Source organism: Fringilla coelebs (genome assembly GCF_963513975.1).
Source record: "Fringilla coelebs genome assembly, chromosome: 1".
Lineage (NCBI taxonomy): Eukaryota > Metazoa > Chordata > Aves > Passeriformes > Fringillidae > Fringilla > Fringilla coelebs.
This window is the reverse complement of record NC_140028.1, coordinates 87,751,934-87,824,022: the sequence shown is the minus strand read 5'-3', so window position 1 is coordinate 87,824,022 and position 72,089 is coordinate 87,751,934. Positions and strand designations below refer to the sequence as shown.

The 72,089-nt window shown below is 38.9% G+C and overlaps 1 protein-coding gene across 1 annotated transcript; it reads left to right on the top strand.

Annotated features, from left to right (window-relative positions):
* Positions 1-22,377: 22,377 nt before the first annotated feature.
* On the top strand, positions 22,378-23,151 carry LOC311154135 (uncharacterized protein; the record flags this gene model as incomplete). Its single annotated transcript, XM_084206357.1, has 1 exon — positions 22,378-23,151. The coding sequence occupies one exon, from the start codon at positions 22,378-22,380 to the stop codon at positions 23,149-23,151; it is 774 nt and encodes a 257-aa protein (XP_084062483.1).
* Positions 23,152-72,089: the final 48,938 nt, after the last annotated feature.

The following is a 72,089-nucleotide window of genomic DNA, read 5'->3' as shown; positions in this document are numbered from 1 at the left end:
CAGAGTCTTATTCCTCAGTATTAGCCCAATGCTTACTTTCTGAGAGTTTTACTACAGAAATCTTTCCCACAGTGTTAGTGACTTTGCCCTTACGGTCTGAAAAGGCCTAGCACCCAGACTGGTGGGCTAAAATAATTTACATCACCAAGACCTGAGAGGTGTGAAGAACAAGAGCTGAGGGCCTGAGCACAAGCTTAGTCTCCACACAGAGCAGATGAGTTTGTGCTGTGAGGATTGAAAGTCTCGTACCCGTCTCGTACCCCAACTATCTTTTGAGAGATGCTGCTGAGAAATGCCAAGTTATTCCATTTGATTCAGAAGGTAGATAGCTAAAAATAGAGATGGTGGTGTAAGGCAACATCTCCTTTTCTCCTTGTTGTAGAAGTAGAGGAAGTTTAGAAAGCTATGGAGTGCTAAGGACCAGCTCAGCTCAACATCATCTCCAATGCAGCATTGATGGGCACAGCGGAGCTGTCACAGAAGAACTGAATCACAGAAAAATTTGGCTGGGGACATGGTGCACGTCAGGAGTGAGGTCAGAGCCAAACTGCATGACCATATAAATATCCCAATGTTCACTGCAGTGATATGTCCTTTTCACTGTGTCTACATGAAACACACCCAATGCTCCAGTTTTCTTGGAAATAAACAGTAGCCAGGATTTAGTCCACAGACTGAATTGCTATAGCTGCTGCTAACTTTTATAGGGAAGGAAACTGAAAGGCAGACAATTTAGCTACGTTTAGGAGACATTATATTAATATTGGCTGATTTATATACTATGCATGAAAAAAGAAGTAATTTGAAATCCTAAATCTAAAGAAAACTAAAAGTAGGAGAGGAAAAGAGAAAAACTATATTGCAGTTTTTGAGTCAGATGATTAAATGACTTCTCATCTTGTCCTCCTCAGCCTGATTTTGTAGACCTGACACACTGTTTGGAAGTATTTAAAGAATGGATTTAGATTTTCAGAGTGGGTGACCTCTGAAATTATCCTGAAATCATTACATATTTTTCAGAGCAGCAGAATGAGTTTCTTGGAAGATGTAGGCAGAAATGGTGATTATCTAAGATGAAAATACTATGTAAACATTTTCTGCTAATGCTTCCTCCTCTCCAATGTGTAATTCAGTTCTCATTGATTTCAAAAGCAGTTGGGTTTCATCTGATCACTAGTTATTAAACAGTTTCTAATGCTATAAAAAACTCCAAAGCTTTGCTAGAAATAATCTTTGTTTTCTTGCCAGACTGTAACAATAATAACAATTATATATAAACATGCATATACACACATTTCCTTTCCATTTTTATATCTTCAATCATCTGGAGTTCTTCAAGCATTTTATGCAGGTGAGTAAAAAATAATTATCTTTGTTTTGCAGGCACAAAGGGAACGTATGGTTGAAGTTGTCAGAAAAAGGAATAATATTGTGAATTTTACACCAAGATTAAAAAAGATCACATTTATATGACAACTGGACTGGGTTTCTTTGACCAAATAGGCTATTCAGTATTTTTTACCCTTTCCTTTAATTCTCCCAAGTATCCTTGAGACAAGGTTTGAACTCTTTCATCAGTCTTGACAACATTCTTGACATAAATTCGGACAATTGTTAGAACATGTGTTCCTTGTGTTCGGATAGGACCACTGCTAGGTCTGCCATTTCTAAGACTCTGATTCTGGTCCCTGTGCTTTCATTTGGTGCGCTTTTTCACACCACATCAGGTGCCAGCTGGCACTGCCAGCAGGGGCCAGTCCCTGGCTGCCCATACCTGTCCCTGTGCCCAGGCTGTGCCAGCAAGCAGCATTCCTACGCAAGGGCAAGCAGAAGTGAAACATGGGGCATGCATGCCATGCCCCGGAGATTGTTGCTGTTTTGTTGTGGTTTTTTTTTTTCCTTGGTTACAAGCCAAAAAGCCTTATCATTTGCCCACAGGACACATGTCTTTCTCACCCTGCTGCTCAGCAGGGACTGCTCATCTGCAGCAAGGTGACCAAAGTCCTTCCCCCACCCAAATCTGTCCTTACCCATGCAGAATCAGCGGTATCTGTAGGGATAATGGTAGATGAAGGAACAGGCAAGACTGAAGGTGTTAGCTGATTTATTAACGTGGCAGGATGCTGTTTACTTTGCATCTGATAGCACTGAAACAACTGATTTTTCAATCAGTATTAATGTTTCTTGCTGGAGGGGGGAATCTTGCTGTGTGACATGTCCTCCTGACTGGTTTTAGAACTTGTTCATTCCCATGCAATGGTTCCAAAGTTTGTATGTGTTTGCACAGCAGGGAAATATGCTCAAAGCTGCTGTGGTCTCATCTGAACTATGTAAAAGCATATGGATGTGATCTTGTGATTAAAAATAAAGTTTCCTCTAAACAGGTTCCTGGGGAAGTATTCGTCTGTTCTGCAAAGGGATTGCAGTTAATTCTAACTAAGGAACACTTTAAAACTATTAGAAGAGAGTAATTTTAGCAGTTCTACAGATGATTAAAAAGTCATTTTCTGAAATATTCTCACTGGAATTTTTTTTTCTTTTCTTAAAGAAAACATTTAATTGCTCCAATCAACCATAGCTACTTTCTGCTCATGATGTAATTTGTATACAAGGTATATAGTAATTTTTCATATTTGATTAGGAGTGTATTCCCTATAGTTCCTATCATTCACCTATAATTGACTATAACTCCTCATTAAAAAAAGAAGGACTACAGTAAGATGGAGAAGGGGAGCACTTCGGTTTTGCAGCACTTTGGTTTGGCACACTTGGTGATATCCCTCTGATAGAAACTGCTTCTATTATTTTTCCACTCCTGCGACACCAGCAGTGGAAGCCCCACCTCACAGATAGGTGAGGCCAGTTTTGATTTTAGTTCCAGGATTTGCATTGGCATCACCCACTTGTGTACTACAAAACCAGTCTCTCTGATAAGCAGAAGAAATTCTGGCCAGCAAATGCCACCAACACTTGACAACACTTGAAGTACTGAATAGCTTAAGTAGTCAAAGTGTGACTCTGTGGGGAGATGGAATCTAAGAAAATAGTGCAGCAGGTAATCTCACACCTGAGGAGTTGCTGCAGAGCCAATTACTAAAGATTAGAAACAGGTCCAGCTCTTAACAAGCCATACCTGTATCCAATAAGGGCAAGTGCTACAAAAGAGCAGGTTGGCTAGCTGTGAAGAGAGCTGGTGTTTGTTGGCTGTGAAGAAGAGGAGTCAGGTGACCGCTGCAAGAACCAGGGACAGGCAGCGCAGACAGGAGCTGCGTTGCAAAGAAACCTCAAGGAGGTATGAGGCCCTGGAGATATAAAATCCCTTGCACTATAATGACCCTAGAAGTCATGCTAAGATGACATGACTCCTCTTTCCCTCCTTGGTGCTGAAGTTAGGCATCCCTACCACACAGCAAAGAAGGCTGTTTCCAACACTCCACTCCTTGAGGATGTGGCATGGTAAGTAACAATAGAGCCTGTGTATTTTAATGTGTTTCTAACACCCTGTCTAAGCCCTCAGTTCTTCCTGATAACTTATCTTTGGGTCTTAAATGAGTAGTGACATAGGCAGATCCGGTATCCAGCCAATGTGCAGCATGCTGGCAGCCTTGCTGGTCTTTAGATTCTGCTTGTGGGATAAATCCAGCAAGTGATATGGCAGTAGTTATTGGTAAGCGGTGTACATGGAAGGGCAGCTAGGTTCCCACCTCTCTGTAGCTTCCTCTTGGGATAAACACCTTCTTTTCATTACAAAAAGCAATCCCAGCAAGCAAGTGCCACTACAGAGCTTTGAGGCTCATTCAGTGTCGAGAGTCTGTATTACCTTGTGTCTCATCTACGGCAGACAATATTCAGTGATGTCTTACCATCCACTGCTTTATGCTTATTTTTGTGAATTTGTTTCCTCACTAGAATATACCCAGACACATTTTCTGTGGTATAACTCTGAATCCTCTTTTTTTTTTTTATTGAGGGAATAGTTTTGTCCTAAGGACCACGGTAGCAACACTGAGCTGCCCATGGTGGAGCAATTCCATAAATGTCATGGTGCTTGGCTCATCTGTTGCTGTGAGGAAATAGCTGCCAGTGATGTAATCACTAGGACCACTTTAACATTACTTGTTTTCAAGGACTTAAATCCCAGTTTTCTCTTTTCAGCATTTTGAATTTTCAGACCTTGTATGATAGTCCACTGAAACCCAAAATTTCAGTATGTTTTTTCCCCAATAAATTTCTTGGAAGTTTTGAAAGCTGAAGCATTTTTATTTTCTTTATAATTGTTCCTAGGAGCACCTGTCAAGAACTGGGTACTCTGATGTCATAAAAACATGAAACAACAGAGTGCCTGTAAGCAAAAAACCAGCCGCAGTTCAGAGCAGCAGAGCACTGGCAGTGACTTGTTGGACTCTCCCTGTTCACACTGGTGGTGCTCAAAATGCTTTGGTTAGGCCTTTGAACTAGGGAAAAAGAGACCTGATCCTGCCCAGATTATTCCACAGCATGCCTGGCCTTGCCAAGCACAGACTGCAACTTCCCCTTCACTTGTAACCTTGGGCTGGAAGCAGTCATGGTGTTCCTGCTGATGCCTCAAACTCCATCCACCTTCCCAGATTTCTTGAACTCTTTCCCCACATGCAGCAACCTGTCCATTCTCCAGGTGGTTCTCTAAGAGGAGCAACGTCCACACCTGTGTGGCTGTGACCATAGCTGAGCTTCTGCTGACACAAGCAACATCCTCTTTCGAGTCACCACAGAAACCTGACCTCGCCCAGGATGACTTGTAGCTTTAGCAGCCAGAGGACTCATTACTAATGAGAAGTTTGGCCTTTTTTTTCACCTTCTGGCTTAGCACACCACAATCTGATGGTCTACAGGAAAGAGTAAGGGGGCTAATCAGGACACCCTATTATTAGTCCTTTTCCCAGTCTTTATATTTCTGTTCCCCTGACCCACCCTTTTCCCAAAACACTGTGGCTTTCAGCATGTCTTAATAGAGGATACTTCATCAAAAAAGAGATCAACACTAAGGAAACCATTACATTGTTGTTCACTCCTCTTTGTTCTGTAATATTAAAATCTGGTAATTTGTTCTGACAAACAAAGAGTTCATTTGTATAACCACTTAGTAGTTCCATTTTTCTCCCTGAACACCAAATACTTAATTTCATGACCCTCTAATTCCCCTGTTGGGCTTGAGCTGCTGAATCTACACCATTCCCCAAACTTTCATCCAGTCATGGTCCCTTGCTATCCCTTCCACGTGACCTCACCAAGCAGTCATGTTTGCCCTTTGGACATCTATTGTTCTTCACATCAGTTCATTTTGCCCTCACAGGAGTTGTAGACACATACCTGTCTACAAATACTCCTATGGAAAAGAAAGAGCAGAATTTAACAGGGTGGTAGTTGCCTCTCACACAGGTTATGCTATCTTTGACCAAGGCTCTCTGTAGCTATCCTGAGATGGTAACTTTTCTGCCTGTTTTCTCATCTCTGAAACTTCCTTTGCAGAGGCTCCTTGAGCCCTTTACCTGAGTAATCTTTCCTGAAAACCCAGTAAAACAGTAACTAAAAAAAAGTAAATCTCCTTTTAAGCAATGGAAGCCTGCCTGGCCAGTGTGAGGTGAGTCCTGAGCAAGCATTGCAGAGGGGTGAGGAGAAAGGAAGGATGCCCCAGGCACCTGTGTTGTGTTAAGACCCACCTGAGAGTTGGCCTATGGTAGATATAGCATTGAACCTCTGCTGACAAGTGTCACCTGCCTTCTAGATGGCCCTGTAAGTAGGGACATACAAATGGATATTGGTAATTATTGTGTCCCTTTTTTGCTTTTTAAGACTTTTGTTTTATCAGAAACATTAATAAAAAATGTAGCATGTTATTCATGTGTATTAACTCATTTTGTTCCCAGGACTGGGGAGAGGGGTTGGTTTGTTAGTGATCTGAAAACCCAATTTTTTCAGATTTGTGCCAAGCGTGCATTTTCACACTGAGTCTCCCTGGGTGTGCAGCTCTCTGGATTTTTGTTGTACTTCACAGAAAACATCAGGTTCAACAAAAAAGCTGCATTATAGCAAGGGTGAAAAAAGACAGATCAGGTAATGAAACAGAAATAAAATTGAAAACAATTTCAGTTAAAAAAGTTTAAATGCTTCCACACATCTCCGCCTCACTGTGGAAACTTGACAGTCAAATATTAAACAGTACACCATCTCACTGAATTTTATGTCATTATAGTAACAATGTTATTAAACTTGATATAGTTTTCTTTTAAATTTCAATGAAACATATTTCCTGATCTTTTCATAAAAATGACCTTTGGGAACCATAGAAATCTAGACATTTCTTTATTTATGCTGCTGCATCAGCTAATACTTCCAGACAGAAGCTATATTGGAAAGCATGTGAAAGCCCTTATATGATACAGTAATATTGCCAGCTAAATGTTGCATTAGAATATTTTAAACTAACAAATAGAAAGCTTTCTTCTATGAAATAATTTGATGTGTTTCTGTGAACAAGGTAGTGCCAGTGGATCTGTAATATTTTGCAATATTTCTCTATCCTCTTCATTCTATTCTGGAATTTTAAACCTGTTTCTTTCTGTTTTACAAACTTTCTTTTTAAAATACATTTTTTCACAAAGTAAAAGAAAGGCATATACATACATATAGTCTAAATATGCCATTATTCATCTTTAAAAAAAGAAGGCAAAACATTTTTGATAGCTCTCCATTGTATATAGTAACATAAAATATTACTATAAATATTACTATAATATATAATATTACTGTATTGATTTTCATTGTTTATTGAATTTTATGGATAGCTACATTTTCTGAGAACTGTCCAATAGACAGGAATTTCTGAATGAATCAGGAAATCTTGAAGCCTGGGCTTAATCCCGTCTTCCCACTGACTTTCTTCAAACAACATAGCTTTAAAAAAAATCAGTTTGGAGTTATTGAGAAGAATAAGCCTAAAGAACACCAAAAGCCTTGTTTGACTTCTTTGTGAATGATCTGAATACTTCAAATCAAGTAATATTTGAAAATCTCAACTGGATTCACAAACAGCCAAGTCTCCAAAAATCACAGGCAGCTTCTGAGAAAATGGACTTTAAATGCTGGTCCTTAAATCTTTTTCAAATCACATCTTAAAAGAAACCCAGCCTAGTATTCAGAAAGTTGGGAAAATCGAAAATCATAAGAAAAAAATTTGTCTTACTGTCAAACATTCATCAAGTGGGGAGAAGAAAACGTTAGAAAAGAGAAAAGAAATTATCACATCCATACAGATTTTAAAGCAGGTAGGAGCAACAAAGAGATTGCATTCTGTATGAAGCATTGCAGAATGGATTGGAAATAGAAATAAAAAACACCATAAATATACGGAAAATAAACTTATTTTTTTTTCAGAATTGATCTACTAATTTAGAATAAATATGCACTGAAGAAGTTACTTCCTAACTTTCCAACTGGCAGAACAACTAGGAACAGTACTGACTAAAATTAATGTATTACTCCTCTATTTGTTTACTGCATTTTAGAATTTAGTGAAATTTAGTATTGAAATAAATCTAACACACATTTCTGACAGGATCAGGGAAATAATTGACTTGTTGCTAGAATTTTCCTTCATAATTGTCTTGAATTGTATCAGTGAACAGACATGGAACGTATTCTGTTGGACTTGTGACTAGAAAACTGAATTTCTTAGAAGAAGATAAAAAAGAACAATTTCTTCCTTCACTTATATTCCAGGATTTCCTCAAAACATGGTTCTTTGTTTACAACCTCAGTTACATCAGTGTAATAAGAGTTATACGTAGTATTTTCCACAATATATTTTGGCATCATTATGTAATTTTTAGCCTGAATCTTTGTTAACACAAAAAAATTAATTCACTTCACAGACAACAGCATAGTGCTTTGATTAAATCTTATTTAACAGCAAATCATTATCTTATTGCTGACCTAAGCTCACAGTGAGAGGTCAAGCAAGGAGTTGGAGATCTGAGGTATATAAACAGTAGTAAATATAATTCTGCAGAAATATGTATGAATATGTAAACCAAACCACAATTTTTAGATAACACTAAGCACATATCACTGTATGTCAGACCCATCCAAAATTAAGCCCTTGTATCAAACAGATTCACACCTGCTTACCTGGGAATTAACTTTAGGGCAGGACATCAATTAGAGCAGGCAGTGCTGATGTTCGACTCTGCGAATGAGGAAATGAAATGTTGAGTATCAGCCCCATTTTTTTACAGAATGGGCCAAATGCTGCCCTTGGTTACATTCCCAAGCCTCAGATAACATGAGTATAATTGAAAGCACTTTTGGTTCAATATTTCTTGTATTTTAGAAGCCATGGAGCAATCAAGCAATATGACCTTTTAGCGGTCCACCAAAGAATCAAGTTCTGTTCTGTATGGGATCCAGACTAATCAATATCCTATTATGATCACAGACTGTTGTTTGGGTTTTTTTTTTTTTTGCAACTGAGACACATTGGGAATAGCTTGGACAAAACATTTCTCCCTGCAACAGCTGAGACTTGGCAGATTCACAAACTATTAGTGAGTTAAATCTATGCTTTTCAATAAAATTAAACGAGTGTTTAAGCTGTATTGTACAATGCAGTGCAAACATACCCAGAGTTAATTCATTCAAGCACTCCTCATTAAGCCAAATTTCCAAACAACATCCACAATCAGAGGGAGTTTAGAATGATACACCCGTCCTTATGCATTAATAAATATTTAAAGATAGCAAGCTCGTACTAACTTGTCAGGTATAGCAGAGGTTTAATAATCAGAAGCATAGGATGAAGTCCTTATTGATACAAGGTCTTATTTTTCTCTTGGACAATAGAAGATGGAATTGACTGAAGGAAATCTCTGAATAACACAGAGAGCCAAAAATATTCCAATGGGTCAGGATATCATCCACCATTTTCAAGCACAGGGATGACTGATAGCTTCTTCCACTTGCAGAAATAGGGGCTGAGACCCTGGGGTGAGGGTCTCACCCTGCCATTGAAGTCCATGGCATCTCTCCAGCTCTTCAGCATGTTCAGACTTCCACTGGTGAGATCAGTGGAAAATAAAGATGGCACTACAGGTGTGCCTGAGCACATGTTGCATACGTGTTGATGAGTAGAAGGAAAAAAAGCACTGGGCCTGTTCTCATTTCACAAGACTGTCTCAAAGGAAGTAAAGCCAGACTGTCTCCATGTGCCCTTGTCTGTATTTCAGACCAGAAATACAGAGGAAAAAGTATAACCCCAACCCAGCCCTACCTTTTTCCTTCAGAATGGGTTTGGTTTCTTAAAACAAAGTAGCCACAACCCTGCCATTAAAATCAATAATGAACTAAAGTCAGGTCATAGTTGTTTTTTTGGTTTTTAGGATGAACATTTCTCAGGAATAAATCTCGTGGACTTGTAGGTCAGAGAAACACAGCAGTTTCACTTGTTTTTGTTCCCCTCCCAGTAAGGTTTGCCTGTGTGTATTTTATTGCTTAAAATTATTACACTGGCCATCATGGGAACAGTGGGGTAAAGCATAAGAATGCTGTAACCTCCAGGTTGTTTTTCAGTGAAGGGGATGTGGGCAGGGGTCCTGCATTGCCACATTCCTGCAGCAACATGATGCTGCATGGGGGACACACACCAGTGTGGAACTGGAGCCTGTTGTCACCCAGTGAGTCCATGCCCCTTGGACTGGAGTTTCTGTGCTTTGCCTACAGCAGGCCATGAAGAAAAAAAGAAAGGTAGGTAAAGCGCTTTTATTGAAACTTCATACTGCACAATATTTAATATGTCTTTCCCTGAATATTTGTTTGAAAGAAAGAAGGAACGTCTAGAGTCCCTCAAACTCCTATTTGAACTTGGTAATATGCTAAAGTAAATCTATGAAACAGTATTTTTCTTCATTATTTATTTTTACACAAATATGTGAGCAGGCCAGAAAATCTGTAGTATATCACTCCATATTCTGCATCTACTTGATCTCTCCTTGCTATGCTAATGAAAAACTAATGGACATTTGACTTTCCTGTTTGCTGGAGGAAAGAGTTCATTTTATAAGAGTGAGAAGAATTTTAAAAAAATAGTTTAACTCCTTTTGCAGTCAAAACCATGCGACCCTGAGGCCATGGCCTGAGACCTGGTAAGGCATGAGCTATGTATGCATCCTTAAAACTGAAATAATGGGAGGTCTGTAACTGTTGTGGCATGAACACATTGCCTGTAAGTATCTAAATGAAGCTGACCTTTTACATACTAATGTTCCATTGCTGCTAATAAAAAAAAAAAAAAACACTTTTTTCACAGGCAGGAGTAGAAAGAAATATTACTAATACTTTAGTAAGATCTATGTATTCTTTCTGGAATGAAATGAGAAAGGTCAAATTTCCTCTCCCATCCCTTTTTTCTTTTTGTATTCCCTAACTTCTCACCCATCTTTGTTGTACTAATGAAATTAAGATATCCTTCATGATATAACTGTGAGCTAGGGGGATCTAAATTACCTTCATCTGGCATCATTCCAGTATACTATAAATGAAGTAATTGTCCTTGACTATAAAATTTGCATTTTCAAGACTTAATTGCTATCATTACATCTTTTTGTAATTCTATTAATTTAACTGAATGGAGCATTTGGTTTTATGGTAAAAAATTTGCATTAAAACATTGTACATCTAAGTAGAATTTTAATATTTGTGTCAAAAGCTCAGTACAGTTGTCCCACAGGACCTAAAAAAATTCACAAGAGGAGAATAGGAAGCAGTTGCACTTTAGGTCAACAAACAGGTTTCCCTTTGGTGAATATTAATAGAACCTGCTGTAACTGGCTTCATGTGATGAAAATCACTCCTGCCCGAACTCTACAAAAGTTTTGTTAATCTATGAATTCCATACTGTAATTCTGAACAGGAAATGTATTTGCCCAGATACAGAATAGGTAGGACGTGGGTTTGTTTTGTCAGGAAAGAAACTCTTTTATTTTTTTTCCTTTCTTCATTCTTTCCTGACAGAACTTTGGTCAAAGGCCATGGACAAATGGCTAAAGCAGCGTGAGGACTCTGAACTGGCTGAATGCGCTGCAATTGCAGTGATGCCCTGTGCGCTGTTTTATGCATGGGGCCCAGGGGTAAGCTAAGACTGTGCTACCAAGTACACACAATTTGAAACTAAGTCCGTGTTCTTGCAGTGAATTTATGTGGTACTTGGGGACTGTGACCTCTCATTATGTGTGTGGAGGTATTTAAGCCACTGGAGCCCTTGGGAGGTAGGTACTCCATAGGTTTGGAGTCCCACTCAGGCAGCACTATGGGCAGTCACTCCAGGCACCACAAGAAACAACTAACATGGGGATGAGCAAACTGTGTTTCATGTTGATCAGAAAAGTATTTTTCATTTTGTGTTAACAAACACCACTGAGTTGTATAACATATTATTTATGCAAGTAATCAAGATGGATTGGCTTTACAATGAATCGGTGTGGGGTTTTTTTGTTTGTTTGCTTGGTTTTTTAAAATTGTTTTTTTTAACATATGAGTAATATTTCACAAGAGTTGGTGACAGAAATCTCATTAACTGCTCTTAATATATGTTGTATTTACTGGACTTCATAATCATTGTGTAATTAAGCTTCACAACTGGCTTGTGAAGCAGAAAAGATGAAAGATGCCTCCCATGAAAGCAATTTATGGGACGGTGAAATTAAAGACAGATTTCTGAAAGTGTATAGGTACCACTTTTTGTTGGTTTTGGTGCCTAAATACCTCTGAGGGCCCAAAGCTCTTGCAAAGCTTTGCAGTGAGACGCTGGTACCAGACTAGGCCAAAACCTGGGAGCACAGGATGAAGCCTCTATTTGAGATCATGGCTTTTGGGCAAGTGCCACAGTGGCTTTGCCTCCTGCCCTTGTGTCTTGAATGGAAATCACATTTACTCACTTTGTAGATTGTGTGATGGTTCAGGGTAAGCTGGAAATGCAATATTAAGAACAGGTAACCTGCTTCTTCTACAGCCATCTATACATGCATTATTTCTATGTGGGTGTCGGCCTTTATTAGAAAAGCTTCAGCATCACAGATGGGGGATGAAGGACTGACAAGAATTTTAGTTCAGTGCTGAATCTCCCAGACCTACAAATATCAGCTCCACTGTGCCATTGGAGTCTGCTCTGTTGTTGTAGGAAGGCTCACAGGCAATCTGCTGTACACAAAGACTGCATTTTTTCCACTTCAGGGAGGACCCTGTGTATGATCTTTCTTAACGGGTGAATTTCATTTGATGTGAACATTATGTTAAGGCTGAATTTCTAGGCAGATTATATGATAGAGCATTAAAGAAAAAAAAACAACCCACCCCACCACCAACAAAAAAACCCAAATCCAAACCAAAACACATATTCTTTTGAAAAATCCAGGTCTAGCTGTTAGCGTCAATTACTTCAAACACCTACTGACTTTTCTGGCACATCTATCTCATTGAATCTTGGAAGTGATTTTATGTGCTTTAAGCATTTGATCACATAATCAGCTTCTGCATAGCAATGCGAAGGATCCTGAGCATTGTCCTGGCAGATAGTCAAGTCAAACCTGACACGGAAACAAACATAAGGGAACAATTGTTGTCAAAACACATTGCATCACTTTGCATGCTAAAGCATTTGTTCTGGTAATCCACCATGCTGACGTGTCCCTCTGCTGATGCCATCTGAGCAGGGACTGTATCCTTTAAGTTGACATGTGCATCACATTACAGCAGTGATTTTGTTATATATCATCGGCATAATGGATATTCAGAGGAGATTCATAATCTTGAAAGGTGGCTTGAATCCACAGATCTCATCCTTGTTCTGGTGACTCAGAGCATTTTGGAAACTCATTTTATAACATCTCACGCTGGCTTGGGCAAAGGCAAAGTAAACAGTTGCCTAGGGCAGCAGACTTGGGAGAGAGGCAGTCCAGGTCTCCTTTCCTACTTGCTCTCTGCTGACAACAACAGGAATACAGTCCTTTAACCTGCCGCTCCACTGTCCTTCCCACTCCCCTTTCCAATTTAATTTTAATGGAAATCTAAAGACATCTTTTTGCCTTCTCCACATCTATTTTTCTTACTCACTCTCTCTCTAAAACTCCTGCTGGTTTCTCCTAGGTTTTCTCTTCCATGGAAACTCCACTGCCTCCTTTTTGGGCAATTCCAGTCCTGCGAAAGGGTTCCAAGCCTCACATTTCTTTCTGCAAACAGCTATTTGTTATTTATTATTTGCCACCTTTGCTGAACAGCCTCAGCAGTCCTGAGGTTTATGGTGGAATGAGCTGTGTGAGTAATACAACACTGTGAAAAAGTACACGAGATCATTTGCCTGTTGACAGCCATTGCTTTAAAAGAGCTTTTTGATATTGGGGGAAAATCCAGATAGCTGTAGAAATTTTTGCTGTATTGCTTATGACTTATGAGATTAAATGAGACAAAAGTAAGATGGTGCCAGCATGTTACTGAATCCCTGGAAAGGTGCAGCTTGCTCTGTTGGTAATGCTAGTCATGCAACATGAAATTAGATTGCAGAATTCATTGCCATGGGATGTTACAGAAGCCAAAAGGCATAATCGCCTTCAAAGGGGAATTAGGAAAATTGTTCCATCAACGACTGTCAAATGCAGTTATCTAGATGCAGCACCAAGCACAGGAAACCCCTAAAACACAGGTTGCTGCAAGTTATTTGGCTGTAGCTGTGCAAAGATCACCCTCTCCATGGGTGAGAACAGTTCCTCTTCGAACTGTGCTGAGACTGATCTTTCAGTCTGTCTCATTAATACATGCCTCATGGTTAAGGTGAACTGCTCTGGACTTAGTCATCTGAAAGTTAATGTTTGAAAGTGAAGTTAGAGGAAGCCTGTTCCAAGTGGCAGCTACTCCTGTCTGTGTTGAAAACACTAAAGGATGAGATAAATTACCTAGATTAAGTGTCCTGTACTTATGACTTGTACTTTTGTCCATTAAGCTTGAAGGCTTTGTCTGTAAAAATGAACTGAGTTCAGAAGGAGCTTGTTTTTCCAAGCAAAAAGCAAGACCTCAGATAGTCTGTGTGGGTGTTGTTTATGCCTGTACTGTGTCCTTCCACATAGATTTATTTTTGCCCTGTCTCAAAGCTTTGGATTGCCTTAACTTGCTCAACTTGGCCAATTCCACCTCCTTCTGGCATACATAACATGAAGTCATTCCCTCAAACTACACGGAAAGAAGCTCAGAGGTGTGCCACCTTTCTAAAACGACAAAGCAGCAACCTTTCTTTGGGAGTAGTACAAGTTTCTGAAATCAGTAATTTGACAAGCTGTGACAGAAGTCTCTGGAAGCTTCTTGCACATCAGTGTATACACAGCTACCACACATAAGAGAGCAGTAGATCCTTCACTCATTCGGCTCATTAGTTTTGCCTAAGGAAGTGGAGCTCACATATGTAGGCATGTATTTGTCAGGGTTTTTTGCTGCACTCATTGCCTCAGATCCCTACTGGCAATGGTTGTTATCAAGACAATCTTGTGAAGGGAAGCAAGGAACTGTGAGTAATTTGCTAAGTGTGAGGCCAGACATTATGGTTTTTGCTTACTGCTCTCAATGTCTTAATTAGTACAATACTTACACTAAGTGTTGGGATCTCTTCAGGAGTCAAAAGGGTGGTGCTGGTGCTGCCCTGGCAGAGGGTTTAGAAAGGATGGGGGAAAGCTTGCAAGATGACAGATAACACACTGACAGATGGCAATGGCTATGTTCTGTGCTCTTTTAATGCTCTTCAGGTAGATGTCAAGGAGGCTCAGTAAAAGTATGACTGAGGATAAAACTGTGCCCTGGTGTCACTAGAGTTAATAACAACTTGATAGTGTCTTCTAGGCACAAGGAGGATTTTGAACCACACATGCCAGTGGGGTTCTAGCAGGACCTTTGCTTGGGGCTCAGGGAGGTTCAACCACGGTTCAAGGTTCGAGCAGACAAGGCTGCAGGCAACATAAATGGTACAAGGAAGCATTACCTCTTTTTGACATCCAGAACCTAATTGTGCTCACTCTTTCTGGGAAGGATGCATTTTTTTCTGTTCAGTCTGAGACTTCAGTGGGATTGGGATCGCACATTCTTCTTCTTAGCCTGTTCTCTATTCAATAAAGTAGAAATCAGACTCTGTATTTATTCTTATTTAAGAAATGAGTATCTGTGGATACACATCTCTAAAATAAACATCCAAATGTTAGAAAGCTTATTTTTCATTAGTTTTATGTACATATATATATATATGTCTATTTTTTTCCTGTTACTTTCTAATCTCTTAAAAAAAATTCTTATAGAAAAGTGGTAGGGTTTTAGCTGATAATTCATCAGGTAATGAATTGGACTTTGACAGGGACTCAGCAAAGAGCCTCTGGATGTAAAAATGAAACTGCTGGTGTGAAAATACTATCTGTAGTAACCACTGGAAGCAAGCTGCAAAAATCCAGGTCGCTGAGCAATGTCTATTTTGCAAAGTAAGAACATAGTCAAGTACAAGCCCTCTGGTCCAAGTGCCTTCTCTCCCTCTTGGAGTCTGTTAACTGCTGTAGGTGAGATTTAGATCAATTACACTTCATATTGCTGAGATCATGTGTTTTGCTGACAGACAGGCTTGTGTCCTACTCACTCTCATCCATCTCAGTCACATTAGCAGCTTCAAAGGTATTAAGGAGTGAGCAAGCCTGACCTTCTTCTCAGCCCCAAATGACCTTGGGGAATTTTTTTTTTTGTGTGTGTTTGTGTGTGGACAACAGACAGCAGGTGAGTCTATGTAGACACTATTATTTGCAAAGGTGTATGGCTCTGCAATGAGGCATCTTGGATGAGAAAGCAAAATTTCTGAGAAGGTGTTTGTAGGTGCACACTTTTCAGTCCTTGATATTGACCTCCAGAGTTAAGCTTCTCATGAGTCTGTTTAGTAGTTGTGGAAATGGTTAGGCTTAAACAGAATGAATGCATCCATTTTTTATTTCTTGTTAGGTGTTTAATCTGAAACTGTTTTGAAACAAAACTTATTGTATTAAATGTAATTTTCTTAATATTCTCTTCACATACCATTTTGGTTTAAAAGCTAAGGCAGAAAATTGACACACATTTAATATTGTTAATTAAAAAAAATCATTTTAAGTTGTAGAAACATCAAACAATTTTTTAATCCATTTATGGCTTAGCCCCAGTTCCTGAAGTTTTTTTTCAATGTATGCTGGAGTTTTTTTCCATCTCTCACTGTGCTCTGTTTATTATTCTTACAGCTTAGAGTTTTCTTCTTCCTCAGCTGCCAGTTTGTCAGTTATGATCAAGTGTCAAAATGAAAGCAAGGATAAGCATCAATTACCAAAAATTACATAGTCAGCTTACATATTCATTAGAAGAAAGGATTTTTCTCTCAATGCGTACCGGATGTGAACTGTAAGTAGGCACGTGAGTTGTCTACACACTCATTTTCACATCTGAAATCTAACAGCTAGGTTGGGTAATCCAGTATTCACCTGCCAGGCATGGAGTTCTTGCGGTATAGGAGCAATACCTTTAAATCTTTTAATACTAGAGGTTATTCAAAATATTTCAAGTACCATCTTTTCTGCAGGAACAGTTTTTTAGTCTCTTCTCCATAGGTTACACAATCTTCTACTTTAAATTCTTTTGCATTTTCTTCTCACCCTCTCCCTCACTTTATTTTTTCCTGAACAAAATGATGGGTATTCTACAAAATTAAATTAAAAAAAAAAAATAGAAGCAGACCATCACACTCTAAATACTTTTAATGTTGCTACCATGAAACAAAGTCTTTTCTTTATTATGGGGAAAAAATGAAACCTTTGATACTTGAGAATTTCCTTTTCACTTAATAGTTAGGGGAAATTATTTTTCACAATTCATAATTTTTTTCAGTGTATAATTTGATTTTCCTTTTTGGTATGAAAATGAATTATAGACAAGCATATACTCTCCATTTTAAATAGAAAAAGTGAGTGGGGTAAACTGGCAGTTCTCAAGGTTTTTTAAGTCACTATAAAGATTTCTATTTGTCCCCCCACTAATTTTTGCGGTATACGCTGCGGACATCCTTGCTGCAAATCATTCTTAACCCACTCTAGAAATGTGAGGTTTCCTTCATGTTGAAATGTACTGGACTTTTTAAGAACTATATTTAAAGTGCTTCTTCTGCAGTCTGTTTGGCCCCTTTGATGCCAGTTGGATCTGCCTAGTACAGATTGGTCTGCTGACATGGGATTAAAATCAAGCACAATCCCAGAGTTTTGTACCCGTGGGTTGTCCATGGGTTGGACGCTATGACAACCTTCAGCTGCTCATTGTTCAGGCTGAAGTAGATCCTTGAGTCCATAACAAGACTTTGGAAAGTCCTTTGTGGCTGCTTCAGCGTAAAAGCACAACTCTGTGGATCTGGTGGCAGGAATGTGGGCTTATGCTGGTTTGGGCAGTGATGCTGTTATTCTTTCACTTGGTGAGTGGTGACTGAAATCATAACCTAATGCTTTCCACATAGACGATGGGGAGAACAGCTGCTGCCTTGAGGAAAAATCAAAACATTTCACTTCTAAAATATATTTATAAAGCCATATAACTGTATTTTTCATTTTGTGTACCTGGGAATAGCTAAGCCCAAGCATAGTTAGGGGTAGACTTGCTGAAATATTGCAGTGAGACTTGTCATCAAGCCTTTCCTAGTGTTTGGGTCACCTGCAGCCTTAAGACTGAAGCTTGCAAATGCAACTCAGACTAAATGCATTGTGAGCATACTCCTTTAGAGATTTGTACCTCTGACATGCAGCTCTGTTGCAACTGGGAGAGAGCCTGCTAATTTTTACCAGTTGTGGCAGACTGTTTCAATGTCCTTTACCCTTTCTATAAAGACAGTCTGCTCAAATGCCTGTATTTTTGTGTTTAAAGCCATTGAACCTTTCCTAACTGGTAAAATCATGTATTGTCTCTGCTTTTCTTAAACGTTTCCAGAACACACAATTAGGCTGCAGCTCTGCACATATTCCTAATTTCCTTCTGTCTGAAAGCTATAGAGATATCCTGCAATGCTTTTCCCTGACCCTGAAATATCTAGAGCACTTCATGATGTCATCAGTGGGCTCAATTTCTTATCTCTCTGTTTGTAGAAGGAGTGGAGAAACTCCTGGGTGTGGACAAGAGTGAGGGCAGAATTTTGGCAATCCCTGGCTGGCCACTGCCCCTTGGGATATTGTCACCATCCCATGCCATGCAGAGCAGCCTGTAATAACTCCTGCCTGTTATGGGTATGAAGGCAGAAGAAAGGGAATATCGGACTTTCTTCCACAACTTATTGCCCTGTAAAAGGATTTTAAAGAATCTTGTGGGGGAAAATTTAAGCCTCAGTTGTACACACGTGGATCTCACTGAGATCATAGAAGGCCATGCGAGTGCCTACATTAACAGACAAAATATGGCTTTTGATCTTTCAGAGAAATTAATATAAAATATGCAATTGCACTACAGTGTAATAGGATATTTTTTAATACTTTGTTAAAAGTACTCCCCAAACTGAAATACAAAACAATGTAACATCCCAGGCCTTGGTCTTTTAGTGGCCTATCTTCACGAATGCATATCTTGCCTTTGATGCTGTTTTTAAACGTGTTTTCATGCTTTGAAATTTAGTAAAATATTTGTACTTAATGAAATAAAAAGCCCAAGCACCTTCCTGTCCTCATAGCTGTCGATGTTTGAGAATGGCATCATATTTGGAAGAGAAATATACCTACCTGTCCTGGCTACCTGCAGGGCGTCCCCTGTGGCCAGGCCTTTTCTGCTGCCACACAAAACCCAGCTGTGATGGCTCAGCACTCGTTCCATAAGCCTGCAACCACAGAGACTTCCAGCACGTGCTGACATTCATGAGCCTGCAGGTTTCCCAGCACCTCTTGCAGCCATTCCCTGAAAGAGTGTGATGGATTAAAAACCTCTTCTGACATAGACCTCTCAGGGGTGTGCAAGACTGACAGCTTGGAGGTGGCTCCCCAGGGTCTGTTGACACCTTGAAACTGCTGCAGTTGCATCAACCTGTGAGTGGGTGGTAATGAAAGGCAATGAACCTCAACCGGAGGCATCTTGGCTTTCATTTTGCCTGCCTGAAATTCTCAGTCTGTTGGTCTGACTTAAATGTTCACTGAAATCTGAAGCAGCTTCTGCCTGGAAAGGTTCCACAAACAGAAAACCAAATACAAGGGTGAGCCAGTGGTAGTGAGCAGAGTCTGCCTGAGACAAGTTCTTAGGAGGAACAGCAAACTCTCCTATTTCTTCACCAGGGAAATAGCGCAATGGGATTTTTGAAGAAGAAACTAACATAAGGCCTTTTCAGGTCTGTATCGCTCTGTCAAATTGCAAATAAAAGGGAATTAAACTGCAGGAGCCACTTCATCAAGGTAACAGTCCTAGGTGAATAGGATGGTTGTGTCATCGCAGAACAAGCATTTACACGTTTCCATTGAAATGAGGTGTGGTCTTGTTCCCTGTTCTCCAGTCTGTCGGTTGTACAAGAGACCTTTCTCCTGAAAGGTTTCCTTAAGTCTTCCCAGTTGTAAAACTGGATTTGTTCCTCATTTTGTACTGGTGCATCTCTATTTTTCGGCTGAAGTGTTTAGTATGTATTCACCTTTAGGCAGAAACTGAGGCTAGAACCTTTCCATCTGGTCCTTTAGCTGAGATTTTATGAAATCGTGAACAATGAAGGGAAGGATAACAATAGCAACACACATGCAGCCCTTACCATAAAAAGAACTTCTATTTTAGCAATAACAAATATTTATTTTTTACAGTATTTCTATTTTGCTGATTCTCAAAGTCTAATATACTGAATTTTTTTTGCTATTAAGCTTCATAGATTGCAGCTGAAGTCATAATATTCTATGAAAAGCCATCTATCTCAATGAGTTTTGATTGGAATTTTATTGTTTAGTTGATTGTATCAGATGCTGTTTATTCCGTTCAGATCCACAAGTAAAAAACATTTATTATTATTTTTGGTGACACTAATTTGGTGTGCAAAATTACATTTTTGGTCCCCTGCCCATCTCTTTAAAGAGTACTGACTAAAATTTTGCTGAAAAAAATAAAGCAGCAGAGAAATAACAAACTAACAAAAAAACCCAGGACCCACAAACAAACAACTGAAATGACAAAAAACACCCTGGAAAGTAAAACTCTGTTTTTTCATGCCTTCTTAGACTATTAAAAAATACTTATTTGCAGCAAATTGCTACAGAGGTAGAAGTGAGGAACAGAATACTATAGCTTATAGAAAAGTATTGACATAACTTCCTCTTTGTAGTGGGAGATATCCCTGCAGTGCTTTGGAGATGAGAGAAGCTGAAACCAAAGGACTCTCTACATAATGCTGTATTACAATGAACCTTTTCAATGTGTTAATGCAGTAAAATCCCCGTTATCTGAATTCCATATTCTTCAATTACCATAGCTTGTGATTCAGATAAATGGGAATCACCAAGATATAAACTTGCACTGTATATTAACTTGCTGGATATTAATCTCTTTCTTACATTATTTATATAATCTGCAGCATGATTTGGCACATAAACACAGCAGGTTTAGTTTATTTTAGAAATTCAGTGCAAATTATATCTTGCACCAAAAAATGCATTCAAGTTGTATCTCAAGGTACAAATCTGAATTAATATTATCTAGGCTTCGTGTGTTCAAGTTTGTAAGCATATACTAGCAGATTCATCAGAAAGAAGGCTAGTCAGTACAGATGAAAATAAGAAATTATTATCTGTGTTGCATCACACAAAGAAGTGAAGATAGGATCTACTTTCATTCTTTTCCAGCTGCTGGAAGATTTTAGATAGTATTTTGGATTGCTTCTTTCCTGTATTTATATTAGAGAATTGAGCAGAGAAAGTCTTGGGGCAACTGAAGCCCTATGGTAAATTGATTGAAGTAGAGGCAGGTAGATAATTTGTGAATTTTGTTCCTGGCATTACAACAAGTGACAATGATGAAGGTAGCTTTTCTGAACATCAGAAGTGCAGATAAAGTTTATTGTTTTGTGGGATAGTTTAGTTGGATGTAGTGCTGCTCTTTAAAGATTAGGCCAGCCTCATTAAACACGGGTGTACATTAACCACTTTGATCTACAGCTTCTGACTGTCTTCAGCTTCTGCCTGTCTTCATGGTTAGCATTCGGTTGCTGCTAAATGCTTATTTTATTTTTAGGTTTAGCTTGTTCAGGCAGCTGAAGTTCATCTAAGCTTGTTTGTTTTTTTTCTGAAAGAAAACACGTGCACTAGGAGTCCAGAATACCTCATCCTCTTTTGAAGCTGTGCTATCTCCTTGCTGACTGTCAAGGATGGGAAGGGCCACAGGTATTGCCCCCTGTAGAATGGGTGAATCAGGTATGTTTGGTTTTGAGGTGGGAAAATAGTGCCATCCAATCCTGGCACTCATTTTGGTGCTCAAAGATGACATAAAAGCTGCACGCCAGGGAGGAATGCCCACTGAGGAGGAAGAAAGCAGCCCGGCACTCCTCTGTGATTGGGACTGACTGTGTTGTTGCTGGGTGGAACAGCATAATGCTGCTGCTGCTCCTTCTCCAGCACTGTGATGTTTCTGTTCCAGATTGTGCTGACTCACATTCAAGAAAACATGATACACAGACATAATGCACTGTAACTCTTTTCCTTCCCCCCGTAACCTCGGTAAGTGTTTGGTTTCTTTTTCCTCTCTTTGGCTAGTGTGGTGCTAATATAGCTTTACTGTTAGAATTAATAGGAGGGGGAAAAGCAACCTTGTAAACAAACTGGTAGGAGACAGATTAATCTTGGAGAGGGCATTTAAATGCAACCTGCTGTTTGTGGTACGTCCACCTCCCTTTGAAGCTGATCAATCCCGATAACTCGCCCATCTCTACGAACGACACTTGTTAGAGCTGTGTTCTTAAATGGGAGAAGTGCTTACAATGCCCATTTACAGCTGTATTCCGTTTAATTAGTCAGCACAGCCGGTGCTGCAGGGATAGATCACTTGCCTTTAAAGATTTGAGAATGTTAATAGTACAGTATATCATTTTAATTATTATTGGATTAATGTTGTGTCTCGAAGAACATCTAATGCAAATCACAAGAAATGGCCTGAAGTGACCCAAGGGTTGTGCTTTATTAGAAAAGTAATAGGTCCATTGCTTAAATATAAAAAGAGGCTCTTTCTTCAAATGTCACTCTGCACTGGGCCTCTGTGTGTGTGCATGTGAAAATGAAATCCTTTTACTTCCACTTTGTCCACAGAAAGTTTCTGTAGCTGATGCATTAAATGGCTGAGAGAGCAGCTGTAATATCCAGAGATGAAGAGGACGTCCAAAACAGCAGCGATGATGAAGACAGGTTTCCGACTCGAGCTGCTGTAACAGCATCCCCTGGCTGCTCTGCCAGCCCTTCACTAGACAGCCTTGATGAAGACAAGAGAAGCTCAGCAGTGCCAGAAAGACTGTCTGTCCTCTCCAGCAGGGCAGTGGCCCAGCTAAAAGCCCTGACTGGGCCAGAGATGGTTCATGGTGGCCAGGCACAGAGGACAGCCCCTGGGCTGGCTGAGCATCCTCTGGCAGATGTAGATGCATCCTTAGGTACCTCCTCATGCCCTGCAGCAGTTGATAGCCTGCTACCTATGGGCCTTGCCTCCCTGCATGCCAAAGGCCCCTGCTGCCATGGCAAACTGAGTTCAGAGGGGCTGCAGGTCCCGAGGATGCCCGGCGAGACCAGTGGGGCCCTGCGGGGAGGGACTGACACTCAGCAGGCAGGGAGCGGCGCCAAGAGCAGCATGGCCTCTTGCAGTTTGGGCCATGTGATCTGGATGAAAACCACAACAGTAATGGAGACCTTAGAAAATAGGAAGAAGGAGGAAAAGGAGAAGTACCGGCTCCAGCTAGCAATGTACCGACGGCTCCTGCTGCTGCGCTCCATCAGGAGTTTGCATAGGCAGCTGGAGCAGCAGCAGGCCAGGCTGCAGGAATGCTATGGCACGGTGATAAATACAAAGAAAGAAGTGTTGAAACACATTTGCCCAACCTCACCCTCACCTTCTCCGTAATCGTGTTGCTGCCTGCAGAAATGAGCTTTGCAATGCCACCCGAGCCGCCTTGCATGCACAGGGGTGGTGTCCTCGCGTGCGCCAAGCGGAGAGGAAACAGCAGCAGGAGCAGATCAAGAAGAGAGGAGAGAAGGTACACGTTGGCCCCTGAATTCATCTGGAGGAAGAAAGAGCAAGGGTGAACCTGTGCAAGAAGCTGGCTCCTGATGCCTATTCAAAGCCTCAGGGTGAAAAAGGATTTTTTTGGCAGATAGGTTTGAAAAAAGGAAAAAAAACCACCACAAACTGGGAACCTAGTCTGTCACCTGACCCATAAAGGTGGCTGGATGCAAGGCTGCTGCCAGCTGAATATGTGATATGCCACATCTCCCTTCTACTTTCAGAGCCTACAAAATTTGAACAGAATTACGGTTTGTTTGTCTGCAAGAATACCTGAATTTAAAAAGCCAGGAGATTTGAAACACTTAGGCTCAGGCTTGATTATATCTACCTAGCTGCCTGTTTTTCACAAAACTGCTAAGGACACTGTATGTTTGCAACCTCTACTTTCCTTTAAAATTAATTCAGATTGATCAGAAATTATTGTGGGAAGGTAGAACAGCCAAACACACACAGGGAAAGAGTGCAAATGCCTAAGCCTGATTTCCTCAGGAAAGTAATGTAAAAACAAGGGCCTTGTAGTCTGACGTTGCACTGGAAACCCAGGCTGGCAGTGCCAGGGGAATGTTCAAGGTCTGCACAATTATTAATCTGCTGCTAATTCCCAGTGGCACTAGCATCTGCAAATCAAGCATATTTTGTGCCTTACTGCTGTCATTTAATGGAAGTTGGTGACAATTAGCACTTTTTATCCAGGTGTATTAGACATGTGGAAAACCCTGGAGCGCTGTTTCTCCAATTGCAAGGTTAGGATGCCTGCAGGGAATTTGATGTCAGTATGCAACAAACACGCAGGGAAAATGAAAACAAAAAGATGCAACTTTCTTGTATGCATTTAAAAGGCAATGTGAGTCACTATTATTGAACAGCAAATTGAATAGTTGAATGTGCTGTTTTAGGACTGGAAGCAAAATATAATTCAAGAAGAAAAGCTACAGAAAAATTTCCTGTTCTGGGATTTCAAGGGATACGGAAAAATCACCTTTTTTTCCAGATATTTATTTCTGATCATGCCAGCTTTCCTTTCCCCCCATTGTTTTTTTGTTGTTTTTGTTTTTTTTTAAATATAATTGATTATCTAGATGAACAAACAGGTTTTGGTGTGGGGTTTTTTCTGCATAAAAAGGCAGGTCTGCTTTAATCATCCTTTATGAAAATAATGCGCTATATAGAGGAAAAATTTAATTCTCACTTTTGTTTTGGTACATATACAGGGAGAGGTATGTGCCTGTTGGTGTATGCATGTACACAAACCTCCCTGTATTCATGAAGTATGAAAAGCTGATGCTTCTTTTCCTGTAGCAGAAGCAGGAATAATCTCTCAAAATAATCTCTGCTGTCTATGAGGAGTTTGTTTGATTAGGTTCACATGCACACATCTGTGAGCAAGGTATTGAAGTAATTCAACAAATGAAGTGCAGCACAACATTGTCATTATTCCGTCTTTGTATTTCTGTGCACCCAAAAATTATGGAAGCCCCCTGGGTATGCACAACCTTAGATAGGTTCATTCATTTCCTTGGGCCCTTGTGTAGCCTCTCATGCAACACGAATCAGTAACTTTGAATGCAGGATTACCATAGAAACATCCTTGGCATCAAGGAGATATTTGAAGGAGCATCCTCTACTGCCTCATTTGGGGAATTTAGGTTGCCAGAGGCCTTTAGTGGGCTACAGAAGAGAGCTGGTGGTCACATGTGACTGGGAAACATTACTCCTGCGCTCTGATCCCATCTCTCTCTGCTCACCGAGGGAAAGCTGTTCTCTCTCAGCAATGCAGGTTTCCTAAAGAATGCTTAAATACTAAGCTTGCCTCAAAGGTAACCAGTTCTTTCTTCATGTGCTTCTCAAGAAGGATTCAAGGGGTTGATCATGGCCAAGAGTGCTACATAAAGATTTTGTAATTTCTTTCCCCCCATACTTCTTGAACTACAAAAGCCTTTTTGTCATTGTTAAGAGTAAGTGTTATGTGAATTACTATGATGTCACCTCCTTTGGGGAAAGATGTATTGGAGAAGGGTCACATCTCAAAAATATTGCTGCATTTTGAAACAAAATGTCAAATTTTTCCCTTTAGGAAGACAGTCAAAATGAATATTGTTGTTAATGTTAGCCAACTTTTCTTTTGAACTGAAAAAGAATTATCTTTTAAAGTGTGTTCAGGTTGACTAATACTATCATGTAACTTTCCACTGAGATATAATAGATCAATGAAAATATCAGCCCACCCCACCGAAGTACAAAAATCTGCTGTTAAAGCAAAGTAACTGTTTTGCCTCAGTAGCTGCTGAAGTAGAGCACTGTTCTGCATTTGCTGCAAGAGTGCCCTACATTACTGCATAGAGCTACCTATGGTGTCATATTTGCACTAAGGAGTGACTAGAATAAGATTAAGAAATACATTTCACGTAACAACTAGTGCAGAAATAGTTAGTCTGTCAGTCTGTCCAACTATAAATTCTTTGTGGCAGCACAGTGATAATCTTTGTTTTGTACAACATCTCATAAAATTTCTTGATCCTAACTGGGATCAGTAGATGCTTCTGCTTTATGAATATTAAATACCAAAAGATTTGTGCATGAGCAATGCTGTCTGATAGCTGGCAGGAAAATGAAGCCAAGAGTTATTCTGTGTGTGCACACTCTTTCCATGTAGTACTTCTATGGATACAAGCAAAATAAATATTAACTGAGGAAATAACTTCAGTCTTTGCAAGAATTTGCTTTTCAGCCAGTGCTTTTAGTGTGGTTGCTAATAAGTGGAGTAGGACAAAACAGTTAAAGGCAATATGATTTTTAAAATTAGTTTATTTTAGAAGCTTGGAAAATGTGGCTTAGCAGCTATGGGTTTCTTTCCTTGTATGTTTCAGTGTATTTTGGAAGTTGAAGGTCAGTGAGAAAGTTCCAGAATGCCATGGGTAACTCTCGGAGGTGTTTTCAGGCACGTCAAACTGAGCAAAGTCTCAGGTTGAATAAAAGTGTTTCCTCTCATACAGTTTGACCTCTTCATGTTCTTAAGAGCTTTGGTGATTTGGGTGAGGTCCAGTGAAATTTCTTAAAATTTGTATTTTTATCTGAACTCAACTCTCGGCCCTCACAGGAGCTGGGGTAATGATGACAAAATGAACAGTTTCAGTAGCGCCTTTCTCCCCATTATCTTTACAGACTTCCAGAGCCTGCCAAAATAATGATCTGTGGGAGAAGTATTCCATGCACCCCAACAACTTGTGTACTTTTACAGCAAAGGTTGAAGGTAAATTATGCTGCCTGAGCTGTAAGGTCCTGCTGCTCACCTGTTTCTGAAATAGCAGAAAATAATCATGGGTTTACTGTGAATGAGAGGAATATTTAAAAGGTGTCAGCCCTCTTGTAACAGTTGCTAATACTAAAAAAGTTGTAGCTTCTGCCAACCTAAAGCCGGAAATATTCAAGAACAGAATGGAGTTATAAGACACTTGAGTGACAGAGTGCATTACTGAGATGTTCTTTTACACAAGTGCTTTTCTTCTGCATGTCCATCATTTCAGTCAGCTAAACTGCTGCCCTGGAGACTGGTCAGAACTGTGTTTTTGCTGTTTCTGTTGTTGATGGCCATGAGTCAGCCAAGATAAACAGCCCACCTTAACACAATCACTTATTACTTTTTGTCATGTAGCTATGCAAGGGATTTGTTCAGTTCCTCCTTCCTGAGTTTTCCTATGCGTCAATCACATTTTTTAATTAGGACAGTGACAATTTTATGGATTTATAGTGAATTAGGGATGTTGTGGTAAACTTATGAGCCACGTACTGCTAAACGCAGATCACCCTGCACCGTTCTTGGAACTGTGAAAATTATGGCCTCTGGTCATGACATGAGCATACAAAACATAGATTTAAAGATGAGGTTGTTTAAATCTTTCCTGGTTGATGAGCAGACTAGGAGAGACCCTTTAGAATCCATGTTGCAGTTTATTTCTTCTAATGTTGTGAATCTAGAATATAAATGCGTTGGAGAGGCCCTTTCGCTTGTGACTGTGGAAAGAAGTGCAGTAATGCAAAGATGGGTTTGGAATATGCTCGAGTGGGACTGGACTCCAAACACACTCAGCAAGGAGTAAGAGTTCCTCAATTTTAAAACTCAGGGATTCAGAGCATGATAGCCAAAACCCTGGATGGTGGATGGAGGAGTGGAACTACATGAGAGGTTTCAGGGTTTGATTTTTAATTCAGCATGCAGAATCTCACACTGGGCAGTTTCTTTTCTCAGTTAAGGATAACCTTTTACTTCTTCTCACTCCTGAAAAAGCTCTTTTGGATCATTAGGCCAGATGCATGCTAACAGTTATTTGTGCAATGTGCAAATTGATACCCATCTCTGAATTCGAGAGACAATGGATATTGCTGCCAAAATTTATACATACAACTTAGCCCCCTAAACCTGGCTGCCACCTAAATTGTAATATATTGAAGCTGAGTGTCCTGCTGATTTTCAGTGTCATTTTAATCCATGCCAGGAATTTGAGGTATGCCTTATTCATATTCCTTCTTAATTTTGATGCATTTCTACCTCTTGGTATCTTCAAACAGCTACAAATGTCTTGTATGGCACTAATCTTTGTCTCTCTGGCTTTTCTGTATTTGGAGGCCTTCTCATGAATCCTTTGTGCTACTAAAGAAAAGGGAGTTAGTTTTTAAAATTAAATTTAGTGAAAACTTGAAACAGGGCAGAAGGTTCTGTGAAAACATTTTTAGAGGTTTTACTTAAATGTCTTGAAAATAACAGAGGCTCTTACGCTGCAAATAAGTTTACCTAATTGTATTGATCATCTTCTCACACAATTTTAGACAAGTCTACGAAACAAATGAAAAAGTTGCCTCCATCTCTGGAAAATGAAGTCTCTAAGTCCACAGCCCAAAGTGACTTCTGTGTGCATGAAAAGCAAGAAATTCTTGAGAATCTCAATAAAAGTTTCATTTTCCCTTTGATGAGTGGGGGTTGGAAAGGAAAGGGAATGTGTGACCATTCATCACAGCACCAGGCTCGTTAGTACCCAGGAACTTTCTACTCTAAATGACAAAGAGTTTCACTGTCACCAAAGAGAAATTGCTGCTGACCTTAGACCTCTTTTTGGAAAGTAAAATAATGGAGCACAGGAGCAGAGTTTGATATTTGACCGAATTCTACACAATTATCATGCATGTGTATATAATAAAATTAATTCTGTGTCTCTGCATTGTAGCCTCAGGCAAGCAGCGTACAATCAGTTTTGTATGTATAATAGATCACAGAGTTGTTCATGAATAATACAAATGCATTGAGCAGATACTAGTGAGTGAGGATGTTTGTCTTTGCATGGAATCGAAGTGAACATGTAATATTGTGATAATATATATTTGATGAATTCAGGTCTGACTTGCCTTTGCCATAGCCTGCTAATTCCCCGACAAGGGTTGCCACAATAATTGAGTTTCCAATAACATTATGATTATTTCCACATGATAATTTAATTGTAGGTATTTTTTAATATTGTAATAATGTAGATTTGTGATTATTATGCATTTGCATGCAGATTTTCATGGTGTCTTGGAGCACATCCCTACATTTATAACTTAATTTCCTCTATTATTGCATATATATTTTGGGATGAACTCATTAATGCAAACTAAAAAAAAAGTAGGTCTTTTTGGTCATTTTGCCTTTATTATAAATGGTTGAAAGCTTTGCTCATTTTTTCAGACCAGCCTAAACAAGTGAATAAACAAAAGACAACTGTAATTCATGGATGGATTAATTTAAAATAATAATGTAATTACAAATCATGGCAGATTTGTCTGGGATAATTGGGATGTAGACTGGTACAAATTTTACTTTACTGAAACAAAGCTTGTTTAAATGAATCACCAAGTTTAGTAGAGGCTGTTTTCCATTCTTCCAGTTCCCCAATATAACATGATGGCAAAGTAATGCTGGCTCAAAATTTGTGGATGCCTATGCAAATGGGTATAAAAACATAGAACCTGGAACTTCTGTACCTACTTAGATATTATTTTGGCAAGTAAAATGTCCAGTAAAAATAGAATTCCAAATACAGAGTCATAACACCAGCAGGGGTTTCAATTAGTTAATTTGTCCACTCTGGAAAGAGGCTGGTTGCTTGTGCTATAACAACCTTCAAACTGTGTTAGAAAACCTGGTCTGAAACTCAGTGGGACAAAGAGAGGTAGAAATAAACTTTGTTCCCATTATTGGAGCAGATATTTGTGCAATCCTGTGAGCATTCTGCTTCAAATAGGAGAGCTCTCCTCCAGGTCTATCAGAAATTCAAAGGAAATGAGGAGGAAATGTCTTTAGCTAAATACATCTGTTTTAAAAAGAAACTTCGCAGAGAAAATGACCTGGGCTTTTGGTGTAGTTGGAGGACTGTCCTCTTCTCATCTGTAAAATCTCAGCTCTGCAAACTGAACAGGGGTCACAGCAGGCTTCTTGGTCTCTTTCAGGTTATGCATAGCTGACATGTTCATTTTCCACTGCTTGCATGGTAGGAACATGCAGCAGGAACTAGGAGAACAGGCCGGGTCCAAAACTTCGGAAATGAAAGTTTAAAACTAGGTGCTGGAATATGTAATTTACTGCTCTCCCTTCACATTGCTCTTTAGTGCACATCAGTGCTACTGGTCCCAGTGTGGTTTGGTGCCTGCTTTCTCCTTTCAAACTCCTCTAAATTATTCCTCTAAATTAACCACAGACAAGACACAATGAGATTAAGTCCCTCTCTTTCATCTTTCCTTGCTCTGTGGACCCAAGTGTTGAACAGAAAAGCTGATGCCGGATTTAGGCAATGAAGAGAACAGTCATGATTCTGCAGTACAAGAAGGTCTCTCTGGGTTTTGCAGCAGAATAACTACTTGTATAGGTAAATTAGATTCTATCCTGCAACCCATGAAGCCTTTTTAAACTCCATATCTAACTAAGAAGTACCTGGCTGGTAACTGGCTTCTCTTGAAGCTGTTAAAGTACTAAAACATGGAGGTAGTCCCATTGACAGAAATTTAGAAATCTGTACCCATACTTTGGTGACATCAAGACATAGTTCAAAATGGGATCTGTCACTTTGTTTTATAATGGCCTACCAGCATAAAATTAAGGATGTCTTTTACCCTGTAGCATTAGATCTAAAAATGATCTCAGGTGTTATTTGTCCTACATGAAGTACCGTGGACTATGAACATATCATTCTCTCCATAAGTCTTGGATGCATTTTATAATTCTTGCTTGCTGTGAAGAAATTCAACATTGTGTCAGATAACAAATTATTTATAATTGGATGGTTGTCTTCATTACTATATGTTTCTGATGTTACTTATGATAGGTGGGTATACATAAAATTAGAAGAAAGCCAGTTGAAAAGCACTGATTTGTGTATTATTCATGAGTAATTTTCTGTGATGAAAGAAATTGATACTAAAAATTTATAATGCAGAGTTTGTAGCTGCCCTGGCCTCAACCCTTTCAGCAACACAGAGGTTAGGACCTGGAACAGCTTAGGTCCGTTTCTACCTTTACCTGATGGATTTGAACTTAAGTCACCTGTTTGCTCAGAGATATCAGATTTGCTCTAATATTTTAAATTGGGGGAAGTGAAGTGGAGCCCCTGAGTCTTTCCTATTTGTGCTGCTTCTCAGTACGTAAAAAAAGTTGAATGATCTTTTAGGTCCTTTCCAACTGAAACTATCCTATGCTTCTGTGTCCCTTACTTGGCTCACAGTGTGTGACAAGGAAACATTTAATTTCAGGTCACTTGGAAGAAAGGCTTCTTTTTACACAAAATCATTTGCTGTTGCTGCTTTGTTCCTTCATCTGAATGGGAAAAAATACCCAACCAAACCCCTTCGGTTTTCTTGCAGTAATTTTTTTTCCATTTGTTGTTGTCTCTGAAGCAGTGGGACTATGCCATTTCTGTGTGAGGCAGGGATATTTTTTCTTGTGCACAGAACAACACTTCCCAGTTTATTCTTAAGAAAAGCATTCCTCAAAAATAAGGAGGTATTTATGTATTGCCCATCTTCTCTATTGCTTGAAAAATGCATGATTCATGGCCGCTGGTTGTTCTTCTCATAGTGGGGAAGGTTTATTGGCCATAATCCTGGAAGTCTGGAAGTCCCCTGTGTGTCAAATGATCACTGATTGTATTGGAAAAGGATGGTTCAGTGACAGCAGGCAGCCCCTGGGCAGAAAGACGTGTCCCCTGTCCCTGAGCAATAACCTGTATGGATGATTGAGACTTGTTGATAGACCTCCATGGAAGTCTCACCTAGTAGTCAGGGCTTAGCTGTGTCTGGCTAGTGAAGGATCCCTCAGTACAGGATGCTTGAACTTGATTTGTTGCTCTCATCAAGGAGGGCATAAAGGTAGGCAAGAACTGAACATGCCTTGAGGCCCAGGCAGATGCAGTTTTACCACAGCCTCTGTCTTACAGGAGAGAGAGAAAGAAAGAAAAGGCTGCTAGAATTTACAAAATATAGTTATTGACTAATTTCTTCATCAGCAAGAGCAGTAAGAAATCAGTGAGGTCTCTCCTGAGAGATCACTGGTGTCACCTCACATGTCCTCAGGGTGCCAAATGGTATAAAACACTCACTTTGAAAGTACTGCACCGTGATAAGCTTCAACTCCCAAGGGATGCATTGTGTGTACATTTTGTTATATGTAATGACACACTGAAAGGGCAGTGAAGCTGTTAAGGGAGTGCTGCATGTCTAAAAAGACCTTATTTTTCTTTTAACAAATAAAAGAAAGAAAGAGTCTTTCAAAAAAGCAGTTAAAATAATATCATTCAAATGCAGAAAGTGATAAAATAGAGGAGACAATTCACCTTCAGATGAAGAAATTTAAAGCACGAGATCTTCTCTGTTGTATACATGTTTCAAATTGGACCATTTTCCAGGTAAAGCAAGAAACCTCTGCAAAAACCTTTTAAAATAGTTGATATATGTACAAAATTTTAAAGCTGACACAACCAGCATAATGGCAACAATTATTTAAAACAGTAGATTTGACGAATAAAGAACAAATTGCAGTAATTTCATGTAGTCGTTCTAGAAAATGTATAGGGGTTGTGAGTTTCAACAAGACCAAAGTTGGATGTGAGACTCTGGGAGTTTCTCAGCAAAGGTGATTTTGTAGAAAAACTGTTCAGTGCATATAAAAAATACCCCTAGAGGTGACTACAATGCTAACAACAATATTTTGAAATGAAGCTGAAAAAGACTCATGTTCCCTTCAACATAATTCCATGCGGACACATTCAAGAATTCTGTATGGCCTCAGTGTGCCAGGGCCCATTTTCCAGCAGAAATACTTTTGCCTACAAAATATATGGAAATGTATGTGAATGTTTTCATGTATTTCCAAGGCAAAAGTAGTTGCCCTCCTTAAACCTGACACAAAATGAAATCTGACCATAGGAAATCTCAGTCAGCAAAATGACAGAACAATTGGGCGAATGCGTTCTTGATGAACTTTAAATGTGAAATTATAATTGGACAAATAATTCATTTGCTATCGTTCAGAAATAAACAAGGACTCGTAAAAAAATAGAAAAGCGAATTGGATGGAATTGGGCAGTTTTATCTACTATTACTTCAGTACTAACCATCAATCACTGTCAGTTAATTATCATTAAGATTGCATAAAAAAAGGCTCCTGTGGGAGTTGGATAGGCTGTGAGTTTCATTCTTTCATTAAAAACAAGAGAAACAATATAAGCCTTGTTTTAATTTTTGGTTTTATTTGTTTTATTTTGATTTTGTTTGGTTTGTTTTTATTAATTTGGATCTTTTTGTGTTCAAAGAAATTATGCGAAAAGGTGAATATTGAATAATTAGTCTAAGAGTTACCATATGGATTGCAGAGGCAAGGAAATAATAAAACAGCATTTGAAATTAAAGGTGTTATTTGTCAGGAAAAGTTTAAAGATTTTTAATTTCTCTCTTTCTTTTCCTTACAAAATTCAATTAAATTGCTTTTCTAAGTAGGAAAACTTGCTGGATTTTTTTTTAATGCTTGCTTTTTAATTAACTGTACAGTTTTTAAGTCCCCAGGGTTTATACAACCAGTTTGTAAACCTTCTTTTTAGAAAAAGAGTCTGAAAACTAAAGTTAAGTGATTCCAAAAATTGATTCTTTAGCAGAACACAAACCAGTGCGAAACCCCATAAAGATACAACCTACAGGAAATTTGTCGCTTATGAACTGCTCTGTGAGGCTCATGAGCACTTAGCTAAGGACAGAAGCAGGAATGCAGCTGTGGGCAGGAGCAGCTACTGTTGTTTCCAGCATGCATCCCTGCCCTGCTCGGTAGCCACTCACACTCTTAAGAGTGTCAAGGTTTATTGGCAGAGCTCACCAGCATCACAGACAGAGGCTGGTACCTCAGCTCGGTGCAATTCCTGCACCTGAGGTGCAATTACTCAGCCTGAGGATCAAAAGGCTCTCCTAGCAGAAGGAGGCTATAGAGATTAAACTAAGCGAAACTGTCATTTTATTTATTTATATAAATGTATATAACTGTAATCTTTAGGTGACAGATTATAATTATATCTTACTATATAACAATAAAGTTATAAATTATGCATTTGTTTATAAAGGTCTTATACATTTCTATAGCTATGTAAATCTATTCAAGTTTATATAAATTTATATAACTAAACTAATACATTTTCCACATCTTTAAGTAACTGCTTATCATAGTAAAATATTTGTGTTATAGGAAGAATCGTTTGGTTTTTTATTAGGATTGCAGTTTGGCTTCCTTGTTAACTTTTTTTCCTCTCAAATGATAGAAGGGCCTTATGAGCAAAAAGAATTTAAGGTCTGGAGCCTTTGGGGCCAAAGGCCTCTCTGTTCAGCAAAAGAGTAATTAAAAAGCCCAAACCCTTGCTCTTGGAATTAACCAGGTATTTGGTCAGTTACTCAAATAAACCTCAGAGCTGGAGATGTAAATGCAAATGTTCCCACAGAGATGTCAAAGAGGAAAAAGGCCTGTAAATGACACAACTTGAAACCAAAATGAAATCTTTAACACTGCTGAGCAATGGTTTCTAATGAGGACAAATGAGTGACTCAAACTAGAGCAGAGCTGTCCCATTTAGGGCTCTTCAGGCTGAATGCAGCCCATCAGGACAATTCATCTGCTCCTTGTCGACCCCCTCACTTAGGGAGTGATGGTCAGCCAGATGGACACAAAATAGAGACCCATGTTTGGATCAAATCAGGAAACTCACATTGGCCATGCATCCCATTTTATTTGATTGGGTATATTCTGATGTGTCAGGAAAGGTTATACTTTGGCATAAAAACGCATCAAGTTCATTTCTATTCTCCTATCTTTTCTTCAGTTTGCGTAGAGTTTCATGCTCCTTATTTAGCTATTGGAGAAGGAAGATGCTCCAGTGCCAATTCTATTTTGCAAGGTTGGGTCAATGTTAGCATGTCTGTAAACTAGTTGAAAGGGGAATTAGGCTATAGCAGAAAGGGACAGTGCATCTTGAAAGAAAACTAAGATGGAAACCCTAACCTCTTCTAATTTACATATGGTGACATTTTGCAGAAATATTGTAACATTAGCAGTGGCATAATGAAATTCTGCCTATCAGCCGTGGAAGGAATAATGTTACTGTAAAGGTAACCTGTCCACAGTTTGTTATCAAGAAAATATTCATGGCAAGAAACATACATTTACCAATGAGTGTTAAGAATAGTAGTTTTCCCTTATAGTTTTTCCTCATGGGCTATCCATCTTCCCCTCCAGATTTACTGCATGATCACTCCCTTTACATGCTAATTATATGCTGCTCTGGTGAATTTGTTAGTAGTGACACTTTGGGCACCCAGTGGGACTGCAACTCATTATGTGGCAATGTCCAGATATATCAGATATTATTAGCTGTCATTAATCTGCTGTGGAAGCATTGAGTGCACAGCCAGGAGAGAGACCAGGAAATAGAGCAAAAATGAAGTCTGCAGCCACCCTGGCCCCCAGAAGGTCAGAGGGCAAATCAGCAGGGGAGAAGAATACACCTTAAAATGGCCAGTGCTTAGCAGCAGATTTTTAACCCATTATAAACCAGCATTCCTTATAAGAGGAAAGGCAAAAAGAAACTATAATGTTTATATTGTCTGTCTGACTATGCCTTACTGGAGGAAACAGGAATACAGCATCTCAAACTATCTTTTTTTAAAACTGTTTTGAAAACTGAATCAAAGCAATAGAAGTGTATGAATTTGAAGAGCGAGCAACACACAGTGTCCATCTGAATGTGAACAGTATTCAGGCATAAAGCTTTGAAATTAGGCCAATGTAACTTGGAATAGGATTAGTCCTGCCCCTCCATTTGAAAGTTGCATTTTATAGAATGGACCAGGCAGCAGACAAAATCCTGCCAAAATGAAGAGAGTGCTTTTGCTGTCCCTCCAGTCCTGTCATTTGCTTGTGTAAAGGGTTTGCCTCTAGACTCTGAATTCTGTGCTGACCAGCCTCTGCTATGCAGCTTAAAAACACAAATCACAATGGATTGCATTTTTGCTATCGATTCTGAAAACTAGTCACACATAAGAATTATGCATATGTGTGTTTGTGCAGAATTTATTACATCTGTTTGGAGTGTGGAAATAAAAGCTGAAGAAACATTCTTCCCAGAAAAATCCACAGTCCTTCCAATCCCCAAGATGACTTCCAGAGTTCTGTCCAGGATTGTAAGAAGCATTTTCTTTCTTTTCATCAGATACCAAGGCTGGAAGAAACCAGTCAGGCCTTAAAGCAAGCAGAGTCTTCTCCTGTCTGAAATTAAACAAAAAACCAGTAAAATAGAAGTTAGAAATCTTTGAGGTTGGTGGTGATGTATTATCTAGACAATTTTCAGAGCAGGGGGAAGGTTTGGTTAATCTGTGTGCATTGGTAATTTACAGGCACCTTTTGCTACTGTCAAAGGGCAACCTGAAAACTCAGGGACCTTAAAATAGAAGAATGAGATAGGGAGACTTAAGATAGGAAAAACTGCATTGTATTGAGGAAAATAAAAATAAACTTTTGTTTCCAAGATTGTAGGGACGTATGCTCCCTTATTTAGAAGTTGCAGTGCTTTCGTTGGAAGGTTTATACAAAGACTAGAGGTAAGAAATCGCCCTAAAATTCTTCAATAAATGACACATACTTGTTTGGGAAGCTGGAGTGAAGTTCATTTTCCAGTGAGCCACTCATCTGAGTTTTCTGAAGGAATTTGGGAAGTACTGGTTTTATTCCCATGGAAGGGGTCTAATCTAATGCTTCACAATTTTTCACATACTGTGACCTTTCTGTGCTCTTAATGAGGGTAATAACAGGGAGAATAAAAAAGGCCTGATGTTTTATTTATAGAACTATCTTCACTTAGACAGACTCTGATAAACCCATGCCAAAACGACCACCATGGGCTAAGTTTAAGGCTGTCTTGAATTCTGCACAATCCCATGAAACACAAAGCAATGTTAGCGTTTGGTGGAATGGCTCCCATTGAGACTTCCTAAACTAACAACCATTCATGAACTCAGGTTCTAGGAAAAGATTTAAAAGTGATTTTGGTGTAATTGCAGGGTTTGCAGAAATACCCTGAAATGCTAGTGTAAACAATGGGGCAGATGGAGAGGGAAATAATGAAGTTTTATCATTGGTCTTGAACCTTTGCAGTCTTGGTTTTCAGGAGAATTGGTTTACATATATGTGAGAACAATGAAATATGAAAGTAGAGTTACAGTCCAATGGTGTTAATGTGGAAAAAACCCCCAAAAACGGAATGCTCTATGGACATATTCAATAAGTCATTCATAGTTTCTTTTTTAGTCTTTTTCTAGTGTTTATGAAATTTTGCACATATGGCATGGCTTGCTCTTTTTCCAGGGAAGTGGAATAAAAATTCATTCCAGTTTTCTTTTCCTTTGAGTTCTTTGAATAACTGAATATGAGGTGAATACTGTTTTAGTGGTAGGTTAATGAGTTACAGGTCAGGCTTACAGTGGAAAAACTACAGTCAGCATCCATGGTTCTGTTTGCCAAATTTGCACTGATGAAGTTATTATGGCAGGCTCACTTTTTTTTTTTTTATTTTCATGGAAGAACATTTCTGTGATTTGCCCATCCAGATTATGCTGTCTTTTCAGTGCCTGTGTTGTTCCTTAAGTTCCTGCAGGCACTTATTTTCACATTTAACATGATATGCATGAGTAACTCTCTCTGGACTGGTGAAACTAGTCAGGTGTAAAACTCTGATGAACGCACTCTTTAGGGCTGAGGCCTGAGCAAATTCCCCAGAACACAAAAGTGTGCTACGTTTTGCAGCTCTCTGGATCATTTCATATTCCATTGTTTGTCATAAGATGAATAGTTAGGTCTTATCTAGAGGAACCTGTATCAGCAGTGCTAACAGATATCTGCACAGCTGTCTTTGATATTCAGTGTACTGAAGATGGTGTGTTAGGTATTAAGTTCAGTCTTTAAAAAGGTGATCAGCGTTTGTAGTCTTTCATATACATACCCAGAATTGTTTTCCAAGTAAAATCCTAGGAACAGGTTTAAAATGATTGTAAGTTGTAGCATAATGGCAGGAGAAGGCCATAATCTTCAATTTGGATTGTGGAAAGTGCTGGAATGCTCTTTTCCTTGTGGCTCAGACCCCTAGCAGCAGTTTTACCTTTCTAGACAAGCATGAACACTTTTAGGAATATTCCACTGCACTTGATTTTTTTTCATTATCTGCTTTGTAAAAGCTAATAATAGTTAGAGATTTATAGTGTTTAAACTGTGCACAGTTAGTTGAAATTAAGACTATATTCATCTTCCTGAAAGTTAAAATCAGTACCAGCTCTGAGCTAATGTATTTTATTTGCCCAGGAATTGCTTAGTGTGTGAGCCATTAGATCAGTGGCAAATACTTTCAGAGGCTGTGGAAGAGCCTTTCCTCCCAAATTTTAGGATCATGACACGAGCATCTGATTCTGCAAGTCCTTTGCAAATGTCTGCAAGTGGCAAGGCTCTGTCACAATTCTGCTCTTCTTACCTCATGCAGCACTTTATAGCATGCAACACTGCGCAATAAGTGGTCAAGTGCCATAAATTACCCCATCTCGAGTTAAGGGCAATTGGCACTTTGGACAATTCACTGTTTTTGTGATGTTTGCTAGGAAAAAATGCAAGGAGAAATGACTCAAAGTTTAGTGTCACTCAGTTTTCTGATATACCTGGCCATTTACTCATCATGATGATAATCATTCATTTAGGTGATTTAGGCTCTTGCAGAATGAGGTACTGGTTAGCCCGAGTGAAGAGGGGTGGATCTGACCTGAAATTAGGGCAGTGAATTGTCATTTACATTTTATTTTAAAGGATTCTGATGCAACTGAGACAGGAACGAGAAAATGTGACCAGAGCAGCGATGCAACCACCAAAGCTCAGGACAATGCTTCAAGACTATTTCTTGAAAAAGCAAAATATTTTCACTATATTTTCCACAGTTACAGATGTTTTTTTTTATAATTGCCAGGACTTGTATTTTGTTAGCACCAAAAGAATGGAAATCAGAGCCCTCTTGCTGTTCTTCTATGTAGAAAAAAGGTAGGACTGTTTTGAGCCACAGAAAAATAAAATTTAAATGGATAAAGCAGATTAAAGAGACTGTTTAAAGTGTGTAGAACTATGAACAATTTAGAATTCATTATTTGCTGCCAAAAATCATTGCGGAAATTGTGTTGCACATGTCTGTGCATGTGTCTGTGTGTTTATATGTGCTGAAAATACATATGACTGGATCAAGAGTGAATAACAATTTCATAAGCCTCCGCCAGACACTTGTAACTGTTCTTTTCAGATAAGAACAAAATATTTCACAACCAAATATGGAAAAAAACATATCTTAAATTCATTTTAATTTCTTCTAGTGAGGAGTTACATTATGCAGTACCAAAACATAATAATTTCCTAGATTTATTGTAATAAGTTTTTAAACACATCAGGTGTTTACTGAGGTTTTGTTTCCTTAGAAGCATTGTGGCTATGCATTCAACTTTTGAACCTTGTTCTGCAATGTTGTAGAACCAACTGCCTCTGGGAAAAAAAAAAAAAAAAGAAAAGAAACAAACAAACAAAATCCCCCAAAGCAACAACAGACAAACAAACACAAACCAGAAACTCCAAAACAAACAAACAAACAAAAAACACTGCTGAAATTTTGTCAGGAGAAAAAGATTTAGAGGTTTGCAGGAATTGTTCTTTTCCTCTTAACAAAGCCAAGGTTTGGCCCTGGTGGTCTGGACCTATAGCTAGCATAATCCTGTGTTAGGTGGGTGCCTCCTCTGAATGTGTTAAAGATCCTAGTGATCTCTCTCACTTTCTTCCTCCTCTGTGCACCCAGACCTACCCTTGTTTTGACGGCATCCCCTTTTGAACAGCTTGATGTGATTGCTTCCATCCACAGGTTACTTTACTCCAGTCGATTTTCCACAGAACACTCGCCCATTAGCAAACTCCTCTGCAGCCTGCTTTAAAATCTGCTTATGGTTATGTCCAGATAAAAGCACGTGAGGTCAGTTTGGTAGAGCAGAGACAAAATGCTTTAACATAAGGTTTTCTATTCTGCGCAGGCAGCTAATAAAAGTGCCCGCAGGTGTTGAGAATTATCCTTCTCTAGGAGATTTCCTTACAATCTGAACCTAATCTTGGCGAAAGCTTTGGCAAGGATATCTGGCACATTAATTAAGTGACTTTCCCTCCCCCACAGGTCTTAGGCTGTAACTTTGATTAACCACCTCCGTGCCCAGGAAACAAGCTGCAGGATAGGCACTATCAGTTTTTCAGGTGTATGGATGTTAGAGATAACTTGGGATTCCTCCTTTATCTGGATAGATGCTCCTTCCTTTTTCAACACTACACAGCTTTTCCCTTAGCTGCTGCTACAGGGATCCTCCAGGCATATTATGAGATTTTAGTATGAAGACCTTTTTATTCAGTGTGTATCTCTGGATGGCCTCTGCTGAGAAGTTTCAGATCCTTAGGGGAAAATGCCTAACTCCTCCAAAGCTCCCCCTCTATTTAAATGGCTTTTCCTAGCTTCAGCATCACAGCTGTGACACATCAAAGCTAGTAGCTGGTGTGGCAGGACATGCATTCCCAATTCAGCCTCAGTGAGGAAAGGTGATTTGCAGTGACAGGTTTCATATCTTACGGTGTCATTTTCATGAATGGCTTGGTTAATTAAATTTAATGTGGAACAAGAGCTTGCTTACATTCTGCCAAGCTTAAGATGTTCTTACTCACACCTTACTTAAAGAACAATTCCTACTGTTAAATAAGGGCTCCAGAATTTAGCCCTCTGTTAGCAGTCTTCCATAAACCCTTTGTTTTCCTAACATGTTAAAAACCAAGGCTTAATGGGTTCATGATGACATCAGTTATCAAGATTTGTGTGGTGTTGGCAGATGTTGAATTTTTCAGTGGAAAACCATTAAGCAGATTTGAGTCAGGGCAAGTTTCACAACATGCAGGTATTATACCGGTGGTTACATGTGTTGACTTCAGCTTTATTTATTACAAAGGAAAACAGGCCTGTACTTATACAACAACAGCAATGAGAAATTAATCTTCCCAATAGGAAAATCAGTCTTGTCTTGTTAAAGGTACTCAGAGTTACTTGTTGAGCATGCTGAGCTTGCAAAAACAATGTCTGCAGCTTTCAGATTTAATAAATCTAAAATTAAATTTTTAAAATAAATATAAGAAAAAAAGATTTGGTTACTTGGGCCTTTTTTGGTATAAAGTGTAAAGAAGGCAGTACTTCAGAAAGTGTTGAATGTCCATTTTTTGACAACCTTTCTTTCCAAAATTTCTCCAGTTAATTTTCCTCTCGTTACTTTTGGATACTCATTGCCTGTCAGCTCACAACACACCAATTCTGTACTAGTTGTAAAATTCTTCAACATTAAAAAGTTGCTTTTTGTCATATGAGTACAAAGTTTGGTCAGTGTTATTGTCTAGACCAAGGCTCACATGGTGTGCTATGTGTGTAAGAAATATATGCCAAGAACTGAAACCAAATACATGGGGAGAAATGATTCTTCAGATAAAAGCAAGGCCTTCAATGTAGGAGAAAACAAAAAGTGAAATCCCACAACAAACCAAGGTCATAACAGCAACAAAAATTGAAGGAGAGCACTTTCAATTTTGTGTATGTAGTAATTTGAAATTAGATGGATTTAGTTGCCGCAATGTTTGGTTCATACATTAATTAGGACTTCAGTTTGCAGATTTACTGGTGCAGTGTACTAAAGAAAAAATCTGTTATGTCTCCTTTTCTATTCAACAGTAAATGTGTTGGAGACTGTATTTTCTTGGAAACTAAGCTTCACACAGTTCACACACAATCCACACAGAATTGCTTCAAATTCTGCTTATGCAACAGGAGGCATCTGATCTTAGTCCCTTCATTTTACCAGTAAAATTGCTCTTATAATGCACCTTTTTCACACCTGAAGTTTTTCTTGAGTCTCTGACTGTTGATACTGCTAAGGCAAGAAGTTTTCTGAATGCCAAAATTCATATTGACTGTAACTAGAAGGTTTCAAGGGGTCCATCAATATTTTTCAGTTTTATGGAGCACTGCATAGAGAATCATTAGAACATCAAGGGGATTTCACTTCTGTGTGTTTAAAAGTAATTACAACAGAAAAGGAGAACCTAAAATTCTGTCTTATGAAAAAGGACTTCATTTTCTATTTTTTTAGACCCTTTGAGGAAACTTTGCTTTTCGATATGCTGATTTATAAAAATTAAAACTCTTTCCAATATGGCTTTTATTCAAAAATCTTAAAAATAACTTCATATTGAAATGTTGCTTTGATATTGTGGGATTCAAAAAGATTTTTGTCTTATTTAACATTATAGATGCACAAAATAAGATCAATGTATTTTGAACAAGTAATGGAATTTTCCTTCGCTATTCTTTCCACTATTTAAGCTTAGCTCCAGGTTGGAACCGAGTCAATTTTTTCTATCTTGCAGCCCTGTATAAAATGAAACTTTAACTTCAATGGAGGGCTATTTTTCATCAGGCAAACAAACAAAAATGTCCCTTATTGGGTCCATGTAAAACCACAGTTTCTTCATCAGCGCAACTTTTCCAGTACTGAAACCAGTCAGCTGACAAAAAGGTTATGGCAGATGATAAGCTTTGAATTAGGACTCCAGTTTTCACTAGCTAAAGAACAAATGATCATCCACAGATGTGAATGTGCAAAAGAAAAACATTCTTTCCCAAACTTTTCAAGTAAAAAACAAATGATGAAATGTTGGATAATTATAATTTCATGAGTTACGTGATCTCCTATTTATTACAAATGGGTAAATACAAAGACTCTGATTATTTACACTGCTGACCTGCCCCAGGTTTATGACATTTATTATAGTCAGTAATGTTTATAGCAAATTTTTTCTTAACAATAACATTTATAATATTTTAATGTGTGTGTATGGAGGGAAATAGTACATGAAAGAATTTCAGTGCAAATAAACCTAAACCGTTTTGCATTTGGAACTCCTCTGTATTATTTTAGGACCTCAGTTCTCAAAACAGTTATGGTTAACTTTATTCACACAATTCCAATGGGACAACTCATATATAGAAAACTAAGCCTTCTCTTAAGTGTTTTCTTGTATCCTTTCCCACCCCTCCCTTCTCTTCCTGCTGTGCATGTGTTGGGGTAGGTATGTCTAAACAGATTCCTGAGCACACTCTTCCTTCTCTGGAGCACATAATTTTAATTAAATAAATATATAGAGTGGATGAACGTACAGATATTTGTACAAGTAGTAATTAATTTATTCCATGGGTATCAAGTAATTATCTCTTTTGCTGCAAGGGCAATTTGCTGCCATACTAAGCAGAAGGCATTCTTTCCCCAAACAAAACAAGCACAGCACCACTTTCAGCTATGTGCTGAAATGTGTGATCAGTATTGTAATGTGTTAAGCATGGCATCATTATTCTAAAGCCAGCAATGGAGATATAAAATGCACTGTGAGACTGCAAACTGAGCACAGTTTGATTGTAGGACACCCGGGTAGAGGGGTTTTGTATTAGAATATACATCGCATTTATAATGCCTTCTTCTCTAAAATGTAATTAGGTTTTTTTATGAACTGGTAAAATATAGTAAATAAAGGACTCAGGGGATTTCCATATAGCCACATTTATTCCCACATGTCTTTCCAAATCATAAATGGTTGTCTTCCTTAGAAATGGATTAAGACAAATTGCATTAGGACACGATCATGAATCTGATTAAGGTGGAACCATGATCAGGTTTTTTCTTTTGGGCAACCATGTTTTCTTATAACAACCAGAAGACAAAAAAGCCTTTGGCAAGATGTTTCAAAAGGCCTTTCTCATATGCACATAAAAGCAGTTTTCATGCTAATTCAAAAATTGGTCCACACCTATAATTTCTTTATATATCCAAGACAAAGCTTTGGGCAAAATTTTTCAGTAGTATATATTTTCAGATACAGGCTTGTGGTTTCAATGAAAGCTCCTAAAAAGGAATTTCCATGCATAATTTCCTTAAGGAGAACACTCTGAAGGCAAGCTGCAAGAGAGGCAGAAGATCAGGCATTGATTCCAAATTGGTTCAGGGAGAGGAATGCTGAGAACAAAACATCCCCAGTGGAAAACTGATGTAATATACAGAATAAACACCTTTTATGAACACACTCTCACAAAGGCCCCAGCTCCTTCTCTTCCTGTGTTAGCAAGCAACCCAAACTGAGCACATTATGTGACAGTATTTGACAAAGAAGGAAACTAGCATGGATGCGTCTGTTGATGCACAGAAATTCAAATGTGTTGAAAATTCCTATCTCAGCAAAAAAAAAGGCTGTTACTTTCTTCTCCATCCCCCTCCCCACCCCCCATTTATCTTTTTTTTAAACAGTAGTTTCAACTCCATATAGCTAAAGGGAACTTAATTGCAGTGTTGTTATCTCTGTGTCGTAGTCAAATCTGTGGTGACTTTAAGGGTGTAGGAAGGACATCTTTGTTCACCCCCTTGGGGCTCCATGGCATATGAGCCCTTTGGTCTCTCACACTGACATGTAGGATTCAGCTAAGAAGAACAACTCCACTTTATGTCTATAGAAATCTATACAAAAAAAGAAGTTCCCTGTCTCCAAGGACGGGTGTTTGTCATATGAAAATAAAGAGAATAGATGGGTCTAATGGCAAAGTTCTAGAAGCTAAAGGAGCTCCATAATCTTTGTGCTTAGTATTGTAGTTACACTGCTCAAGTAACTCTATTCATCTGCTTTATGGTTAGTCTTAAAAGTTTTTACTTGTTTGGGGTTTTTTTTCCAGTTTAGACCAAGATTCAGTGATTTTTATTTTAAATTGTTCATCTTTTACTCTATATTAGCCTTGTTATGGCAAATGTAAGTAAGAATCTGAATTCTTCATTGTGTATCGTGCAGGCAGAGACCAGACAAGAAAAACTCAGATCTGCACTCTGGTCCAAATTTCAGAGTGCACCCATCTGAACTAGGTTTTTCCTCAGGCTGGAAAACATCTAGTTATCTCTTGTATGTTCTTGGCAACTCGCTCTAGCTTCATCCAGAAGCTGAGGGCCTGACGTGAATGTGAGTGGAAGCAGGGGCTCATGACCCAGCAGGAGAATCCTCACTATTTTTCCAGGCTGACAATCCTTAGGTAGGTACACCACCAAACTTTGAGTGTTTATACCAACTGGGTGTCTAAAATCATTTTGAATCAGTAACATTAGTTCATAGTCTGGTGTGATATTGACCTGAGAAATGCAAAACCCCTTTTTTGTCTCTTACTTCCCCTGGCATTTCCAAATGGATTTGCTCACAGCTGGGACTTTCAACACAGCTAGGGGAAGATCCTGTTCAGAGGGACAGAAACCAGCAGTGATGGGGCACAATTCTGGATTTCTTGGCCAAGCTGGGACTGAGTTCTGAAATAAAAAATATGCATGCTCTCACTTCGGCTCTTCAAAGCAGAGGCTCAACTACATTTCACAATAATTTTCAGCTGAAACAGGAAAGGTGCAAAAGCCCTACCCTGATGTTCCCCAAACCTTCTGTTTGACAACACCCCATACAAGAGAACATGCTGGCTCATGTTCATAGAGTCATGACTTGTGCAGCTCAGGCCTTACCAAAATTCGTAGAAAACTCAAGGTCAAAAATAATTACGGTGAATTGGGAAACAATTGCATTAAATGGAAAAAAAAACAAGTTAAAATGGGAGAAAGAAAAGGTCAGCCAAAACAGACATACCAAATCTTCCTATCTATTTTAATTTGTCTCAGGTTTGTTCCTCTAGTTTATATAAATACATGAAAAGAGAGTGAACAAGACACAGATAGGCACACACACTTATGTGTATATAAAGAAGAAAATGTTGAGGTCAAAAATCCAAAATCAAAAATTAAATTATTGCAGGATGTAAGAGACAGAGCTACTTTGGTAAATTATTTAGATAGATATTCTGTCTATAAGAACAGATTATTATTTTCAGAAAATGTAGGCTCTTTTTCTCAGTAATAATTAGCCTCTCTAGTGCAAATTTTACTTTGTAGAAACTTAAACATTTCTGTGAAATGTAGAGCTGGTTGGGAAGTCAGATAAATTTCCATGAAAACAACTTCTTTACATGTATTTAAAAGTATATCCAGACATCTTAAGGATCTTCCTAGTTCTAAAGCTGACTGAGCTGTGTATTAAAAAGGGTAAAAACTTCACATTGTTTTTGTTCAAATTATTTTTCTTGACCATTTTAGCTTTTGTTTTAAATTGACAATGGACCACTCCAATAGAACTGAGGGAGTTTTTTCTTAAAATGGAATTTTATGTCTAAAATGTTAAATGAAAATATTCCAATTACATGTCATGTAAACAGTGTTGATATTTGATTTTCCCATAGATTCTCTGCTTGGAAAGTTCCTTTGAAGATTAAATAGTTCATACAATCTATCAGAACAGTCATCTCAATCATGCAATTTTCTTATTTTCTCTGATTGGGTAAGGTTTTATAAACTACTTTAACTTCTGCCTGAAGAAAGGTTTATTTGTTTCACAAAAGTATTTTCATTTCATGAATGAATTAATCTCAGCTGCAGACATAAAAATTCATTCTCTTGACACTGTGTTCACATTAATACTTTTGAGGCTCAACAAAGATGAAGCAAAATTCAATGTTTCTTAAAAGTGTCATGCTTATTTTTGCTGTTAATTCACTGGTACCTTGCAGCTTGACCATCACTGCAAATCTGTTCTTTAATTTCTCTACAAAAAGAGGTAAATTAGTCATCAGAAGGCCCTGCAATTCAAAGTATGTATGGAAAGTGACTGGAAAACCTGGGCTCTTGGTTGTAATTATTCATATGATTTACCTTCAGTCATGTCATTTTTATGCACTAAAAATATGTTATATCTATTTATTCAGCTAATTGTTCCAATCAATTTCTGTGACAAATGTACTTAAATCAAATAGGGTTGGGTCCTACCGCCTTAGTTACCTTAATGCTTTATGGAGTTATGTCAGATGGAAAATATGGCCAAGGGAAAGGTGGAAATGGAACAGACCAGAATAGTCCTTGAGACTTCTTTTCTCTTTATCTGATTCCAGTTATATTTCAAATAATTTCTAATGAAGAGACATACTGGAAAGACTATCAGAGTAATAGAATAATGGTGTCTGGAAAGAATTTAGGATGTCATCCAGTCCAAGTCTTCTGTAGAGCTCCAATCTTTGGCCCATCCAACTGGGAAAGTCTCTTCAGCAAGACCCTCTCCAGTTTGTCCCTGTCTTTCTTGTCCTGAAGGGACAAAAAGCACAGACAGCAAGTCAGACATGTCCTTTTTAAGGCCGTTATTTGCCATTTTGACAGCCACTGTAACATAAAGTTATTTTGGTTAGATTTGTTCCATACTACTGAATTTAGACCATCTGAACATTTTGCAACTGGAAAAATTTCCAAAGCTTTCTCTGATTTCCAGCTAAACATCAGTTATCTATAATATTGGAGAGCTCTTTCTCTGTAGATAGGTATTTATGTAAACAAATATAGTTGCCATATGCCCTCTAGATATGTCATACATGCACAATCCTGCCTCTTTGACTCAAAAAGATCACAGGTGTCAAGGAGGAAAACAAAACTCTATAAAAGGAGGCTGTGAAAAAAAAATCTTGGAGCAAGGCAATTAGGGTAGCAGCATTCTGCTCAGAATGAGCAATGGGTATGGCCTGTCTGACCTGATACACAAGCCAAGGCAATTCATGAATTCATGAATACATCACCCACAGTTCCCCCCTGCTACCACATCAGCCTCACTGCTAAGCAACTCTTACACTCTCAGCATCTAAAGCTCTTAATGAGTTCTGTGGAAACATCCAGTATGTGTGTCTGCACAACAGCAGATCTGGTACATCCACTGAAATTAGGAACAGACCAAGAGAAAAATGTCTTGGAAAGAAACCAAGGTCCCAACAGAACAGCCTCAGGTTGATCTACAGACTTTGAAAGTGACTGGGAAGAAGTCATTCTGCTAAATAACTGAGTGAAGGCACCCACAAGTACATACCAATGTGCACATACATGTGGATGCATGTATGTGCATGCAAAAATAAAAATAAAATATTTTTTTCTTCACCATTTCAGCAGTTTGCTTCAAAAAACACAGAAATTTAGATTATCAAGTATACTTTATTTAATCATCTTGCAATTACAAAGTCATATATATATATAAAATCTGAAAGTCGTTAATGTGGGTCAGGCTGATAATAAGAATAGGAATTCAACTGAAGGAGTTCACATGATGTCTTACAGCTACATATGGCGAGAAACAGAAGTTTTCTGACAAAAATGTTATGGAATAATTATGGGATTAAAAACCTGGAATAAGGTTATTTAAAAAAAAAAATGGTGTAAGGTAATGTGAGCCAGAACTCTCAAAGTCCCTTAATAGCTGTTCTTAACTCAGTGTTAATACTTTATTTAACATAATGCGCTCTGCACTCTTTAAATTGTTAGCCTGGAACAGATGATTTATGTTGCTCTTGCATCCAAACAAGAATTAATGCCCTGATCCTATTTGACTGGAATTGTTAAGCACTTTTGTTCTCAGGCTTGTATCAGAATGATAATAAAAACATAAAATCAGCAAGCTTTTTAATGAATGTGGGGTTAATTTGAAGTGCCCTGATTTACAGATATTAGAGTAATGCTCTTTCAAGTATTTACTGAGGTGTTAGAAAGTTTGTGTTCACACTCATCTCAAACATTTAGTGTACTGCAGTTTCTTTGTTTCCAAAATATTAGAAGATTGCAGTTAAGAAAGCTATTGGAACTCAGTATCCTTTTAAAAATTATTTTTTACAAACAGAGATATCTTTCATCATATTTTGAGGGAACCACTAGTGAATGCCAGAGATAGTTCTTTAGGTCCTGTTCAGATCTTGGTTTTGTAGTTTTCTGTTGTTTTCTAGGTATTGTTTTTTCCCCCCCTCCAATATTTTAATTTTATGTATTTCATGCCTGCACAATGGTTTTTCATTTGCTTCAATAACATTTATTGGTTAATCTTGGTACAACTGAATTTTTCTAGCGTAAAAATCAGTTCAAGCACAGTGACTGATGCAGTTACTTGCCAGGATTTCCCTACAGGTGTGCAATATTATAGTCAACTGTAAAGACGACTTTCAATCCAGTCCTTTTTGGTTTAACTACTGAAACAAATGTGAGCACTGTTTTTCTTTGCTGATTATTGTCCCTGTGGAGTTTTGCTGGTAAGAGTGGTGGACAGTCCCCTGTCCTGCTGCTGGTGGTTAGAGCTGTTCAAAGGAACTAGCAAACAGGTTCGTCACAAGTTTGGTACCGTTTCCAACTTTTATGAGAAAACCTTATGACCAGAGTGTTCAGAGAAGCTCAGCTGTTTTTATGATCTGGTGTGTAAAGCAAAGGTTATTTTCACCTTGGCATAGTTTTGACTTAATACAACATCTTAAGAGTTCTACATGGAGTATATAAGTGATTACATGCTTACATATATTCTGTCTGAAAAGAAAGAAAAAGAAGGAAAGAAACATATATTCTTTCTAAAAAGAAAGAAAAAGAGGGGAAGAAATGTTAGCTAATGAATACTTGATGCGCACACAACTAAAATGAAGAAGGTGGAAATAAAAGTTCAAGCCATGGCAATGAGAAATGACATTTCCTATGGGCACAGTAAAATATAGAGCTCACCCATGGAAAATTTCAGTGAGAACCCTAAGTGGCATTGCTGAAACTGTCCTGAGGAAAGAATTAGAGGATTTCTAAAGCTGGTGGGATGAACATCTACAGAGAGTCTGATGTTTTTCCAAGGTCTATTAGAGCACTTCAACTTCCCATGCTCTGCCAAACTTGTCTCAATAATGTGATTTCTTATGATTCTGAAGGTTGATATGCTACCTCAGCTTGGGCATGAGTAAAAGAGAGATTGGTCACAATAAGGAGGACCTATGCACTATACCTAAATATCCTACAATAGCGAATTTAGCAGATTAGCAGAATTTTGGTCTGTTTGAATTTATTGTCTGATACAGTCTTTCCTATCTGGATTGATCCTTTCAGTCCTAAAATACTATTTATTTAACACTGCAGGAGAGTGAGATTGAAGTTGACAATTTAACCTTAATATCTCGGTTTGAGAGGGTGTTTCTTATAAAACAATGTAAATTTCTAGCAAATCTACAAAGCCCTTCATATATGCAGTGTATGCATAAAATATTTTACTTCACTTCCTCCAAGTATGAAGTTCTTCAAGTTGTTCAGTGGTTACCTCCTTACTTCTTCCTCAACCATTCAAAAATAGCTAGAGGTCTGTCTTGAGAGCTGAGAAATAGGGGAGAGATGAAACACCCGCTTTTCACTTTTGTGTGTTCTTCAGTCATTGAATGCTGTATGTCATGTGATGGGAAGAAATTAGCAGGGAAAAGAGCTGATATCTTAGAACTACTATGTCTCTGACTGACTTAATCTGGATGATTTAGCTGTCTCAAACTGGGCTTCAAAAACTCCGCCAGTCCATAAACCCAAAGTTTCATCAGAGAAGTCCTGGAACAGATAACAAATCCTGCTGTATGTATGTTACATCAAACAGCTCTGAAGCCCTGAAAGGAGCAAGATCTAGAGACTCCATAAAGTCCCTTGAGACTTCTACTTTTGCTATTGGTTGTACATGCAAAACAGTCATATACTCTGGAGATGAGAAGTAGAATGAAAGCCTGAGGAAATAGCATCCATTTCTGAAAATGTTACAATAAGTGACTTTGCCAAGGTCGTGTGGGAAATGGGAGTCAGACTATATAAATCTAAAGTTTTTAGACATGGCCCTCTAAAGCAGCCTTTCTTTTTTTTCTTTTTTTTTCTTTTTTTTCTTTTTTTCTCTTTCAACTGGAGCTGCCACATTTATATTCTAGATATTGTCTAAAAGAAATGAGAAATGAATTTTCAAATTTTCTTTCTGTTGCATTGTCTGTTTTTTACAGTGTTGTTGCACATAATGCCTGGATGTAAAATGATTCAGAGACTAATGTCTTCAGTCATAACGTGGGAAAACAGAGAAGCAGTTGGATAGTAATTTCTCACACTGTTCTGCCATGGCAGTTCTTTCTGCTGTGATTTAAGAAAGTGCAGGCAGTGGAAAAGGTTCCCTTTGAAAGTGTTTTAAATGTCAAATATAAGATTCATTTCTATACTGCTTTAATCCAAATGCCAGAGCTCTGAGCTAATCTATCAATCTGACCAGGACTTCATGTGTTTTACCTATCTAAACAGCTATCTCTTGAACTGCAAGTCCTGCTAACACAAATTCATAATACCAGCATATTTTTTAAGAAAATGCTACCTTAATTTCTTTGTGAATGTGTGCTGTGGCATCCTTAGGCTCATTTAGTGGGGCTATATGTGACAGGGCCTTGGATATGTAGTAGCTGTGCTGCACCTGGATGTTATACACTGAAACAACAGGCTGGGGAGATGGGAATGTGAGAGGGAAGAAACCCCAGAACTACTCCTGCAGTGGAAGTAAATGAGTAGTGCTAAGGATATTTCATGTAGAGATGCTAAGTCTGCTACCTGATCACTGCTGTCATCAGACAAGACCTCTGCTGCAGGGACCCTGGAGCTGGCTTGGGTGCACAATCATCTGCTGATATTCTGCTGGAAAGTGCAAGTCTCCAGAAACTCGGTCAGCTCTGCCTGGGAGAGTGGATCAGCTGTTATTGAACAGTCTCTGTTCAGTCATTGCAAAGGGATATATGTGCTCTTGAGAAATACATGCTCTCCTTCAACTCAAAGTAAAACTATTCCCAGCTTTTAGCCAGGAATTTAGCCAGCTAATTTCCCTTTTGATACTAGGTCTTTTCCTCCTGGAGGAATTTACAGTCTGCTCCCATTTTTGGTCTTATTTTTCAGTCCTTTATTTGTATGATTCTTCTAAATTTTTCCAGTTATTTGACTCTTTTTTTATATATGCATGTCAAAGCGTATTCCAGTAGTATTTTTCTCATTACCAGATGCAGAGTTAATATAACTTATTTGCTTCTCCACAATGCCATCCTGTCTGGGCCATCAAGTTAGCACAGTTAGCCATTGCAGTACGCTTAGTTTCCCCTCTCCAGGGTGTTTAGCATATTTTTTTCTGGGCTGCTGTTTTCCCATATAATGTAAGGTTTAAGGTCTACCTTCTCTGATAGAAATTTCCTTAAAGAAGTTTGTGTGAATTTTTTTATTGACTTGGCATATATATATAATTGTATTCCTTTTTTCCAAAACAGATAATTGTGTACTTTTTAGATTTCAATAGAGTGGAAGTTTCCACAGAAGGACAATACCTTTCTGATCTGTGAAGAGTTTTGGGGCAAAGAACTCAACAGCATGTAGTGGCTCAACCACAGAAATTGCTGTCTGACACTTAATTCTACTAAGGCTTAAAGGCTGTGCTACAGAGAGCCCATGTTTTCTAATGTAAAATAGAAAGAACTCAGACCACAGGAAAAGCTGTTCAGACATACAGTGATTACTTACCTGATTTTTTTTTTTTTTACAAAAAAATGGCACAACCTTATGATTTACCTAATTCATAATGAACAGATTATGGTTATTCAGACACTCTCCTTCCAGGAAGGGCTGCTCACTGGTTTTCTATTGCAGGAAGGTAATTATGTTTCATGGGAACCAAATTTTGAGTCACCAGGTAAGGAAAGATTTCAGTTGCATCTCACTGCAGCAGTCTGTCTCAGCGCCTTTACTGTGTCAGCTGTTTCTTAGCACCCATCTTCAGGCATGGATATCCAGGTGTGATTGTTTCCAGAAATGCTGTCAGATAGCAGGAATTCCCTAAGGCTACGTTTGTTAGAGCAGGCTGCATAAAGCAAGCACTAACATTGGTTTCAGGAGTGACCTCGACAGTGCTCACTTTCTCCCATTTACTTCACAGATGTGTTCTCTCTCCCAAACATCTTGCTCATCAACACCCAAGCTGTTGGTGTGGCGATTATTTCCACACAGGCCAATTTGTTTCAGGTAAACCAAGCTTTAAGGTACTGGTTAATGAAGACTGAAGTGAGTCACTCAGACTCAAATTACATTGGCCACTTATGAGCTGTGCCTTAGTTAAATTAAAAGAGTTTTAAACCCAAACTAGCGAAGTTAAAGTAGCAACAGTTTAAAATGGGGTCTGCAGGGACTTCCATCCAAATATCAAGATCAGGCTCTCTTTTTGGGACCAGAGACCAAACAACACTCTAGTCAGGAGCAGACGTTCTGTGTATGAACCTGTGGAGGTAAAATGAAAGAACTTTTTCTTTGACAGGACCATGCATGTAAAACTACTCTTGGACAACTAATACCTTAGGTGTTTGTTATTTTTTACAAGTGAAATCAAATAAAAAAGTAATTAAAGGTTCCCATCATCTTCAAGATTTCTTTAATAAGCAAACCAAGTACTTTTGCAAAAGTTCTACGTAGGCATGGTTAGAGGAGGAAGGGAAGGATCAGATTATTGCACAAGCTGATTAAGTTTTCTTTTGACCACAAATAAAGAGCCAATCTGAGTTTTATGTAGCAATTTTTCTTCATGGGAGATGTGTCATCCTTAAAAATAAGGATGTGAAATACTGATCCTGTTAAATAACCTGGAACACTTCAGATGACTCAGGAAGGTCAAATATTCATCCTGAACACCGCGAGTCATATTATAATGTCTCTAGTACAAAATCCAAGATTAGACATTTGTTAAAGTCCTTATTTTTGCCAGTTAGGTTTAGCACTTGGGTTTGGAAGGGAGTGTAATACAGAGACCAATATTTATGTGGGGTTTGGAATGGGAATAGGAGACCTGGGAGTAGTTTTCATTGTCCTTGTTATTTTTTAATCAATGTCAAAAAGGAGAACAGAGAGTTTTTAGAGTTCTGCATTCAGTTTCCCTTGCTGCTGACAATGATCTCTTATAGAAATGCTTACCCAGGTTTGCAACAAAATCACCAATAATCCAAAGATTGCCAGTATTAAGCAACCATTAAGATTTGTCTACTATCCTTGCTATCTAGCTTGAAAAGGTTTTTCTCTTTTTTTTTTAATTTTCTTTTTTTAAAATTGTTTTTAAACAAGGAGCTCTGTAAAACTAAATAGTAAGTGTAATTCTTGTGGTCAAAAAAAATTAAGACTTGGAGCCTATGAAATCTGGCAAGATGCAGCATTCTGGTTGGGTTTTTGTGTTTGGTTGGTTGGTTGAAGATTTTTTGTTGTCGCTGTTTTCTCTTAATGTGTAGTTTAAATGCAGTATGATGTTTGGAGAGCCCGCTCTTCCTCTGGGAAATCTATGCAAATAGCAAGCACAGACACATCTAAAATAGGACTTTTGGGGAAAAAGAGATGATCCTATTCATGACTTTGGAAAGGTAAAAAAAGCAGTCAGAAATACTTTATTTATTTTTACTTTTTTACAGAGAAATTCCGTGAAAAGCTAAATAAAATAAAATGGGCGAGTTTAAGGGCCCAGGCCGTACCTGGTTGTATTTACTCACTTAAATAGCTCCATTGAGTAGGGCAAATACACTGCGTCTAAATGGGTTCCTTTGGGGAGTGTGGTCCTAAGAGAAAGCGCTGTAATCTTTGGCAATGGCAGAAGGAGTCCGAATTTCCTTTTTAACAGACAGGTTAATCAGTAGTAATTAAGAGGCAAAGTAGCAGACTAATAAAGTATACTTGTCACCAGTTGTCATCTTAGTGATCAATTCGCACCTCCACCACAATAACATCGACCCTTCAATGCTCTAATGACCCTGAATCCCCAAAGTGACAAAAGGATTAGGGCAAAGATAATGTGCTGGAAAGGTGCTAATGAAGTGGTGGGATTACAAAATGAGTTTTAGCATTGACAGACAGCAAAAGGGAGTGTTCAGTCCCACTCCAGCTATGAGATTCACATGCATAAACTCTCATTGACTTCCACTTCCAGTCAGGATCAGGACCTTAATTTAATTAATTAGGGTTTTTAATTTCTTAGTTAAATTTGAAACATGCATCTTTGTGTTTTCTGAAAGTAGCAGATATTTCTTTGGTAATTAAGTTTACTTTCATGTTGTTTTTCAACTTGTCTCCGCAAGTTGCATGTTGCAGACATTTCTGTTTGTATAATTTTAATTTTGTGCAATTAGTTTTACAGAGATTTAATTTTTTGTGTGTAGAATGTACACAACTGCTTTTTCATGCACTGTTTTAAAAAATGAGAAACAGTATGTTATTACAGTGTATAAAAATGGTGTCACCTTCTTGCTCAGCAATTCAAGTGAATAGATAGACAGAAAGATAGATAATATATGGTAATAGCATTGTGAGGTGCTAATAGAGAAATGGTATTCTAGTAGATGTTGTTGAAGAAACATATTTTTAAATGACCACAATGTTTATCATATAATCAAAATAATAAATAAACATGTTCATTAAATGCTACCTGTCTCTTGAACTTTGTAACCCATTTCAAAAGAATAGGCTGATATTAAAGATGGGGAGAAGCGTACAACAGGCATTTATGGTATTTTAAGCCTCAGTCTTCATTAGATGTTACTCAGTACTTCGTTGTAGCTAATTAACTTGTATATTGAAAACCCTTTAGAATGATTTGATACAGGGAGATGTGGGAATACATCGTGCTGGGATTAACACATTTATATTGCTGTAGCTGTGTGCCTGCTGTTTGGGTGCAGGGGGAGATAACCATTTGCAAATTTAGCTGTATTAGGATTATTTTCAAGTGGTATAAATTCTATGGCTGGAAATTTGAAAAAAATCTGCTTGACTTCAGTGGGAGATGTACAGATAGTTTGCTGCTGCACATTCTAGTGCCAGATTCTGCCTTGAAAGTTTAGTCTTGGGAAGCTTTATTTGTTCTAGTTATTTTGTAATTTTTGTGTGTGTGTGTGGAGAGAAAAAAAGAAGTTTCAAAAACCTGACATTAGAAAGTTGTATTTTGTAACAAGATGTTGTAATTTCCTTGATAATCAAAATGAAATTTTAAATATGTCTGTGTCGTGCCAAATGTTTCTCTCAAGATTTTGAATTTTCTGTTTTCTAACTTTACAGTTAAGCATTCAAAAACTAGCTGACCATGCTGTAAAAATTTTTCCTATTGGGTACTTTACACCATACAGTACCATTCTTAAGTCTGTAAAATATTGCACGTGTGCTAATTAATTAACTCTTCATAGAAAGCTTAGCTTTGTGTGGAAAATTGGCTCAAAACTGGTTTTTTTTCCAAATTTTAGGAGTAAAAAATGAAAACTGATTGGAATGCAGAGCACAGGTGTGAGCTTCCCTAGTCTGAGCACAAGCCAAGGAACACGGCTCAGGCATTTATGAAAAAAGTCATGCCTGACGTGTTTCAGCACCAGTAGTGCATCCATGAAGTAGCATGAACTTGAATGAATGACAGGAATGAACAGGAATGAATGACATCTTCGAGCATATGTGCCATATGACACTTCTTTTTAATTACCTGAATGACTTTTCAATGCATCTAGAGTTATTCATAAACACACAGAAGAAATTTCTGTTCCAAGCTTGCAGTATTAACTTTAAGGCAGTTGCCATGATGGGTCATTTCCTTACACCTTGGGAGAGAAATGGAGTCACAGGACATGTTCTGTACAAGCTGCAAAAGAGTTCCTGGAGGGAACTGACTTTTTTGGCATTACGAGCCAGGGACAGAAGAGAGCTGATGGTCCAGCCTAGGAGATGAAGGCAGCATCTCCTTGCCAATTCCTATCCGCACATCAACATACCCTTAGGAGAAGTAAATCCTAACTGCAGGAGTTTATTGTCGACTTTTTTGTTCAAAGGTGAGATCAGATCCTATAATTTGAGTTCGTTACATGCCAAATACGAGATAGGCAGCATATAAAGTTGAATATCTTTATTGCAGAAATATGATCTGAATTTAATATTCTATATCCATACATGTGGGCCCTGTAATTTTGTGTTACAAGACAGACTTGATCTTTCTTTACAGTTGCAGTACATTGGGGTAGAGGTACTTTTAATTTCACTTTGATACAGCATGGTGAGCCATTTTTCAAATATGTTCAATCAGTCTTTTATTTATTATTTCCTTTCATGCTTAACAGATTGCCTATTCAAAATGGAAGAGCATGAGCGCAGTTGCCTCGTCAGTCACCTTGCTGTGAAGTCGCAATGTAGCAAATGGCTAATGTATGCATACATGTGGGCACTGTTTTAACCCACATTTCACACTGCCATAATCGATTCGTTGGTTTTGAAGAACAAAACAAAAACAACCGCCCTTGCCCAGCTGCAGCAGGCGAGAGCTGGGACGTATGCTGGTGTGAAAGGGGGAGTGGGGCTGGAGACCCCCGCCGAAAACATCCGAACAAAGGGAGTGCAATTGCCTTGGCAAGGCGTGGGATGACTTAAATTCCCCATTGTATGAAATATGAATAGGTTGGCATTGTGAATTGCAGCGTGGGGGGCTCCTCCGTGCTGCCGATTCGGCACACGATTACCCAGATTACACGGGGAGCGGCTAAGGTAAATCAGGCCAGCCTTCTGCCGCCTCCTCCGCAGGGCCAGGAGCAGGCTGGCCCAACCCTGCCCGGCTTCTGGGAGCTGGAAGGGGACAGGGATACGGGAGAAGGCCAGTGAAGATTCAGATAAGTTCTGTGGATAACAAAAATAAGGATTTCAAGGGTAACAGTGTTAAAGTGTCTTTCTGGTCAAGTGATGTATGGGCATTGTTGCCTGCTAGCACGCAATGTACAAGTAAACTGCTTAGTCAAAAAGAGACCTTGTATCCTCTCTGTTGTCACTCTCTCCTCTCAGGTTAAGGGACAGCCACTTGGTGATGATCACAAAGAGTGTGGCAGGAACAATTTGCGTCCTGCAATCTTCTCTCCTCTCCACAATCTTTTGCACAGATTGGTTTTCCCCTCCCTCCTCACCACGCAGGTCTTACAGCCTTGGGGTAGCACTGTTAAAATCATGTTTATCCAACCCAGGGCGACTCAAGGTGAGATTATTTCCCTATGCTGGAGTTTTAAGGTACATATAATCAGCTGTGATTCAAAAATAAATTCACATACATATTATCTCAGCCTCAAATGAGACTCAATGTGTACATGTTCACAGTATGAACTGTATAATGTGAAATACATGTGTACATGTTATGGATTTCAGGGTGTCCAGCAGTCCCACTTGTTCCTGAATCACTGAATCACAGAACTTGAGCTGGAAGGGATCCACATGGATCATTGAATCCAGCTCCTGGCCCTGCACAGCACCATCGCCAAGAGGCACACTGCATGCCCAAGAGCATTGTCCAAAATCTTGAACTCTTTCAGGCTTGGTGCTATGGGGAGCCCTGGGGAGCCTGTTCCAGTGCCCAGCCACCCTCTAGGGAAAGAACCTTTTTCTAATATCCAACCTAAACGCCCCCTGACACAACTTCAGGCTATTCCCTTGAGTCCTGTCACTGGTCACCACAGAGAAGAGACCAGCGTCTGCCTCTATTCCTACCCTTGTGAGGAAGCTGTAACTGCAATGAGGTCTCCTCTCAGTGTCCTCTTCTCCAGGCTGAACAGACCAGGTGACCTCAGTCACTCCTCATATGGCTTTGCCTCAAGGCCCTTCACCATCCGTGTGGCCCTCCTTTGGATGATGCTCTTAGTAGCTCTGTGTCTTTTTCATATTGTGGCACCCAGAGCTGCCCCCAGCACTGGAGGTGAGGCTGCCCCAGCTCAGGGCAGATCAGGACAATGCCCTCCCTTGCCCGCTGGCCGTGCTGTGCCTGATGCCCCCCAGGCCAGACTTGGCCCTCCTGGCTGCCAGGGCACTGCTGGCTCATGTTCAGCTTGCCACTGACCAGGACCCCCAGGTCCCTTTCCATGGGGCTGCTTTCCAGCCTCTCATTCCCCAGTCTGTCTGTACATCCAGGGTTGTCCCATCCTAGGTGCAGGATCCAGAACTTTCCGTTGCTGAATTTCATACAGTTGGGGATTGCCCATCTTTCAAAGTCTCTCATCTCTGCCTTCGAGGGAGTCAACAGCTCCCCTCAGTTTTGTATCATCTGTGAACTTGCTCAGTGTCCCTTCCAGTCCTGTATCCAAGTCATTCATGAAGATGTTGAAGAGCACAGGGCAGAGGATGGAGCCCTGTGGAGCCCCACTAGTGACAGATCCCCAGTCTGATGTCACCCCATTCACCATAACTCCGTGTGCCTGACCATGAGCCAGTTGCTATACATGTAGACTTAAGCGGTCTTAAAAGTGAAGATATTTTTGTCTCAAAGAAGCTGTATCTTATTCTAACTTCTCACTTGAAGAGGCTTCTAATGTTTGTGCATTTTGTAAAATCTTTTACAATAGTAATCTCCATCTCTTTTCACAAATCATAGAATTGCTAAATCGGAAAAGATTTTCAAGTCTGACATTAACCCAGCACTGCCGTGTTCACTATTAAACCAGATCTCCGAGTGCCACATCCACACATCTTTTGAACACTTCCAAGGATGGTGATACTTCCCTGGGTGGCCTGTTTCAGTGCTTGACCACTTCTTCACCAAAAAAAATGTCCATAATATGCAATCTAAGCCTCCCTTGGTGGAGCTTGAGGCCATTTCCCCTCATCCTCTCACTTGTTACCTGAGAGAAGAGACCAGCCCCCACCTTGATACAACCTCCTTTTAGGTAGTTGTAGAGCGCAATAAGGTCCCCCTATCCTCCAGGGAATTTAACTGGAGGTGCTGTGGGATCTCCCACCTCATGGCAAAGGTGCTGTCAGTGTGTCAATGAAGACATGACATCCCTGCAGGGAGGAGCCTTTGCGCCAGGAGCTCTTTGACGCAAATGATGTTCCCACCTGCAAGGCAATCAGAAAACATCAGGGCTCCCAAAGGAGACCACAGCTCCCTGGGCGTTTTTAGGGAAATTTTGGTGTCTATAAGTCACAGTTGTTCAGAAAGTATTTAAGTGGGTTAAATTGAGACCTGGTTTTCCCTAGAATGGAAAAGAATCAGTTTGAGGCAATAACTGGAAATATTGTTTAAAACAAGGGGAAAGGGGTGGTTTGACTTCTGTGATTTTCTTTCTTCTTAGTTTCAGGTGACCTACTAACAAAATTCAGCACGAGTTTATGAATAGTTTGTCTTGTCCCAAATTTGCATTCTTCCCTAAATAAAACAGCTGTAAAATTTTGCCCAAGACAAACTTGTACTACTACATTGAGATTATCAATTAATGGCAAAACAGATTGAGAAACCTATTGAATGAGAATAGTAAGTCTTTGGTATTTAATGGATTTTTATTCATACATATGCAAATAGTGCTCTAGTTATGAAAACATTCATAAATCCTAATAGATTGCAGAGAATAAGGTGCAACATTCAGTTGTGCTTTGATGCACAGTTGGAAGTATAAAATAAATTTCATATCCTGCCTCACTGCTGCAGAGATCAAACAACTGAAGTAGGAAGAAAAACCCCAAACCCAAAGTAAAAAAAACACTTAGCAGAACTTAAAAAAAAAAATGGTGAAGATGTATTTCTTTTAGCAGTGCATATTTTAAATCTTTATATTTCTGAATGTTGGAGGAAGCCCCTCCAAAATATAATCCTACAAAATTTATTCCCTGACCATCAAATAGAGCGCTTGTTGTACTTTGCCAAAAGTCCTGGGACTGTGAGGTCCTTGCCCTTTCTGTGCTGCAAGCCAATTTGGCTAATTGCACCATTTTATATAATCCATATATCTCATATTTTTCACTTTGTTCCATAATCTGATGAGCATTTTGACTTTGTCTAATTATATGGTATTTGTGTTTCACTCAGGGCTGGGTTTGTTCCTGTGTATGTGCTTTGCACTGAAGGTGCAACCTCTCAGAGTACTTGTGTTTTCTAATGCTATATTTCCTTACATTTTGGATTTGAAAAGACATCTTGAATGTACTGAACTTTATTTATGGTTTCATTTGACCGGTGAAGTCAAATGAAAAGTGCCTGTTTTACAGCCATTATTTATTTCAAGATAATTTTTTTTCTTTCTTCATAACTGTCTCTATTTGCAATCTCAGGATGTCTATAACTTTGGGTGTGGGCACTTCTTGTTACCTCTATCAAATTCAATCAGAACAGTTCAGTGGGACAGAATGGTGTGTAAAAGCTTTATGTTGCCTAAAAATGGTGCATGTTTTTAATAATATCCTTATTTTGAATTTGATTTTTATATTGTGAAATTTTGTATGCACTTCTGGTTTAAAATATAGTTCCACCAGTTATCCAAAGACCTGCACCGTTATTGGATGTAAAAGCTCAGTTCAGATCTTTCTGTGTCTTAAAATCCAGTCCTTTACAGTATTGTTTTGCCTATTTGCTGTGTTTATGTGCTCAGGAGGGGCCCAGCAAGACAACCGTATGTAGGTAGCATGCCAAATAATAGCAGAGAAACTTCCTAGGCAGGTTTCTTTCCAGTGACCTGTTTGTTGTTTAGGACATGCAGAAATTATTGATTGAACAGCAAGAAGGAAGAATGAATTGATCTGATAGTGAAATGATGCATTTTTTGCTGAGCAGGGGATTTTTCTGGTGTAGAAGGAAGAAATTGACTTATTGGTTAATTGAAGGAGAAGGAGAGAATTGACTGGCAGAGGCAGTGAGAATTTGACAAATATCAGCTGCAGGAAAGAAGGATTCTTCAAATATATATGCATAAACATTTATTTATTTATTTCCTCATTTGTCTGCCTTTTACTTGATGTGTAATAGAGATGGGTGGCTTTACTTTGACTGTTTTTGGCAAGATGGGTAGGCTGATTTTGTGTGAAAATTTTTCTCTTTTTAAAGATGACTGGAAATGCTCCTTCATTGAAGTCTGCAAAAGTTTGTTGCTGCTGTTTTTTTTTCCTAAAGCCGTGTTTCTGTTTCAGTTTATTGAGTCTACCAGTGTATGTGTACATTCTTTTTCACCAGCTGCAGTTGCCTAATACTGACCTGGGTTTTAAAGCACGTTAGGCACCTAACTTCCACGGGAAACAATATAAATGAATGATTTTTTTCCCCTTAAAATAGTCTTCCAGATTTCACTAGGCAACTCTCTGTATTGGTAGGACCAAAATTGCTCCCAGAGGTGCAGCCATTGGTCTTTTACCCTTTGGAGAGGGGACCGTGCTTTGTTCTGTTTTGCTGGTACAGCAGTGGTCGTATCTATAGTGAGGGCTTCTAAGTGCCACAGTAATTAAAAAAAAAATAATAAAAGTGATACTAACAACACTCTTACTAGTAGTAATAAATAGTTATATATCAGTGCCACTTACATATTAATTAATCCAATGCTTAATTTAACTTCTAATTAATTTAGAATTAATTTCCTAATTTCTCTCTGGATGAGGTTGCCATAATCTTCATATGGTGCCTTTAGGAGACCAGAAGTGCTTTCATTCCCATTTTACAGGAGTGGCATTGAAGGCATCCAAAACTGTCTTCAGAGGACTCAACTCTTAGAGTGTCCTCAAAGAAGTTTCTGTCCTCTGCTTGGGAAGACTGGGTTTGTCCTGGGGTTAGGGAAGGAGCCTATTCAGGAAGTTTTCTGTGTTGTGGGGCAGCAAATGGCAGAGTCCTCAGGGATCAGTGTGGTTATTGGAGCTCAGTCTTGCAATGTTACAATAATTTCCCTCTTGCAATGATATCACCATGGGGATTGTGGGGAAACTGAAGGCTAGGTACTGATCTGACTTGTGAAGAAACTGTGTCTGTCCTCCTCCTCCTCTCTGTACCCTTCCAGACTGCTCAGATGTGCCATGGCCTTATTTTTGTCATCATTAGGAAAGATTCAGCTGCATTTACAGTAGAGATATTGTAGGAACAAGCTCTGTGAAGAAATAATAGTAGAGATTTAAACTCCCAAGAGGAGAAGGAAGCGCCTTTAATTAGCAAATAATAGGTTTAGCCCACAAACTATTCACAAAAAAAAAAAAAAAAAAATAAAAAGAAGTCACCAGGCATCAGAAAGGAAAGGGATAAGTCTCCAAATAATTTATACATAAAAAGAATTCTTGTTTATGTTTGGGACATTGCTTTTTTTTAAAATACATTTGGTATTTTAAAAGATATAGAAACAGCTTTGCTTGAAGTCACTCATCCCAGACAGTGACACTTAACACTTGTATGTTGAAGAAACACCAGAAGTAGGTAACTTGGGGGAAGGGTGTTTGGGGAAGTTTTTGCAGCTGGAAAATATTCTCAAATTTGAATTCTTAATGGGAAACTTACAAACACACCAGAGCTGAACAAATATTTCAGCTTGAATAATTTATATGACAATACCCCTCAAAGTAGCAGACTGCTGCAGTTCTGTGGGATGGCTAGCACTGACTGAGTGACAGAGGAGGAGAGGTGTCACCATCACACGATACTCCTTGCTCTGCCTTGCACCAGCTGGGATACCACCTTGAAGGGAGCCAATCCATCATTCTGCTAAAGAAAATATAACAGCTGGATTTTTCCATGAAACAAAAGAGTTTGATTGAAGGATGTTTTCTCCATTTTCCTCCCTTATAGGATAGAAAGTTTTCCCTTGCAGAAAGTGGAACCTTAGGAAGTTTCCCGCAAAATCAAAAGCTTGGCCACAGATTGACTGTTAAATGTGCCTTGCACGTTTGTCAGAGATGCTCTAAGTGGTGCTGAGGCTGACAGGACACAAGCAGGAGCTGACAGCTTCCCTCCAGTTTCAGCTGATTAAAGGCTGCAAGGAGCCTGGGGCCCCCATCTCAGAAAGAGGACCTCTGCAAATTCACCAGAGCACTTCCAGGCTGCACATTTTGCATCAGCTGGCTCAGGGTAGGCCAGGCAGTGCACCCAGTACTCAACTTCTGCCTCCAATTTTGGAATGTTTGAGAACAGATAAAGAAAAGAAGTGAAAAATGTAAGTGTGGATTACCTTATATTATGTATGTGCATATATTATGTGTGATAAATCACAGTGTAAAATGTAAAAATTGCATATGTGTGTACCTTTGGAGCCATTGTGGCTCTGAAGCATGACTGAAATCTTGAGGTGGGGTCCTCTCACAGCCTTCTCCCCATTCCCACACTTATCATGCATATTGAGCTCTTGCAAGCTGAGCATGCTGGCTGCTCAGTTTGGGAGCTCTTCTTAAGGCCCTGTAGCCAAGGTGCTCAAGCATAACCAGGGATCCAGCATGATCTAACCAGAACCATTTAAAAAAAAAGAAATTATCAGGATCAAAGAGTGCTTGGCACACTTTTGCCTGGAAACAAAAGAGAGATCTCAGCTCCTGCTTTTCTGGATGTTTTGCTTTATAATTTCCAGCTCCTAGCAAGTGTGCAGTGCCTGTGCATGCTGTATATACTATGTGCTTTAGCCCATGCTGAATGAACATCTAATTGGGAAAATATTTTCCTCTCTGTTTCTTCACCAGTCAGTTTTTTCATGGTGGTGTTTTTCTTATTCCTTCACTAATGCAAAGAGAACACCCCAAATATCCCCTGCCAGACACGGATAATAAAATACCATTTTAGAATGGTATTTTAAAATTTTATTTTACCAAAATAAATAGAGATTTTTTCTTGCAATATTTCTTCCAGGACCTTTCTGTTAATCAAGACAACCACATTTCCCTCTTTTTCTTTAATTTTAAATTTCAGTCTTGCATATATAAATTTCAGTCTTAGCATCAGAAGTCATATTCTTAAAACTGCTGATTAAAAACTTCATGCAATCTTTGGAATACTTTGGCAAGATATGTTTTAAAACAACTGAAAATAAACCTGAACTTGTGTCTTAATAATCAGAACTGCAGGCACAAAATATAGCAAGTCAAGTAACAGACATTTGTTAGCTTTTTTTACATTAATCCATTAATATATTTTTAGAAATGCTAAATATTTAAAGCTCCAGACCGAGAGCTATTCTTAGGGTGATTTTTTTTCCCCTTAAGTTGAGCTCAGGTAGTACTTTTGATCTCCATTTCCACTCACCTAACTGGAAATTAATTTTTCACAAGTGGATATTTGCTGAGAGGAGGACGCAGAGGATATGCCTCCAAATAAAAGGAATTAAGGAAATATATTTGTATTGGTCCCTCAGTTGATTATAAAAATTTAAACAAACTGTTGAACAGTGTACCAGTATATCAACAGAACCTTTCTATAGTCTGAGTCCTCTTGTATCAGTTTTTAAAGGAAGACAGAAATACCTGTAGGTTTTGAGACGTCAGAACTCAAGGAATTTGATAATTTTCCCACACTGAGCAATAAGAACCCTATAAAGGCATATTTCATGTGTGCAGCTGTATGTATGTGTCTGCATTTTTTATATACATACATACACTTTTTAGTAACGTATAATACATACATATGTGTGTGTGTGTATATATATACATGTGCTCATGCATGTATAAATTACTTGCCCTGCATGCAAACTTCCATACACATACATGCATTCTCTTAGTCTACTTTTCTCCCAGTCTTCTTTGAGCCAATCTTTCTTCATTTCAAATCACTTTTTGGCTCATTTAAGGCTCTGCTAGACCCATTAAATTCTGCCTCAGATGGTATATCAGACTTGCTTTAAATTAAAAAGAAAATGAAAAATAATTTTGAGATAATAGAGAAGACAGATAATACAAAGATATTACAAAGCAATAACAAGAGAATATAATTGCCATTACTTGAATAGTTTATTTTTAAAAATTTAAAAAGAGATATAAATTAGAATCCTCACATTAAAATGTGTCCACTTCTGAAGGGATGTTCTGATGTTTTGAATAGGATTTGGACTGCCATAAAAAGAGGATAAGCATGTGCTTGTAAAGAGACCAGGAAAGAGATCTTGGGAAAGTAAATGTGCTCTGCAGAAGTAGTTCACTTTGCATAATTTATTTTAAATATGGATCCTCTCTGGTGTGTGAGCACTCCCTCCCTCACCACCCCCCCCCCCTTTTCTTTTAAAAATAGGAATTTCTCTGCTGCTTGTGTTCCAATATTCCAGTTAAAATAGGGTGCCTGCTGGTAGCTCAGCACTTGTGTACTTGACTACTTTCTGCTGAGGAGCCTTGCTTGCCAGTAATCTAGATTTATGGTAAGTCTACCCTTTCCCTTCATCTACGAGGTCCAGGGACATTTGGGTAGCCGATCTGCCCTTAAATATGTCTCTGAGGAAATGGTGCTAATTAGTATTGGAATTTACAGCCTTTCATTTTATTGACTTGTCCTACTTTCTTCGATAATTAACTAATGAGTAAAGTAATGAGCTATGTTAGTCAGTCATGATGTTCAATTAAACAGCAAATCAATTATTGAAAATAGTTTCGGACAGCTCTGGTGTCGTCACAGGGAGCGTGTGTGCGTGCGTGTTGTGCACATGTGCTTTAAATGCTCGCCCCAAATGTGGCAGTGTCCCCCCCTGGAGGGCACCTGGCTCCTGGAGGGCTCTGTGCTCACAGCCAAACCAGACCAGTGGTCCCTCTTGCTTGCCTTGCCCATGCTCTGCTCAGCTGTGCTGCACAGCACCCTGATGCTGCAGCTTATCTGCAAGGGGGTCCCAAAGCCTGAGAAAGATGATCACTGTAAATTGGGGAGCACTTTTCCCAGTGGGAAGATTGGATGTAACAAAACAGATGTGCCTGTTCACTGGTGCCACTGCCTCTTCTTGGCACGTGCAATGTTTCCCACTGGTGAGCAGGGTCACCTGTCCCAGAGCTCGGCGTTACAGCAGCAGGGACTAACACACAAATATGTGTCTTCAAAGCCTTACCTCTCTTCTGGCCCCAGCAAGTACCCATGAACAACAGAGAGGCTGGCAGGGAGTTCAGGATTTTTCCCCTTTGAAGGCTTTGCCTGCCAGCCTGAGCAGCACTTGCCCATGGAAGATGCTTCCAGGGCCATCATGTCATGAGTCTCCTGCACCAAACCTGGGGAAGTGCTGCAAACACCCTCCGGTGTGGCCAGTGGCAGGTCAAGTCACAGTTTACTGGGGCAAAGCCGTGACATTGGGCCTGGTAGATCTGTCTGTCTGTACAGCTCAGACAACTTCATTTGGTGTGGACCAGGCAAAGATCTGGGTTGGCAGGATGAGAAACAGGCATTCATGATATCCCTAATGTGGTGAGTTCAGTTTTGTCTAGGAAATATAAAGGGCAAAGAAAGATGTCGATGGCATCATCATTCACTAACTTGCTAGCTCTTTAGGTCTAATTATTCTTCCAATGGAACTTTTACCCTTCCTGTTTGCTTCAGGTCTTTTGCTTCATCTTCTCTTCCACAAGAGTTGCACCTGCTACCCATGGCTCTTCAGGCTTTCACACCCACCTTCCTGGCACCCACCTTAGTTCTGTGTTTGGTGTTTGAGTGCACCACAGAACCCAGCAAGCAAACCTGTCCTGAAACTTCAGAAGTTTGGGAACAACTTTAACTGTCCTGTGCTTCACTCACACGAATAAATTTTGACTTGCTTTGTCAAAATACCACTTCATTATGGACAACAGCGGCTTTTAGAGAGGACAGTAATATTGTATATATCACATTGAGCAAAAAAAAAAAAATATATATATATATTGAGGTTATTAGATGGAAAGTTTGGGTTGGGATTAAAATTTTAACCTAATATCATTCATATATGCTACCAGAAAGAACATTCTGGCACAGCTCTGTTTGAGTAGCAAAGAAGCACAGACAGTGTCATGTCATGCTGGTAGGCTCTCTAGTCATAGAAAATATAATTTATTAATAATAATAGCCATCTTATGATGTTTTTTCTCCCAGACAGTGAGCAGGCAGAAAGCTCCATCCTGCCTTCCAAATTCAGAAGGACAAGCAAGCCAGTGGGCAAGCTGCATAAATACAGAGAGAGGAGACCAAACGCATTGGCTTTAGCCATCCAATTGAATCATGATTCATTAGAGAAACAACAAGCCAAAAGAAATCAAAGACAGTTCAAAAAAGGCAACATAAAGTTTTCATTTCCAAACAGTTTTAATTCACTGTTTGTGCTCTTTACTGAGAATATGCAAGGAACACAAACATTCCCATATGATTTAAATTACAATTTACATATGAATTACATTAGAAATATGAGCTACACTAAAGAGATAATTAGTGCTGTCCTGGGTTATGTGAGCACAAACAAAATTAAATAAGAACAATTTCAAAGCCAAGTTTTGCTTTGCCTTTTCAACTGAGCTGGTTTAATCAGTGATAATGACTGAAATAAATCCACTACATATAAAACAACGCAGAACATACCATACTGTGTGAAATGTCATTATTACATCCCGTGCCTTGGTAAATCTCACAGTCAAAAAGGAATACAACATCCCTGGTAGGATGCTGCACAAAATTTGCTACTGCTGGATGCCCAGCACTGGAGGTGATGGTCCCTAGGGCTTTCAAGGAAGCAGGACCCACAGCAGGCCAGCATCACTGCACATTATCACAGAGAAAGTAACAGGGAGGGGAGGGCTGTGAGGGTGTGTGACAGGGATTTTTTTTAACATGACATGTGAATGAGAAAGAGCTGCCACAGGAAAAAAAACCCGCCAATGTTAGCAGAGAGCAATGAGAGGGAGTGGAGCAGGAGAATTAGGGGGAGGAGGGGGACGCAGGGGAAGAAGAGGAGAAAGTGAGAAGGATAAAAAATACCACACAGAAGCAAACTACCTGAGCATCGGTGCCTCAGCCCCTAAATAGAGCTATAGTTTATGACTACCTTGCCTAATGAGCTAAACTCTGGTGACCATAAAACTGAAATATAATTATGACATTAAAGATGCCTATATTTGAACTTAATTATTAATTAATTTAATGAGAGAATAGGAGGTTGTAAAATTGCTAATTAAACAGCTCTGTAAAACTGCAGACGGCAGAGGATTTACCAAATGATGAATCCCACAACAGTATTTGGGATATATCAATATTCTATTAATATACAGTATGCCAGAGGTACTGGCTAGTAAGCTACTCACAGTTAAGCCGATGTGACAGGCATACAGAGTGAAAGAAAATGAAGGACATAAAATTCCGGATGACAACAACCTTGAAGACAATCTCTGCCCCCGCCTCTGTGGCAATTTCTGAAATCAGTTAAATAAACTCAGAAATTCAGGATAAAAATCAATCTCACCATCGCAAATGGGAATAAATTGGCTTGAAGCACAGGACCCACCTACGGTCCTTAGGCACCGTGGTGCTGTGTCGCTCTCCGCTCGTGAGCGGGAATGGCCAGAGAGAATCTGGACCTGAGTGCAACAGAAAGGGAGGGATGCAGCATGAGTGAGTGAGAGACTGTGTGTGTGTGTGTGTGCGTGCTTGCAAGTGAAAGAGAAGCTGAGCAAGAGCAAAAAATAACTGTCCCCGTGTGATTAGTGAAATTAAACTCAAGTGAACCTTCAGGGGCTGAATTCAAACCTAGGGGGGACAATTTTAGAGATTCCCACATTGCAGTATCAACATGTAAGGAATTTCACTGTAAGATTTGAGTGGCAATGCCATTTGGATGACATTCATTTAAAAATACAGGGCAGGGGTGCAGGGAAATGTTTTCCTTTAGCACTGAGCCTAATTCAAGGACCATCAAAAGAAAATGCATTGGGGTATCCAGCCCTGCATATCTCTAAATGTGTCATGACTAATTACTGGGATAAAAGTAAAAGAAAAAATTCAAATATCCTTTTCGTAGGAAACAATGAAACACCTCTGGGCAGTGTAACAGAAACCATTAATAACACTAGGTTAACTGTAGGAGGTACATTTTAATATTTGCATGAATCCTCAGAACTGTTGCTTTTTATACCTGCATAGCTTTTCCTTTATGTATTTTGGTTTTTAAATTCAAAGAATTCACAGAATATTTTGTTTTTTAAATGCCCTGTTGACAGCCACAAGAAGGAATTTAACAAACAATATCAAGAAAATTGTGTAGGGAACTCTAAGGGAAACAATACAGTCATCACAGTAACATCTCCCACTTCTGGAAAATTATTGGGCAATCTTGAAAGCAAGGACAGGAGTTGTGTTCCCAAGTCCTTTGGCAGTTCTAAAGAAGCTACATAAACTTTCAGTGCCTCAGTTTCTACTTTCTAAACTAGGAATAAGAACAGTTTTGTGCCATTTATCATTCATGTTTCAGAACAGTAAATGGAAGCTTGTGCATAATTTCTGAGGGATCTCTAGAAGTTGCTCTTTATTGACTGGTTTGGGAAAAGACTTTAGAAGTGTCACTTCTTACCCTTTTTTTTAATGTCCATCTTTGTCTGTATGAACAAGGTAATTTAAAGCCGCTATGAACTTCACATAGTCTTGTTACCTTGTCTCAAACACTTACACAGTTTTCAGTCTCTTGATGCTCGGAAACTTTGCTGGTGGGTTTTGTATGAGGATCTGCAGCTGAAAGAGCTGCTGCTTTAAAAAATCTTGATCCCAATTTAGAAAACTACTCTGGCTGGTTTCTATCTTATAATATGTGCAATTAATAAATATGAAAGCTTCCATGCATTTATTATCATTGTATCATGCCCTGCAGTTTTATAGATCCAATTTTTCAAAAAGTGACTTCATCTACCAGAAATAAAACCAGACAGACTTCTTCTATTGTATAGTCAGCTATTGAACCTGCCCCTTGACTGGAGGCTTTTGTGAGATCTGGAGTGTGTTCTTACCCAGTTTTCAAGCCCAAAAAAACAGGCAATGAATTAAAAGCGGTGGGTTTACAGTAAAAAGGAAATTCCAGATGGCAAATCATCACCACATTGGAGGTTACACATCTAGAGCATCAAAGAAATTGCCTCCGTATCTCCACCAGAACTATCCCATGGCTAACTTTATTACAGGTAGCTCTCACTCTTTGCTACAGAAACCTGCAGCAGATTGACTGGCTTGAAATATTAGAGAAAGAAAGGCACAGAATCTGGGGATGCCATTACCTCCAAGTTCATTGGTGCAATCATTGTAACAGCTCCTTTTGAGACAGAAATATTTGAGAAAGGGTAAATACTGGTTAGTTATTGTCCAGCCAAAAGTTGGTTGATGTATTCTGTGATTCTTGCCACCTTCCAGTTATGAGGAAATCCTGGGCAGGAATGGACAGGGACCTCCTCATTGTAAGGAGTGTGAAAGGTCCAGCCAAAGATCCAGCTCTGAACCTGAAGGCCATGGTCATCTTTGTAAGACTGGTCACTGGGAGAAAATTATTTTGTCTCATTTCTCTGCTATGAGTGCTAGGGGCTGGTCCATGTTGTCTGACTGATTTTAGGCTTAGCAGGGGCAGGGATCTCTCTGGGTATCAGCAGCCAGGGTAGCAATGGTGGTGCCAGCCTTGTGTCACCCCTCCCCCTAAAGTGGGTCCCAGTTTGAAAATCTCTGGGATTGCACTGTCTTTAAATGCTGTGGGGGAAATCCAGCTGTGGCCCAGAGCAAAACTGTGTGGCTGGCAGGGGTGCCTGTCAAGCTTGACTACCAGGAGAGAGCTCCAAAGCGAGAGCAGGTGTGATGAACCATCACTGGTACTGCAGGCCTGTGTCAGCATCTCACCGTGATACGCGCGAAAAGTTTACAAACCCAAAGCTTTCATTGATCTGATTTAATTCCTGAGGATTTAAATTGTTTGTTTTAATCATGATTTAAATCTTCAAGGAGGTTAACTTAGTTTAAGTTATCTTCTGCTTTTGTTTGCATCAGTCCCTTTTGTGCCCTTTTTTCCCTCTTTTGATGGGTTGGTAAGCTGTAAAATATGTGACTAAATACATCCTACTAAGTAAGCTGCTCCTTTTGTGTTTGTTGCTGATCAGAAAGATATTTTATATCTTTGCTCAATTAGCCAGGTTAGTTTAATATAATTAACTTCATCCTTTTTTATATTTCAGAATGTTAGAATATGGTGTGTGGTATAAGTCCTTTTCACTATGTGAATAGTATTTTTGGTTTGGTATTTGTGTTAGAAAATATTTATAAACACGTCACAACATCTTTACAATTGAAGGAAAAAATACTTTAAAATAGCTCTCACTAAGTAAATAAATCTGTCTTTAACTCAATGGATATGTAGAAGGGAAAACATATTTCCTTAAACAGATATTGTTTTCACTTAATTTGATATCTACTGTATGCATTATAACTTAAAGACAAAACTAAGATTTTTTTAAGC